The sequence below is a fragment of the Ornithorhynchus anatinus genome, chromosome 20 (assembly GCF_004115215.2).
Source record: "Ornithorhynchus anatinus isolate Pmale09 chromosome 20, mOrnAna1.pri.v4, whole genome shotgun sequence".
Lineage (NCBI taxonomy): Eukaryota > Metazoa > Chordata > Mammalia > Monotremata > Ornithorhynchidae > Ornithorhynchus > Ornithorhynchus anatinus.
Window position 1 is genome coordinate 29813807 of NC_041747.1, and position 66274 is coordinate 29880080.

Sequence of the window (66274 nt, forward strand, 5' to 3'; positions counted from 1 at the left end):
CGAGGGGCTGCCAATCTGATGAGGAGACAGGTATCATTCATTCATTCATGCAATCGTATTTATTGAGCGCTTACTGTGTGCAGAGCACTGTACTGAGCGCTTGGCAAGTACAATTCGGCAACACCCGCTCGTGGCCGTGTGCACGCTGGGTTAGGCGCGGGGCCGTGGGAGGGAGTTGGGAGAAGGGGAGGGGGCCGGTAGAGGCGAGAGTTAGGGAGAGGGGTCCCCCCGGGGAGAAGCCGACCGGGCGGAACGTGGGACACAAGGGAAACGGGAACGTCTCTGTGGGCGGCCGGACGCGCTTTCCCGGGAAGCCTCTGGATTCTTGCGGCTTCGGGAAGGTTGGGATCCGACAGTGTGCTTTTGTGGGAAAGAGGACGGGGGAGAATGTTTCCCTAGCTCTGGAGCCTATTTTGGTTTTGTTAGAAAACCTCCCTCGTCGTTGGGATGACTCCCGGGTGGTGTTCTGGCCACCGCTCCGCCTCCCTCTTCCCTCCCCCGCCTTCCCATCCCACGGCTACAGGGAATCCCAGGAGAGCTCACGGATGGGGGGGCGGGAGGGGGGATGGAGAAAGGAGGTGGAGTCTCCATTACCCAGGCTCTCTCGAGCGAGGACGGAGACACGGATAATCCCAGACCGCACGTTAGCCATCGCTCCCCCATCCTCCCCCTCGCTCACCTCCAGCCCTGATTTGGATGACCGTCGTGACCCTGTGAACACCCCCACCTTTCCCACCAATCCCCCGCCCGGCACACCACGCTATAGTGTCCACCCTTCTCTAGGCTTCTGCCGTTACAGGCCCAACACCCGCTCCCTTCCGCCTCGGCCCCGCCCTCTGCTAAGGCGGCCTGGCAGAGGGATCGACGGTTGGGCCTGGCACAGCAGAACCCTACCGAGGCCCCTCTTTCAAGACTCAATTTAAAACCTTCCCCAGGGAGACTAAGAAAAGCATCTCCTGACCGGCTGGGGTCTCCACCGGTGACCTGCCCGGTCAGGCTGGGGTTGGAACCGGTGGCGTGGTGGTGGCGGGGCCTTCTTCCTCCCTGCTCCTCCTCCCTCCCCTGCGTCACCGCCAGGCTCTGCTCCCCACAGTTTATTTTTGCTCTAAAGTCCCTAAAGTGCTCTGAGAGCCTTGCACCACCGTAAACTTGGCAAGCATCAATTGCTCCCGCTGCCTATTCCCATTCCTCGAAAACCAGCCTCAGCCCGTCCGCCCCAAACCGTAGCCCCCGCCGGCTCTCGTCCTGTGTGTGTACGGGGGCGTGTGCGCGTTAGGGGGTACGCTGCCCACCGGGCCCAAGGCAGACAGCGCAGCACTGCCAGCCAGGGGCCTCGGGAGTGCCCGCAGACTAACAGCCCTGCTCAATTGGGCGGAGGAGACCAAGAACTGGGCAGAAAGCTTGAGAAATCCTATTTTGCCCTGCAGAGTATGGGCCTGGGAGTCGAAAGGACCTGGGTTCTAATCCTCTTGTCTCCTGCGTGACCTTAGGCACGCCGTTTCACTTCTCCTTGCCTCACCTCCTCTGTAAAATGGGGATTAAGAGCGTGAACCCCATGTGGGACAGAGATCGTGTCCGATCCCATTTGCTTGTATCCACCCCAGCACCTAGGGCGGTGCCGGGCACATAGCAAGCGCTTAAATACCTCAATTATTATTATAGACCCAGGGCCCCAACTGAACCAGGACATAAGGAATCTGGCCCCCGGAGCTGCGAGGGATCATCCGGTCCAGTCCCCTGTCTACAGGGACAAGGGTGGCTTAATGCAGCCAGGGCCCATACTGCCTGCTCTTTCCTTAAAGATCATGGGGGAGACCTTGCCCTTTCTCGGGAGCAGTTTCCAGCCCCATGTTCTTTTGTCTTCCGCTAAGCCCTTCCTTGGGTCCAACCCCCCTCAAGCTCCTGCCATTTCAACACGATTCCCCATTCATCCCACCGCAATCTCTCCTCGGTGATTTTTTACCCGATTCACCCGTATTCTCAGCAGGGACAAGGGAGGACAGATGGTCAGTGACCTCCCCGTAAACCCACTCCCAGCCTAACAGGCAACTCTCTCCTCCGCCTCCTCTTCTCCAAACACTCCAACTCCTAGAGCCGGGCTTCTTTGGAATGATCGCCCCATCCTTTCGGGATCCTTCTTGCTCTTCTCTGGCCCGTCTCCAGCTTCTCCACATCCATTTCAAAGTGCAGGACTCAAGCTCGGAACAGGGCCGGGTTCAGCCACATGCAAGTATAAACAATTGGAAAAGGAGCAGAAAAGTCATAGCTAAGCTTCCCCAGAAAAGTGTGCTGGATTGTGAGGTGAGTTCTATTCTAGGAAATGAAATGTTTTAGCCTGGAAAAAAATGTTAAGAATCTAGAAAAGCAGATGGGGCCACACTGTACATCCAACCCCCTTACCTGACATGAGACAATGAATAATCATCATGGTACTTAAGCGCTTACACTGTACCAGGCACTGTTCTAAGCGCTGGGGTCGAGACAAGCAATGGGGTTGGACATAGTCTCTGTCCTGCATGAGGCTCAGTCTTAATCCCCATTTTACTGAAGAGGTGACCGAGACCCAGAGAAGTGAGATCACTTGCCCAAGGTCCCAAAGCAGACAAGGTGGCAGAGAGCCTGGATTAGAACCCATGACCTTCTGATTCCCAGGCGTCTGCTCTATCCACTACACAGGGCTGCACTGAATCAAATCCACTTCCCTCCAGAGTCTGAAAGTGGGCTCCAGCTGGGGTCTCTCCACTAGGAACGGGTGGGGAGAAGCTGTCCGACAAGAAATGCCAACACCGCCGGGGCTAGAGACCCTACCCTGTGCTCCTCTTCTCTGAAAAAGAACCTCGGGGCGCGCTGCAAGGCCCAGGTCTTGCTGCCTGGGCTAAACTGAGCCCTGTTGATCCAGTAAAATGTGTTAAACTTCAAAAACAAAAGACCATCAGCTCCCCACTGAGCGAGGAGCTCCTCACAGGTCAAGTCCACGGCCAAGTTCAACCTTCTCTGCTGCAGGTTGAGCCCAAGGTAACCAGAGAACTCTGACCACTCCCTCCCCGTAGCTGAGGAGGGAACTGGCCTCGGCTCTTAGGGCTGAAAGGAAGAAACCAGAATGGATTCCCGGGGCAGACCGGCCCCGCCACAAGCTCCCAACCACCCAGATTCCTGGCTCTAGTGGGGCAGGAACAGGGGTAACATTAGAAAAAAACTGTCTAAATCATTTTGGTCTGCCTTCCCGTGTAGTGTGAACTCGAGGGCAGAGAATGCGACCTATTTCTGCCCAACTCCCCCAGGCGTGCCCGGTACTCAGGTGGTGCTCGGTACATAGGCCTGATGAAAGGTCCCGTAGTCCTCGGGTACCAACTGCCGCTCCCTCAGCCGGTCTGCTCCCAGTTCCACGAGCCGACGTGGAAGACGGTTGCCAACTGCAGCCTTACCCACTCTCCCGGGAGTGGCACGTTCAGGGAGGCTCCCACTGGCCCACGGCTGTCGGCGTGCACAACTCAGACCGGGGGTTGTAGGCAGGTTGGCATGGGCCAGGTGGCGCAGTCGGGAGCCCGGGCAGGCCGTCTAACCTCCTGGAACTTAACGGGGGGACCACAAGGCCCGCTGGCAGATGCCGGTGGGGAAAACGTTCACCCGACACCTCCCCGGCCCAGGGCCCGCCAAAAAACGCCACCTCGGGTACGCCGCGTTCAGCGGTCTGGGCTGGAGAGAAGCGGCATCTCGGAAGGGGGAAAAGAAAACGCAACACCAGTGCATCCTCACAACTGTTGTGGCCATCTGGTCGGAGTTCCTCTAGGTGGTATTTATTCCTACGATACCAACAGTAAAATCACAGTTTAAAAAAAGGCAGCACAAAAATGAGGGGCCAGCGGATGGAGTCGGCACCGTAACGGCAGGCGGGCCTTGCCGATCGCGTGGGTACGGTGCGACAGACCGGCCGGCCGAAAACGCTTGCTTACAGTGAAATCTATACAAAACCGTTAAAAACTCGTTTTTTATATACATATTGTTTTAAAAAATGAAGAGTACAGTCTTCCTTTCGTCAACCTGGTAAAACCGTCTCTGTCCCCGGGCCCCCGCCCCGGGAGAATCGCCATCGCAGGAACCCAAACACACTACTCAAACTGACTGGGTCCCGACGAGGGGTTTCGGTCCGTCCCGGCCGGTAGGAAGGGGAAGAGGGCCGTTCCCGGGCCTGGGCCGAAGGCGACGTGCAACACCCAAAGGGAAAGGCGCGGCGCTCCCTTGGTCTAGCTTGAGCTTCGGCTTCCTTCGGGCCCAGCCCCCACCACGCCCTGGGCGGGCTTCCCCAGGGGCTGGCCCGGGGCCCAGGCGTGTGCCCAAAGCTGCCCTCCGCTCAACGGAACCACAGATACCGCCCTGAGGCTTGCGGCACCGGGAACGCTTCCGAGATGAGGTTAGCGCACGCACGGGGCGGGATGCCGGAAGGCGCAACCCCAAGCCCCTCGGTGAGCGCCTGTCCCGAGCTGCTGGCCGAGCGATCTGCTCCCGGCCTCCTCGCCTCCCACCTCCCCCCGGGGCACTTATAACACCACTGTCTTCTGGGCCTTGGCAGGGCCCCGCAAGTCCCCGAGTCCCATTCTTCCCGGTGCTCCGCTCCAAGCCGAGAGCCGTCCTCCGCCCCGCCGCTCGGAGCCACAGACTTCCATTCTCGGTCTTCCTTTCCGAGGGGTTTTGGTTCCGGAGGCTCCGGCGGAGAGAGGTGGGCCGCTGGATCCGGCCCCGAGGCAGCCGCCGACAGAGGACGCTGGGTCTCGGGCCGTTGGGAGATTGGAACTTTGCCCCACTTTTCCTTTTTTTTTTTATTAAAAAAAAGTACATTCCACTTCATGAGTCTAAAAAATGCTGCTGCTGCTGCTGCTGCAGCTGCATCCCATTGAAGTACCCTGCTGTGTCAGGGCCCGCGGGGGTCTAAGCGTGCAAAGTGCTCAATACGCAGGACCCCTCGGGGGCTGCCCCGGGCGGACCCCGGCCCCGGCCGACGGCCGGTCTGAAAGTGCACTCCAGCGCCCAGCGCCTGGCGCCCGGCCCGCTAGGGCCTCTCGGCCGAGCTCTGCAAGGGGCTGGCCTCCATTCCCTCCTCCGCGCTGCTGTCCACGTCTTGCTCCAGCACTGCTTCGTCCTCGTCCAGCTGCTGGCTGGTGAAGTTGTTGAGCTCCAGAAAACCGCTGGGCTCCACTAGCACGTTGGAGCTGGAGTGGCAAGGGATGGCGTACTGGGGGATGGTCTGAAAGAGGGCACGAGATGCGTCTCAGTGGGCACGGTGCCTGGGGAGCCCCCGGGCCACCCCCCGCTGGCCTAGACCGGATGAAGTCTGCTCTCCCATTTCAGAAACCCAGCTAAGGAAAGTCCCAGGCGGGGGAGGGGAAGGGAGGTCAATCTTGGAGATGCGGTTGGTAAGCCTTCCCAGACTGAGCCCCCCCCTTTTTCCTCTGCTCCTCCTCCCCATCACCCCTCTCCCCGCCCCACAGCACCTGTGCGTAAATGTACACATTTATTATTTTACTCTATTTTATTAATGATGTGTATATAGCTACAATCCTCTTTATTTATACTGACGCTATTGATGCCTGTCTACTTGTTTTGTCGTCTGTCTCCCCACCTCTAGACTGTGAGCCCGTCGGTGGGTAGGGATTGTCTCTCTCTGGTGCCCAATTGTACTTTCCAAGCGCTTAGTACAGCGCTCTGCACACAGTAAGCGCTCAATAAATACGACTGAATGAATGAACGGACCCACAGCAGCCAAGGTCTGAAAAGCAGAGCCCGTCGGGGCTGCTGCTCCAGAAGGAGGACACCCCGGGAGGGGATCACCCCAGGACGGGTTGGGGCTGACCAGTCAGTGGGGGAGGGACAAAATAGCAGCAGTGAGAGAACACAAGAAAGTGGCGCCCTGCTACCCAAAGGAAAATGCTGAGGATTTCTTGATCAGGAGAACACCGCCATCGAGAAACTCCTCACCACAAGACCCCATCTCTGCCAAAATGGCACCGACTCACAACCCTGCCTTGGCCCAGGTCTGCTCAGACCTCGGAAGCACTTCATCCCTAACGCGCACACATACACAAACACCCCCCCCCCCCCCCCCCCCCGGCACCTCCACACTCAGGTACACACAATCCTAGGTCGTTACAGAGCAATCTCCCACCAGAGGAATGGTGCAAACATTTCCTAGTCACCATTTTATCTGGAGGCACCCCAAGAGGCTCAGAAGCAGTGTGGGTATGGGGGCGGGGGGTTGCTCTTGGGGAGAGAAGAGAGGCTGGAACACGTAGGAATGGTGCACTGGGAGCTCAGAGGGAGCCTCCCATCTCCAAAGGAAAACGTCCACAGCGAGCCAGGGTCAGTCCCTCCCTCCGGTGTGTGTCGTCTGCCTGGGCCTGACCATCCTTCTCGGCGATGCCGGTCCCTTTGTCCAACTCCCTGTCCTGCTGCCGCCCCGGCCTCAGAACCAAGGCCTAGCGGATCTATTTAGCAAAGAAGATCCAGGGAAAACGTGGGCCAGACCCCGGGGGGGCCAGAGCCCAGTTGTCTCTTCCTGGCTCTGACCCGCCCTTGCCAGAAAGACTCGGGCCATGGCAGGGCCCAGAGGAACAGAGACCCGGTCCACAGCTGCCTAAGGGGAAGTTGGCTCACCACTGTAAAGTGCTCTGACCTCCTGGAAATTTAAGCCACCCACTTCAGGACCGACCTCTTCTCCCCCTCCCGCCACACCCTCACCCCTACGCACACCTCACGAGCATTAAAACTAGTGGCTTAGAATACCCATTAAGCCCTTACTATGTGCCAAGCACCGTACTGAGTGCTGGGACAGACACAAGCCAAATTATATATTATAAATTATTCCTTTATGTCTGTTGCCCCCTCTAAAGAGTAAACTTGTTGCGAGCACGGAACGCATCTACCAACTCTGCTGAACTGTACTCTCCCAAGTGTTTAGTACAGTGCTCTGCCCGCAGTAAGTGCTCAATAAATCCCACTGATGATGATGAAGGGAAGTCAACTAATGCAACGCACCCGCTCAGAAACCAGAACCGTCTCCCTCCGGCAGCCAGGGCCGACGCAGGCCGGGCCTCCCCGGCCCCGGCCCTCGTCGCCCGCCTACCTGGATGATGATCTCGGCGGGGCTCTCCTCGGCTGCGTTCTGGCCGAGGCTCTGAATGCGGATGAACTGGCTGGCGGCTGCCGCTCCCTGGGGGTCCGCTTTCCGCGGCTGGTGGGGGGGCCCCAGTGCCGGCGGGCTGGGACAGGTCTCGCTACATTGCCGCTGTTGGGGAGCGGGAGGAGCCGCCCCTCCTCCTCCCCCTCCCCCCGCCGTCGCCGCCGTCCGGCTGGAGGACGAGGACTGCGCGTCGACCGCGGGCGGGCCCGGCGCTCCGGCCTTGGGCGGGGCCTCCGCCACCGGGGACTCTACGTTTGGGTCGATCTGGGCCTCCAGCATGGACATTTTCAAAATGTCCGACACCGCGGTCTTCTCGGACGCCTGCACGAGAAACATGCCGGGGCCCGGAGGGGGCGGCTTGGGCCCGCAACCGCCGCCCGCGACTTTTGTGACGGTGGGCGGCTGCGGCCCCTCGAACGTGATCTTTGTAACAGAGGATCCTTGGGCTCTAACTGGCGGCTCCACCTGAAAATCAAATTTGGGTTGCGTGGGTTAACGGCCGGCCGGCCAGCGAAGCCCTCCTCGGCGCCGCCGCCCAGGAGGAGGCGGTTGGGGGCTACCCTGGCCCGGCCCGGGGGTGGGCAGTTGGCCGGGGTACTCGGGGTGGGGGGCGTCTGCTACAGAGTCTCATTTTCCTTTGGAGTTTACACCTCCTTGGGGTGTTGGCGCCCCCTTCTGTGACTGGCCGGGAGCCGCCGCCGTGGCTTTCAGAGGGCCGACGGCAAATCTCTCCCCCTCATTTGTCAAACCCTCATCTCCAAAGCCCGTGGCTTGTCTTTTTAGGGTTCGGTTTTGGTCTCCCAAGCACAAGCCCGCTCTTCTGCTTTGGCACACCGGAGGCAGAGTGAACGAGGCGGTGATGTAAACTACAAAGGAAGGTGCCCGGTGGCGCTCCCGAGGAGACTGCGGGGTACTTGGCTTTTACGGCCACAGAGGATAAAGGTAATGGGCCTGGAAATCAATAACGTTTTATACCTAAAAAACAAAAAAAAAAATAAAAAAATGAAAATCATTAGGGCCCCAGACTCCATAGCCTACCACTTGGTGCTAAAGGCGGTTCAATGGGCTCGGAGAGCTGCCCTAGGCTCCATCCTTTCTCAGGGTGTACACGGGGTGGACCGAGGTCCTTTCCCTGTTGTTGGGGGGAGATTTCCTCAACTAGAGCAGGTTGGCCGCTCCGCTGCCTTTTCATTCACTTGGCTCACAAGCTGGCCCCCAGTACTCTCGCTCTCGGTTCCCCGGGTGGCCGGTCGCCCCCGGCCACCCTTCGCCCCCGTCCGGGGCGGACCGGCCGTGACGGCCGACCCCTCCCCTCGTCCCGGCCGTGCCCGGCGCCGGCTTCCCTCCCCCGGGGGGTCCGGCCGTCCCCAGAGACAACCGCCCATTCCCGGCGCCGACCTCCCACCTCCGGCTCATTCGGGGGGAAGCGGTGTCGACGTTTCGACGGGCCCCTCGATCCCCGCCGGCGCCGCCGAGTCCGGCTGCCCCCACCCCCGCGGAAGGACCTCGGGGAATCCCCCAGCCCAGGGCGAGGGGCAGCCAGCGCGTTACCTGGCTGGCCGGCTGTTTCTCCGCAGAGGCGGAGAGCTGGGGGAGGCTCGGCGGGGGCTGGGGCTGCACGTAGACTTTCTGCTGGGTTGGGGCCTGCTGCAGCTTGGGGAGCTGCTGCGTGGTTTTCACAGCCAGCACCTGCACGACAGTCTGCTGGGGCTGGGACAGCAGGGGCGGGAGCGGCCGCTCCTTGGCCAACACGTGGGGCGGCGGGGGCGGGGGCGGCGGCCCGTCCGGCTTGGGGAGACCCGGCTCCGGAGGGAGAGGGCTGAGTTTCTGGTGGCGGATCGACAGCTGGGGCATCTGCGGGAGTTTGTGCGGGAGGGCCTGGGCCTGCAGGTGGAGTGTCTGCTTCTGTTTCGCCTGGAAGCACTGCAGTGTCTTCACCTGCAGCTGAGGCTGCTCCAGCTTGGGCTGGTCGGGGGCCGGGGTCAGAGCCGACTTGTAGAACAGGCCGGTCTGGGGGTCCAGCGCGTCCATCTCTTCCACCTCGCCCTCCTCGGTGCCCAGCTCCTCGCCGTGCTTGGAGAATGCCGTGTGGCTGCTCAACGCCTACGGGATGGAGAGGGACAAGGGAAGGAGGGACGATGATGCCGCTGAACGGCCTCCGGGCCTGGGCCGCGGGCGCCGACCGGCGCTCCTGGAACCGGGGGAGGAAGGCGGCCCCCGGACGAGCTCCGAGTCGCCCCCTCCTCCCATCCCCACTCCCCCCGCCAGAGCCCGTCACTCTGACAAGCCCTGCAGTCGATGACTGAGTGCCCTGGCAAAGGCGGCCCAGGATGAAGTGTGGCAGTGGCCAGGCGAGTCCCTGACCCCCGGCCTGCTCTCGCCCTGACAGGGGGCCGTCCCACGGGCATGCTGTCGGGATGGTCCATTTACCGGTACACAGCCGCGATGAGAATTAGCTACAGATTCCACAGCAGAGGGTCAGACACGTCCAGCTCCGAGACCCTAAGGGGCGCTTACTATCGAGTGTTGATTCTGAAGCCCCGGGGAGCCTGCGAAATGCTGCCTTCACGGGTCAGTGAGGATTAGCTACCGAACTCCCGGGCGGTGGCGGAAATATTGGATGTTCTTTTGTGGGAGATCTGGCTTCCACTCGTCCACCCCATTCACCAGGCACCTGTAGAGTCCCCGCCCTCCTGCTGGACACTAGATACCATACTGACCAGGTCCCCTGACTCCTGTCAGGCAAACCTGCCCATCAACCAACCTCCCTTCACAGGCTCTCCCCTCTCCCCCAGCTGGAATGTTGACCCATTCTCCTTTCCTAAAACATGCCCCTCTCCTCCCCGAAAGCTCCAGTAAAAGTTCCTCCTTCTTCTGGGGAGCCTTTCCCGATTAGCTCCCTCACCTCCAGCCCCTTGCTCACACTAGTTACCGGCTACCTGGGTGGGAGAGCTGTCCAGGAGCAGCTGACTGGGACGACATCCCGGGGGCACGGACAGAAATGGCTCTCCCTCCACAAGCTGAGCCAGGAGGAAAAGATGCCCTTCCTCCCCTCCCCCCCCCAAGAGTCCTTCCTTCCCCACTCTGGCCCTGGGGGAAGCTCTCTCTGGGGCCAGGCTGCAGAGCTACAAGTGGTTTGGTGTTCTACGAGGCGATGCTTAGATAGGATCTGTGCCTCTAAGTTTTATGCTCCCAGGATACACACTTTTGGCCCGACTGGGTACCTATTAATGTTCATCTACTACTAATTATGATATTGGTAAACATTATGTGCTCAGCATTGTACTAAGCGCTGGTGTACATTCAAAAAAATCTAAGCTATTAGCTCCTCGTGGGCAGGGAACCAGTTGGTACCAGAGTGTACCATCCCAGGTGCTTAGTACAGTGCTCCGCACACAGTAAACACTCGATAAATGCCACGCATTGATAATCAGATCAGACACCTGGGGTTCTCCATCAGGTCAAAAGAGTAGGGACCACAGTTGTCTCTTCCTCCTCCTCCTCTTCCAGTTCTCCCGTAACCCGGCGTTCTGTACTCGGTGAGGGGGAAGTCTCCCGAGAAGCTGGTGGGGCTCATCCCGGGTGGCCAGGCTCTCCCAGAGGGCTCAGAGCGGCAGCGACGGATCCTTCCTCTCGCTTCCAACATTTCCCATTTCAACTGCTCCGAGGTCTCTCTCACTCCAACTGTTCTGGTCCCCCCACTCACCCTGAAGGTACACACCCACCCCTGCATTGCAGGCGGGCGGGCCCCGGGTCACGGGACAGGAGGGGCGGAGGAGGGCGGGTACAACCTGCTGCATGATGTGGGTGATGGCACCGGAAGACGCCGGGATGGACTTCACCACCACCGAGGTCTGCGTGGCCGTCTGTGACTGAGCCACGTGCTGGAGCAGGGTCCGCTGGGGCTGGGATGACTGCTGGTGGGGCTGGGACCGATGGCTGACTGAAAGGAAGACAGGGCAACACGAGGTCAACCCGAGGTCACGGGCATTTCTCCAGAATTCACCTTGACAGCTGAGGCCGCCAACGGCTTCGAAAACACGTATCGGGGATCTCCTCAGAGCAGCAAGCCCCTCGGGGTTACCCTGGAGAGACAGAGAGAGTCTGTTCCCCTCCCCTCTATTCTCCTCCTCTCCAACCCAGCCACGGTACGACGGACCTCGTTAACTGGGCAGTTTCTCCAACCGCCCACGGGACCACATTTATCGATGACTCCATTCAGTCTTTAGCCTCGGGGCCTGTAAGTCGACCCCCGCAGAGGCTGATCGGTTCCTGATGGCGGGAAGGGACCTCAAACCCCAATCTCCTCTTTCTCCTCACTGAGATCAAGGCAGAGTGGAGGTTCCCGGGAATCCCGGCACTGGGAACAATGCCTGGGGGTCTCTGGAGACGCCTGGAGGCCCAGGAGGCCAGGACCCCGCTGCTCTTCCATCTCCTTCCAGAGGGCACATCTGGCTAAAACTCACCGCCCCACCCTCAAGCTCCTTGGCTGCACACATCTGGGCCCCAGTGGTTTTCCCAACAGCACCATCCCTCAGCTCCGGTCCTCAAGTTCCCCACTTTACGTTCTCTGGGGGAGGGCAATGCTCCAGAAGCACAAAAAAAGCACAAGCGTTCAGGACGCGGGTCCTTCTCAATCCACCTGTCTCTGCCCCCCGGCCTGCCAGCCCCAGGTACCGGGGTTATGCCGAAGCGGAGGGCCGGCAGGGGAGGTGGGAGAGAGCAGTCTCTCCCTCACGGTCTGGGTCCACCGTCCCGAGACCGGTTTCTAAGTACGCTGGGTCCCGCTGGGCAAGACTGGCCGGCCGGCCGATAAACATCCCCGCACAGGGGGCACCCTGATCTCTTCCCTGAGCTGGGCCCCTCCCAGCGGGCTGGCGGCCAAGTCTGGCTGCGGGTCGCTGCCGCCCACCGGTCCTAATCGTACATGTCTTGGGCCTGGGCCAGAGAATTCCTCTCTCCGGGAATCTGCATCCTTCACATTCCTGAAGGCTTAGGTCTGCTCACTTAATCCTCACGGAAGAAAACGATCCCGCTTAGCTCTTTAAATCTTCCCTCATCCGTCATCCGCCTCGTCCCTCAATTATCCGCGGGACTCTCCTCTGATCTCTGGCCAGTTTGGATCCATCTCTTGGCTAATGAAGTGTCCAGAACAGAAAGCAGGATTCCAGGTGGCTCTCGCGAGCGCGGGAGAGTAAGCCTCCTTCCCCTTCCGGTTCTGGGCCCCGCACGCTCCGACCAAACCCCCACGGACCCTCGGGCTGCCCGGGGCCCTTGGACAAACCGCTGACTCGCTCTCCCTTCTCGTCCTCTGCCACTTAGGGCTGCCCGTGTCTTTCCAGACCGCTTCCTACTGGAGGGCTGGGCCACTGTGAGCGGAGAGGGCCCGACCTCATGTCCGTGGATCGCAGGCCACCTTGATCTCGCCGCTAGCCCCCAGGTGTGACCCCGCCCTGACCACCCTCCTTCTGCCCCACTTGTTTCCCCGTGCCAAATCGCGGGTGGCTGGCCACCCCGAGGGGGACCGGAGCGGTCAGGGAAAACCTCCCGGGGAGGGGAAGGTGGTCTCCTCTGCCTTGCCCTTGGGCAAACGGGGCCCAGGTAGCCTCCGTGAACCCCACTCATCCCCCCACGCTCCACCCCAGGACACTTACCGGTGGTGATGTACTCAGCCACCAGCTCTGACTCCACCACGGCAATCGAAGGGTTCTCGGGAGAACGCCGCTTGTCTTGGGCCATCTGAATGGGAACGGCCATTTGGCTTAAGTCAATGGTGGGCTGCCTTGGCTTCGATTCCAACTTTTCTTTTACTGTCGAAAACATTGGAGGGGGAGGGAAATTCACCTTTGCTGCACGGGCTGGAGAGACGGGACCCAGGCACCAGGCCGCCAGGGCTTTGGTTTGGCTTCCCAGCCCCTGGGGCCCATGGTGGGCGTTGGCCCTTGACCAGCGAGAGGAGTCTGAGCACGTGCCCTCCCAAGGAGCAGCCCGGCTGGGGAGGTGGGGGAGGGTGGGAGGGGAGAAAAGTGAGGAGAGACAGTGAGGGATGAGGGAAGATGGATGCGCTTCAGGGCGTGACGGAGAACAACAGGGTAGGGAAAGTCAGAGAGGAGCCCGAGGCAGAGGAGGGAGGGGCCGAGACCAGGGAGCTGCTCACTATGTGCACCAGGAGGAAACGACAGGGACGAGAGAGCAGAAGGATGTCGGGGAGAAGAAGAAAACCCGGAAGGAAAGGGGGGCCGGTGGGGAGAGGAAGAGGAAATTCCCCCTTTAACACATCACATAGTACCGAATGTTAGTCCGGCAGTTTGAGCTCCTGCCTCGGAACAAAAATGCCCACGGAACTCCCGCATCCCGGCCCCTGAAAACGATGGCTAGGGCCAGGAGGGAACAAGGGGCAGGGGAACAAGCGGGCAGAAGGTTCCAGTTGACGGAGAGTGTCCTCTCCTCCTCCACAGCTCTTCACCTCCTCTCCCTCAAACCACCTTCCTCCCTTCCAGCCCCACGGAGTCGATCCATCTGACCCCTCCCCGACCTCATCGATACATTTTGTGGCAGTCCACCCCTGCACTGTTCTGTTTTTTCTTGCTTTGCTCCTGCCAGGTGATTAGGGGGGGACAACGGGGACAATGGGTTGGCCCCGCACTCCTCACTGGACTATGAGCCCCAAGAGGGCAGCCTCCTCTGTAACTTCCTACAGCCACCCAATTCAGTGCCTTAGCCCTCCCCTTCCCCCGTCTCTTCCTCCTCTCTGTCTCGGATCCGTATAGATCAGCTCCGTGGTTGGAGGCAGGGGTGGGACTGAGCGGCCGCCCAGGGCTGGAGCCGAGAACGAGCCGGGGCCGGGGCCGCTGGGAAAGGAGCCAGACCTAAGCCAGGCAAGGTGCCCAGAACTCACTGGGCCAGCAGAAGGGCCGGAGCCAGAACCGGGGCCGGCAGTGGGGCTTTGCTGGCGTCCTGGCCGTGGGACCCACACTGCGGAGGGGACCGGTACCGAAAAGGGGCACATGGCCCTCGACCGCCACCCAGGGGTTGCCACGTGGCTGTGCGCGGGCGGAGGATGACTCTGGGGCCGAGGGAGGACCTGAAGGTGGGGAAGAAGGGAAGACGGCGGGAGGAAGAGGAGAGGAGGACCTGCCTGACTGTCCTGACCGCAGCGGGGACAGGAGCCCGGACCGGGGAAGCTAAGGGACCCCGGGAGCAGCCAGGAGGAAAACACGGTGGCCGCTCTGAGTGATCCGCCACCGCCGCCCGGGGTTCGTGATCGCACGGTCTCTCACCTGTCGTCTGCTGGAGCTCCAGCAGAGCTTTGATGGTCGAAGTGGCCGACTGGGGCTCGCTGGACACGTCCTGATAAATGATTGTCGGGCTCGCCTCCATGGCGATCTCATGCTCGGCCCAGTCCTGGCGCCGGGAAGCGATGACGTGAACCACCGGCTGGGAGTCTGCGGCACCAATGGCGAAAAGTACAAAGGAAAGAAAAAGTAAGTTTCTCCAAAAAGAAAACTAGGACGACCCTTCAGATTTTCTCCTCCAATTGTATCCGAGTTTGGTGTCTTCCCCGCCCCAACGCCCTTTTGGGAGCCCGCTGAACACCGTGGCTCGAATCGTTGATCCGGAGACGTCACCTGGCGCACAGAAGAGCTAATGCGCACGCACACAGGCACCGGCTGAAGAGACCAGAAAGTCTGCCCGAAAACACGGCAGGATTTAGTCCCACCTGGCAGCTCATATTTCTGAAACCCGCAGAGTTGCTGGCAGGAGAAAGGACTTCCACAACTACAATTATTACGCACAACGGAGCCTGCAAAATGTAACTGGAGGTCTCTTGTTCAACTCTCGCTCTCTCTCTCCTCTCTGAGCCCGAGATGCCATTTATTCTCCCCCGGCTCCTCCTGGATCTCACCATGCTCTGATGCCGATTCCGGTTCAACGGCCCCCGACCTATCACTATCCCTTTGCACCAGATCCTGTTTCTGAAGGGCTGCTTAGCCGGCTCCATCCGTCTCCCGGCTGCTCGGCGCGCCTCAGGGGTGTGGGGTAGGCGACGGAGAGCCAAACCCGGAGGGCTCCCAGGCGCCGGTGACCCAGACAGGCGGCTCAGAACCCCTGCTGAGACCCCGAGTGATGACTCTCCAGGCAGCTGAGCTGGCTGGGCGGCGGAGAGGAGGGGAGGCCCTCAACCACCCTAAGAGCCACCACGCGGGCCTCGCCCCTGGCTACTTGTTGGGTTGACGAGAGTGCCGAGAGGCATGACGTGCCGGGCGCAGAAGAAGCGGCCGGTACCTTGGGAGCTCTGGGAGGACTCGGTGGAGGAGGAGCTGCTCTCCGTGTAGCTCTGAGGCTCTTCCTTCAGCTCCTGGATGGACGAGCTCCCGGCTTCGACTGCCCGGGACGCCTGCTGCAGTGTTTCCGTCACCAGCTGTCGCGTCTGCTCGCTGACCACCGTGGCCTGGAACGTCACCGGCTTGGGCTTGATCAGGACCTGGGGGAGAGGTGAGACCTGCTGCAGCTCTCACCGAAGTGCCGGCTTCAGCAGCGCACCAGAGCCAGGGGAGGCCCCCCAGGGTCTCCTTTATTCCAGGGACACCTGCCTTGGAAGGAAGCCCATTCCCTGGCCTGTGCTTCCTTTTCACCTCACTTCTCAGCAGAGGCTCCAGCCCCCACTAAGAAGGGGCACCTAGGTCGGGGTCAGCTGTTCTGGCCACCCCCAAAGGAAGAAGAAGAAGAAGAAGACATCTCATCTTCTATTTCCACCCTAACTGCACTGACCTTTCCTCTCCTCAACTCCTCCAGTCTTCAGCCCCTCCTGCCATCGCCAGTTTCCACCCTCCCACTCGGTATGCCACGGTTACTTCCATTTGACTCCCCAAACTATAGATCACATTTGCTGCCCTACATGGCAGGCCCTCTCTCTCCCGAACAGAACATTCATCAGTCCTCAGGAGCTCCAGGATGAGCCCATCAGGGAGTGGCCGAGGCGAATCCTCGACAAGAGCGATGTTACTGTTTCAAAGCCAGACCCCAATGCCCCAAGAGAGTGAGAGTGGGTGCCCTGGGACCCTCGTGGCCGGAAAGCCTTCCTGGCTCCTTTCGAATTGTAGGCTTTGGAACGAACGATCCAAGCCTTTTGGATTCCACGGGTGGGAGCCGGCCCAGGGAAAAGAGAGGAAAGAAGCAGTGTGGCCAAGTGGAAAGAGCATGGGGCTGGGAGTCAAAGGACCTGAGTTCTAATCCCGGCTCCACCTCAGCAGTGTGATCTTGGGCAAGGCACTTCACTTCTCTGTACCTCAGTTCCCTCATCTGTAAAACGGGGATTAGGACTGTGAGCCCCATGTTGGACATAGTCAAGTTGGACCATGTCCAACTAGATCAGTTCGCATCAACCCCGGTATTTAGTACAGAGACTGGCATATGATAAGTGCTTAAGGACCATTTTAAAAAAAAAAAGGAAAGAGAAAAAGGTGGACGGGTGACGGACACAGCCTCAGGGCCCATCTCTCCGGGAGCCAGTCCCGCACGGGAGTGTACCTGGGTCTTTCCCTGCTGGCCATAGACGATCTTGGTGGGGATGATTTTGGTGGCCGGCTGGACGGCGGACCCGATGCCTTTCGGCTGGGTGACGATCATCTTGGTGATCGGCCTGGTGGCGGTGATGATGGCTGGTTTGGCCCCGGCCGGCACTGCCTGGATGGTCTTCTCCCCCTGCAGGGATGAGGGAGGCAGCGTCGGTGCTCAGAACGGCCCTGGCCTCAGCCCGGAGGCCCCACTGACCCCAGCGCAGCACGTCGGCGCCCCACGCGACCGGGTGGGGGGTCCTCCTGGCGCCGCGCCACCCTCCGGCGCCGGGCCCTTCGCCGAACTCCCACTTACCCCCGCGTTTAAGAGCGTCGTGACCACATTTTTGCCCGGCAGACCTTGAATGGTGGCTCCTTTCCCCGTCGTCTTCTGCACAACGATCACGTTGGGCTTGGACGTCATTGGGATTGTGGTGATTTTGGTCGTGGTCCCTTGGGAGAGGAGGAAGAGGAGGCAGGCCGGTTAAACCAAGTGTGGACGTGGAAGGGTTAGAGGGAAGGGAGGAGGAAGAGTGCCCCGAAGCCGGGCTGTGGATTCTGGCTGTGAGGATGGACCGGCCCTGCCTGTAGGGTGTGAGATGCCTGGGACCGACGACCCCAGGTCAGGGCACGACGGAGCTGGGAGCCTGCCCCCAGAAGGCCGGCCAATGATCACTCTTTGTTCTAATCATTCTCCCCCATCCGATTTCCCCTCATTCCCCTCCCTTGCCCTGAAAAGAGCCCCCATGAGCAACTTCAGGGAAGGAAGCTTCTGCCGAGCGCAGCCCTTCTTTCCTCCAACACCCAGAGTCATCGCCCAGGAGAGGCGTCCCTGGTTCTCAAAACTAGGCATCTTCCCAGGTTATAGGCCTAACCCCGCTGGGCCAGCCAACCACCAACGTCCTCGAGGTCCTCACACCCAGAGGCCTTCCCCCACGGGGCCACTGCCGGCATCCCTCTAGTTGAAAGATAAAGAGAATGACAGGCTTGGGGCAGACCCCTGGCATCACAGGACTTCTGAGCAGCTGAACTGACTTCCTAACAAACGTGGATCTTCAATGTGACCCAGTGGAGAGAGCCTGAGCCTGGCAGTCAGAGGACCCGAATTGTAATCCCGGCTCTGACACTCGCTTTGGTCAAGCCCCTTAACTTCTCTGTGTCTCGGTTTCCTCATCTGTAAAAGGGAAATTCAGTATCTGCTCCCCCTCCTACTTAGACCAAGAGCTCCATTTGGGGCAGGGACGGTGTCCAACCTGATTAACTACTAACCTACTCCAGCGCTTAATACAGTGCTCGACACGGAGCAAACACCTAACGAAGACCAGTTATCATCACCTATAGACGAACCTTCCTTTCAGGCTGAAGCGCTCGTTGTGGGCAGGGAATATGTTTAATGTTACAGAGTACTCCCCCAAACACTTAGTGCAGTGCTTTGCACAGAGTAGGTGCTCAATAAATGATTATTAGTAATGATGGTAATAATAATAATAAAGAATCAGAGAGGCCAGGCACTTCTGCTTCAGAATAGGCAGACTCGTCATCCGACCCAACCCCCGGCCACGGGGACAGGCTCCCTCGCCCCAGCCGCTCGGGCGCAGAGGACGGCGAGACCCCGGACCACCCCCCGTGGTCACCGCGGCCGGCCCACGCACCAGAAACAATATTGCTGCTGATGATCTTGCCTCCCAGGGTGGCGAGGGACTTGGGCACCACGGTGATGATGCTCCCGCTGGTGGTCTTCACGTAGGTGGCGGCTCCGGGGGTGGCCGTCATCCGCGCGCCCAGCGCGGGGCTGACTGAGGGCCGCGTGTAGGTCGCCTGGGTACCTGCGGCAGAGGTGAGGATGGGTCGACGGGGCCCCATTTCTGGGGATTCCGCGCTCGACTTCCCCGGCTGTCCAACCACCCACTGGCTGTCCAAGCTCCCAGCCGTCGGGCCGGAGTGGCAGCCAACTCTGCTCCGCGAGGATGCTTGAAGCCGTCCCCTCCCGCTGACCCTCAATCACACTCCAACCCAAGGGCCCCCCGAGGGGTCTGCTGATGGCTACTCCCCGCCGTAGGGTAGCAAGGCTGACTCCTACCCGGAGAGCCCAGCAAGCCCAGGCGCGCTGGTCCGGAAACAACTGTGCCCCGGGTTCCATGTCCAACAGGAAGCATCGGAAAGGTCGGGCCCATCCTAACCTGCGGTGAGGACTTCCTCCTCGCTGACCCTGTTCTGTTACTCAGTCTCATGTGGTCACTTCGGGGATCCTGCTCCGTGCTCTTCTGCTCCTAGAAACCGGGATGGCTCCCCCAAATAACTCACCAGTGGGGGTGGTCACCAGCTTGGTGGTCATGATGGCGCCGTTGCTGCTCACCACCATGATGGGGGAATTGCTGCTGCTGGGCAACGTGGCGGTGACTGGTTTGGGCAGGATTTTACTGGGCTGGACCTGCTGGGTGATGATCTTAACCCCTGGGAAAGAAGGAAGAGGAGCAAGGGGCCGGGTGGGGGGTAGAAGCAGCCGTTCTCTACGATCCCTGGTACCCGGTCGCCCCTGGAATCGCTCCGCCTGTTTCTTTCGATTAGACGCTCCATCCCGCCGTACTGACCCCACGTTACACTGGAGAGTTCGCCAGGGCTGGACTGCTCGGCGACAGGCCGGGGGAGAGGGAGAGCCCTGGTTCGGTTCCCTCGCCCGGGAAATGCCAAGAGCGAGAGGGATCCCGGCCGTCCCCGCTACCTGACTCCTGCTTGATCTGGATGGTGGGCTTGGTGGCCGGAGGTAACTGAGACTGCGGTGGCTGCGGCTGCTGCTGAGACAATGGAGAAGGCTGGCCCAGCTGCTGCTGCTGCTGGGGCTGCACCTGCTGCAGCTGCTGCTTGGGGGATGACTGCTGCTGCTGCTGCTGCTGCTGCTGCTGCGGCGGCTGCTGCTGCTGCTTGGGGAATTGCGCTAGGATCTGGGTCGGGGGTCCCACCAAGCTCTTGGGAGAAGGAAGCCTGGTCGATGCCACTTTAATTGCCGAGGTGGAAACCCCTGCAAAAGAGCAAGAAGAGAAGCGACTGAACCAAAGGGGGACCCACTCCGGCACCGAACTAGGATGGTGGGGTGAGCGGGTGAGGGAGGCCAGGCTGCCCGGGAACCCTGGTGCCCAGGTGAAAGGGGAGAAAAAGACGGTTCGCCGGGTCAGAGCGGAGCCCGTTGGGGAGACTGCCGTCTGGGTGTTGTAGACTACTCATCTGGCCAAGTCACAGGAACAGGGTCGGAAACCTGGCAAGCCAAGAGGGCAACCTGAATCATCCGGCGACCGGGGAGGCAGAGGGCTAACGGGTTGGGCTTCGGCGGAGGGCAGAGTGCCGACCTGGGCCGGGGGGATGGGGAATTCAGGGAGACTGTCAAACAGGAAGGTGCAAAGTTGAGGGAGCTCTAGAGGAGCAGAAAGGATGCAGGAGTCTGCGAGGAGCGGGCTCCCAGCACAATTCCAGTTCGGTCTCCCCCCACTCTCACCGAGAAGCCCCTCGGGAAGCGAGGACTACTGTGCCCTCTCCGCATCGCAAACTTCCTCAGCCCTGGGCTCGGAACCTGATTGAAACCACAGTGTCTGGGCTCTGGGGGTGCCTGGAATGGAAAATGAACCTCCTCCCTCAGGAGACCCAAAGTCCCCCCGTCACGTTCTGCTACCCTCTGGGACACAAGGAGTGGCCAGAGATGCCTTGTCCACTTAGTCTCAGTCGAGGGAAAGGAGCGTGAGAATCCAGGGCCCTCAGTCAACTGCTGGGAGGGCAATTCCGGAAGAAGAGGAGGAGGGAATTCTTGCAGTCCCCATGGAGGTGTGGCGAACACACCGAGGAAAATAAGAATGTGAAATATTAGCCTGAGATACGCATTTCTCTACTCTGAGGGTCCGAGAGCCCCTGTCCAGAATACTGCATTTTACCACAGACAGGACAAGGATCCTCGGATGAAATGTTGGAAGGACCAGCTGGGGCTGCAGCTCTTCCTCCCAATTTTCTGACCATTTGGGCAAATTCTGGTTCTCTGGAGGAGGAGGAGGACGAGGAGAAAGAGGAGGAGGAGAAAAAGGGGAAAAAGGAGGCGGTGGCATGCCCACAGCACTGACGGTTTCTGCCCACTCTGATATTGGATCTGCCTGGCTCTGGCAGGGAGAGCACACTTTCTGTTTTTTAAAGTCACAGCAAAAGCTAGCCTTAACCATCTTCCTCCAGTTTTTAAATGTTGAACTGGACACCAACCTGGGAGCAGAAAACAAGGAAGGCATTAGAGGTTGAAAACGCTCAACCTGGTGGACTCACTTTCAAATCAGACAGTTTACTACTGAAGGGCAAGTTAAGGTGGGCTTTTGCTCCAGGCAGAAGAAAAAAACGGCTGAAAAGGAAGATTAAGGCCTACAGCTTCCTAGTTTGGCCTGAGGTGGCTGGTTGGCGGGGATCAGGCCGGCAGAAGGCAGCGGCTGTTTCGCCCCTCTGAGACGGGTGCTTTCGAACGAGGGGTGCGTGACTGCAGGGTCTCGGTTCCTCTGGCCTGCGCTGCTAAAGCCCTGCCGGGGAATTCTCAAGTGTTTACCTGCCCGGCCATTCCCGTGCCTGGCCACCCTCGGCACGGAGATGCCTCAAGGCTTGTTTGGTCATCTTCTTCTTCACTGCTGTTCTATCTTCTTTCTCTCTTGCTCCTACTGTACGGACACCTTGTGTGCAGAGCTCACGGGCGGACCATGAGCTCCCTGAGGCCAAGGACCGCCACGCTTTCTACTTTCATTGTGTGCCTTCAAGCGCACAGGACTGCGCTCAGCAGGCAGGGGGTGCCCAGTAAATACGTTCCAGTGGGGAAGGTGAGGTTAACGATGGGGGATGGCTCACTCCAGGGCAGTGCTGCTCCTGACCCACTGTGAATTAGCAGGTAAAGCTTAGAGAATTCGGTGGTATTCCACGGAGACAAACCCTGGCTCTCCCCAAGCCTGGTACAGTTGGGGAGGACAGGGTCTCCTCCCAACGGCCACTAGCAACTGCCTAAAATTGGAGCTGACCCACGGGTGGACCCTGCTCCTTCCACCCGGTGGGAGAAAGACCCTTTCACAGAGACCCAAGCAACGGCTCCCGCCCAAACCCTCCCGGCCCCGAGAAACAGCGCCGGCCGAGCCTTCGCTCACCTTGTGCTACCGTTGACATGACGACCGACGGGGTGGACGACACCACGGCCGTGACGGCGATGGTGTTGGGGACGGGGGACGGGGTCGAGCCGCTGCCACCACTGACCAAGCTGGACTGGGAGGCGGTTATCACCACCGGTTGCTTCTGGGTGGTGGAGGCGATGACGGACGTGGGGACGAGTTTGGTGACGGCTGCGTAGTTGTGGGACTTGGAGAGGATGTTGGGGACGAAGGTTGAGCTCGGAGACGTGGTCACTATGATCACCTGGAAACAGAAAGGGTCCGTCCTTATGCTTCGCCCGACACCCGTCAGGCGGCCCGGACCGGCTGGGGAGGGGGGCCGCATCCCACGAGGCCACAGGAAAGCTAGAGTTGGCTTCCCTGGCTACCTCTTGGCCATCTCGGGCCTGACCGGAAAAATCTGTGGATCAACTCTGGGAGGCCAATCCCTCTGATTTGTTCGGAGACCTGAGAGGCGGCCTACTGGCTCCCAACTCCCAGCTTCTCATTTTCATCCCCGAGACGGTATCTGTATCCCTCTTTCCAAACGACCCCAGAGACGAACAAGCGCGCGTACACTCCCCTCCCCTCCGGCTGCCCATCAGCAGAGTCATCTTCAAACTCCAAAGACGGTGCTTAGCGTGACATGAAGTGCCGGGAACGGGACCCCTAAATGAAGAACCCTGATGAAAAGCAGTATGGCCTGGTGGATAGAGCTTGGGCCTCGGAGTCGGAAGGAGCTGGGTTCTAATCCCGGCTCTGACATTTGTCCGCTGGGTAACCTTAGGCAAGTCACTTCTCTGTGCCTCAGTTAATTCACAGGTAAGACGGGGATTAATACTGCGAGGCTCAAGTGGGATAAGGACTGCGTCCAACCTGATTAATCTGTGTCTACCTCCAGCATTCAGTATAGTGCCTGGCATATAGTAAGTGATTAATACTAACAAATATTAAAAAGCAGGGGGGTGCACCCAGAGGGACGGGGGCTGGGTGGCCCTCTCGTACCTTCTGGGTGGTGGTGTTGGTGGTCTGGGTGGAGGGCTTGGTGAAGGTGATCTTCACGGGAGACATGTGCGGCGGCAGGGAGTTGGCGATGCTCTGCATGATGTTGCTCATCTTGGGGCTGCCGCTCACGGGCACCGCGATGGTCTTGGAGACGGGGACGACGGCCTTGGGGACTTCCTTGAGCACCACGGGAGAGGAGCTGGAGGAGTTGGTCCGCCTGCGCTTCCTGGGCTTCTCGTCTTCGTCCGAACAGCTCACGCCTGGAAGCAGATGACGCTCGTCCCGGCCGGGGCCCCGGCCTGCGAAGGGAGGCCTACCGTGCGGCGCCTCACGGCCATCGGCTCCCACGGCGACCCACGGCTCGAAGGTCACTGAGGGAGCTCAGGGGCTTCGGTCTGCTCGTGCTAGTGACCACGCGTATTCCCGACGGCACCCGAACCTCTTCTCCTTCCCCGGGATCTCCCAACCGAAAGCGCACGGGCCAAGCGCCTGGCTTTCCCCCGCACCTACTCTCTCCACACCGCGCTGGGAGGAGAGGGGCCCCGATCTCAAGGGCACCCGCCCGGGCGTCTTCCCGCCCGCCACCGGGAACACTCACTTTTGACGTAGACGGTGCTGCCGCTGGGCAGGACCACGACGTTGGAGGCGGGGCTGGCAGGTCGCGGCGACTTCACCGTGGCGACGCTGCCGCTGGGAACGGGGGTGGAGGTCGGGGTGGACGTGGTGCTGGTGTAGGAGTAGCAAACCACTACTGGAGAGGGGAGACAAGAGCCCACCCCTCGGGTCACCGCTCCAGGTTGCTCTTTCTTCAGACTCCGGCTCAACCTCTGGGTCCCTCTACGACTCTTCTCTCCCCCAAGGACGTCCTCCGCCATCGGGAAGGGACAGACCGGCGGAGTCTCGGCCGCACTCCCCCTCTCCCAGTTGGGACCCAGGAGTCCTGCTCAGCAGAGTTCGCTCCTTCTCCAGGACGGAGTTAGGAGCGTCCAGTGCCGTCTGGCCCTTTGATCCGGCCCCAGCCAGCCAATCCCATCTCTGCCCATGAACTCCCGGTCTGTCCCGAGGCCTGGTTGTCTCTCAGCACCCTTTCCCCTCCCCCAGTAAGTGGGCCCAGGGTAAGGATCACGTGTCTTCTAGCCGTTCCCCGGGGACAAATTCAAAGCCTGCCTGGTGCCAGAATAAATCCCGGCACAACTGACTGGAAGCCCCCGTGCTCCACGGCCACAGACCGGGGGTCCACTGGCCCGTCCCCTTCTCTCGCCTCCAGCGGCAGATGGGGACGACGACAGCCCTCTTTGCCCACCTGCTCCACCAGGTGTTGGGGGGTGCCCCGGCTCACCATCTTTGTTTCCGGTTTCGGCGGGCACGGGGAGAGCCGCGTTGTGCTGGATGGCCGCGTTGGCCACGGCATTCGCCGTCACGGTGAAGGCGGTCTGGGGGACAAGGCGGGGCATCAGGGGCACCAGGCGGCGGCCTTCTACAGACCACTCGGAAGAGCTGTCGGGCCCCGACATGCTGCACACAAGAGAACGCTGGGTCACTTTTTAAAAAAATTTTTATTTCTTTTAATGGTATTTAAGTGCTTACTATGTGCCAGACACTGAACTACACACTCTGGGGTAGAGTATGTCACTCCATTGAAGAATGAACCCGGTTCACCTCCGTATCCCAGGGGCTCTGGAGTTCCCAGCTGTTCCCAGATCTCTATCCTCCATGCCACTACTTCACCCCGATGCCCGGCCGCACCCCCGCAAGGAGACCAGGCGGATTCTATCCGCTCGGGACCCCAGAGGACTGGCAGCCCAGCAGAGAGGGCACTTTGGAAGTCACCCGGGGCAGGACTAATAGCTTACTTATGTGCAATTGTAGTTAACCGTTCATCGTTGACTGCCCGCCGCACCTCAGCCCGGTGGCGCTCCGTGGAGATGCTGTCAGGAAAAGAAACCAATAAACAAAGAACTAAATAAATCATCATCACTCTCACAGATCCCATACAAGCCTACCCAATCACCTAGACTTTACATGGCGGGCGTCTGCAGAGGATAATGAGTCGGGGGCCACTTGGGAACCCTGGAAGCGGACGGCGACAGGGCAGCGGCCCTGTCTGACTCAATCTGCGAGCCGGATGTCGCCCGAGTCCCAACGGGTCACCGACAGCGGCCCCGTGGGCTTTCCCGGCGCTGACACAACCAACGTGAGGGCAGCACGGACGTTCGGCCCCCCCATACACCGGCGTCCCGCCAGCGGTTCCGGGAGGGAAAAACACCTTGAAGCTCAAAAGCGGGATCTCCGAGGGAAGAGCAAAGGCCCTGGATTGCTCGGGGTGGACTCGGGTCTACGTCTGGAGTTTGACTTCAAACCCGGCACCGTTGTCCCTGAGGCTACGATCGAAGGAGGGGGGAAAGAGTTTAAACTGACAGAGGCAGTTGGATTGAGGAGCCAAAAGACAAACTTTTGAGAGACGGGTCGCCGGCCCGCGGGATGGTGAGGGGGGACTGAGCTGCATGCCACCCAGTAGTCTGAGAAGCCCCAGAGCAGCCCGTTCCTGGGTCGGTGGGGGGTGGCCCAGAGCCCTCATCCGTCCTACGATTATGACGGCTCAGTTCCCGGCTGCACGGCGACCCAGAGCAAGTGTGCTGTTCCCGAGCACGCTTTCCCTCGCTCACAGTTTACCACGCCCTTTCCCTCCACAGGTGCCCGCCCCACTCCCAGGGAGAACAACATAAACCCTGCCAGTGAAAGGAGAGCTCCATGAGAGTGAACAATCCCCGAGAGTTTCAAGTCTGCCCACCCGACCCCCTCGTGAGGCGGAAGAGCGGTACCCGCGGCACGCAGAGAGGGACAGGAGGCATGCCGTCACAGCGCCCGCGACGCAGGCCCGGGAGGGGTCTTACGGCGCTCACCTCAGCACCTTCGACAGCTCACCCAGCAGGTCCTTCTTCTCCTTGGTGAGGTCGCCCTGGGCCCGCAGGGCACTGATAACACCAGCGTAGGCCTCCAGTTCTAGAAGGAAGGAGGGAAGCCGGTCAGCCGACTTGGGCGTCCCCAGGTGCAGTCCGGGGCGTGAGACCAGCTGAAGTGGCAGAGACAGGATTTTTCCAACCGGAGGCCGAAGGGACCTTCGCCTCAGAGACGCGGTAGGCTTCTTTCCGGCTCCCGAGTCCCCTCGTGGAGAGGCCGGCCTGACTGTCTTGGTGGCCACAGATTACCCCACTGAAGTCACAGTCTACCCACCCACGAACACTAGCGGGAACGGGTCTGGGCAGGGGCCGTGTTAAATATCAAAAGTTCCCCGATTCTTGATCGTTCCACAGATCGGCCCTCCGACATCGCCGGCGTCGGGATCGGCGGAGGGTCGGCTGCGAGGGGAGCCCGGGACCCGGTGCCTTCCTCCCACGGCGAGACACGCAGGGCCGGACCGAGTTCCGGGGGCAGTGGGAGTAACGCCATCTGGTATGTGCTTCCTGGGCGAAGCACTGGGTTCCCCCCTCTGAGAACGCTGGGGCTTTAGGAGAGAATCAGCTCCTTGAGGACAGCGACTCTGTCTCCGAGGTCTACCGTGCTCTCCCAGTCGCTTAGTACAGGGCCCCGCACACGACCGGTGCTCCGGCAATACTAGTGATCAAGAGAACGAATGGGACCATGGGAGCCTAAGTCAGTCGAAAGTTTTATTGACAGTTCTGAGAGAGCCTAAAGTTGAAGAATCCCCAGGTCGGTGCACCAGGAAGAAACGCTTCGGGTTTCATTTTTTGGCTTCTCCACTCCCTCCCGTCTGAGTCAAGAGCGCTCTTCTGCGTCCCCTAGGGATGGCCGAACCGAGCCACGTGGAAAACCGGAGGGAAGCGGAGCTGCCCGTTCTGCCCCGGTGCCCTCCCCGAGGCCCTGGACGATTCAGTGCCTTTACCAATAACGCGGCCAGGGTGGCGTCCAGCCCTGCCAGCTCTCCGCCCTCACCCCCGGGGCTGGGGATCACCACGGTGATGACGCACCCCGGAGGATCACCGCTTCCTTTGTCAGTCGGATGCCACGGCGGCTTTGCTGACACGTGCTCGTGCTAGAATTAGGAACGTACTGACGGCTTAAGGCTTCGCTTTTACATTCCGTTAGGGCGCCCTGAGGCAGGGCCCCATCGACCCAGAAACCCCCATTTGCCATCCTCCGACGGAAGGAAATTCTACAACTATTGTTACCGTCGCGATGGCACCGCTGGCGGCTGTGGGCAGAACCCGACTGCGGTGACCCAACCACGAGAAACGGGGCTTGGGAAGGGAAAACCGGCAGCCAGAGGGCCGGAGCTCCTTCACCACCAATCAGTCGACCAGCTCAAACAAGAGTATTTATTGAGCGCTTCCTCTGTGCGGAACCTGGGAGAGCACAATCGAGTTAGGAGGGTCCAGCCCGGCCTCAGGGTGCTTACAATCTAGCGGATCTAGTGGGACGGTGTGGGGGGGGATACAGGGTGAGGGTCGGGAGGGCACGGGGGGAGGGGAGGAGGTAGATAACCCCCCTCCCCCAACTCCAGCTTGACCCAAGGGAGTCAAAGCCCAACCCCTGCCAGCTCAGAGTCCCTTCACGGCATCGAGAAGGCGGGGAAGGTGGTGGGATCTGACGCAGCTGGGCCGGGCAGAGCGCCACAGCTGGACTTGTCTGCTTCTCCTGGGTTCAGGATTTGTTTAGCCTGTTTCTGTGTCTGCCTCGCTCTCTCTTTCCTCCTCGAGCTCCTCTAACACTGAGAGCCCCTCATGAGCCAAGGCGGGAGACCAGGTCTGAATTCGCCATTTGCAACAGCGCTTGTCGAGCACCAACTGTGTGCACTGTATTGTGCCCGGCGCTTGGCCATAGACAATTAAAGCGAAAAGACAAAGATCTGGCCAACCTCGGGATTCAAGCCCACGGGCTCCTTCCGGACGCCGCGAATACGCTGCCCTGAACACTGTAAGCGCTCCGTGCGAATTACTGCTGATACAGAAGGACTAAAGGCTCCTGGTGACCACGCGTAAAGCCCTCTCCGTCCCGGAGTTGGCCAAGGAAAGGGGCCCCGGTGGCCAAACTGCACGTCTTAATGCCCATTTTAACTGCTGACAACCACAACTGACTGAAGGCGAGGCCCCGCGCCTGGGCTGCGGCGCAGGGATGGGAGGGGCAAGCCGGGGCCCGGAAACGGGCAGGTCACCGTACCCAGTTTGCGAAGGATCCGCTTGCACTCATCCCTGCTGAAGTCCAGGAGAGTGGGCCACACAACGGGCATCCTTCGTCCTGGCGCGCGGCCCCACGGAGCTCGTCCTCTCTGCGAACGAAGAAACACGGGGGGGGGGGGGTCACCAACGGCCCCCGTGGCCGCCCCCGGGGGGACTCCCTCGGGTAACGATGCTAACGATGGTATCTGTTAAGCGCTTACTAGGTGCCAAGCACCGTTCAAAGTCCTGGGGGAGATATGAGGTGGTCGGGGTGTTCTACGTGGGGCTCGCGGTCTTCATCCCCATTGTACAGATGAGGGAACTGAGGCTCTGAGAAGTTGAGTGGCTCGCCCGAGGTCCCAGAGCAGACAAGTGGCAGAGCCGGGATTTGAATCCGTGACCTCTGACTCCCAAGCCCCTGTCCTCGGACCGCCGGGGTGTTTGGCGGGGAGGATGCCGCTCGTTCCTTCACCCCGGGGAGGGTCACACAACTGGTCATTCGGGGTCCGTTCTGGTGTGGCTTCCCCTGTCGGGGGCGATGCCCGGGGGGCGGGTTCCGGGGGGTCCCGCGGGGGCCGGGGAGAGTCGGGGTCTCTGACTCATGAGAGAGAAGCAGTATGGCCTAGTGGCTAGAGAAGCAACATGGCTCAGTGGCAAGAGCCCGGGCTTAGGAGTCAGAGGTCACGGGTTCTAATCCCGGCCCCGCCACCCGTCAGCTCGGTGACTGTGGGCAAGTCACTTCACTTCTCTGTGCCTCAGTTCCCCCACCTGTCAAATGGGGATGAAGACTGGGAGCCTCACGTGGGACCACCTGATGACCCTGGATCTACCCCAGCGCTTAGAACAGTGCTCTGCACATAGCAAGCGCTTAGCAAATACCAACATTATTATAATTATTACCCCAGCGCTGAGAACAGTGCTTGGCCCATAGTAAGCGCTTAATACCAACATCATTATTACTGTAATTATTACAATACAGAGAACAGTGCTGGGCACATAGTAAGCGCCCAACAGATACCACCATTACTGTTCTCGGAGTCAGGAGGTCACGGGTTCTAATCCCCCCCTCCGCCCCTTGTGAAGGGAGGCCTTGGGCATGCCAATTCACCCCTTCGTGACCTCGTCTGTAAAATGGGGGTGGGTCCAACCCCAAATGCCGGGATCCTCCCTGGGGGGCGCTGAGGACAGTGCCCGGGAAGGTAGTAGGCGCTTGGGAAATAGGGAGATCAGGCCAACAGGCCAAGGGGGCATCGAGGGCTCGGCTCCCAGACGCCCCCGGGGCGGCAGGCCAAGGGGGCATCGAGGGCTCCGCTCCCAGACGCCCCCGGGGCGGCAGGCCAAGGGGGCATCGAGGGCTCCGCTCCCAGACGCCCCCGGGGCAATAGGCCAAGGGGGCATCGAAGGCTCCGCTCCCAGACGCCCCCGGGGCAGCAGGCCAAGGGGGCATCGAAGGCTCCGCTCCCAGACGCCCCTGGGGCGGCAGGCCAAGGGGGCATCGAGGGCTCCGCTCCCAGACGCCCCGGGGGCAACAGGAAAGGGGGCATCGAGGGCTTCGCTCCCAGACGCCCCCGGGGCAACAGGCCAAGGGGGCATCGAGGGCTCCGCTCCCAGAAGCCCCCGGGGCAGCAGGCCAAGAGGGCTCCCAGACGCCCCCGGGGCAGCAGGCCAAGGGGGCATCGAAGGCTCCGCTCCCAGACGCCCCCGGGGCAGCAGCCCGGTCCTGGGGGGAGGGGGGCGGGATGGAGGCGGGAGGGGCCACCGCTCTCTCCCCGTCCTCCCGGCCCGGGCCCCACGACGACCCACCTGTCCGCCTGCTCGGGGCACATCGAAAGGCTCCCCCGCCGGTCCCGGCGCACCCCCGCTTCGGTTTGTTTGCGGTTCCCTCCCGGGGCCAAGATGGCGGCGGGCCCCAGGGCGCAGGCGCCAGCGCGCGCGGGAGGCTGGGGGTTGTAGTTCTCCCGCCCGCCCGCGGGGCGGCCCCGCCCCCTTCCCCTGGCGCTCCGCGGGGCTCCGCGCGGGGCCTGCTGGGATTTGTAGTCGGAAGCTCCGCGTCCGGGCCGGGCCGGCGAAGGGGACGCTGGGCATTGTAGTTCCTGGCGCTCCCGTCTCCTCGGCCGGCGGCCCGCGGAAGGGGCAAGATGGCCCCAGTCCGTCTTCCTCCCCTCCCTGGCTGGCCGAGGTCGGCGTCCGGCTGAGGAGGGAAGGCGGGGAGGGTGTGTGGGGGGAGCGGGGTCCGTCTGCCCCCCGCGGCCAAGGCGGCCAGGAGCCCCCTCCCCCCCCCAGCGCTGGAGAGGCGGGAAGGGGATGACGTCACTACGGGTCCCCAAGAGGGACCCGTTTCCCTCCTTTCCGCAACGGACCGGCTGGAAACCGCCCCCCCCCCCCCCCCCATTTAATCATGTTGGGATGTGTTAAGCGCTTACTATGTGCAGAGCACTGTTCTGAGCGCTGGTGGAGATCCAGGGTCATCAGGTGAGGCTCGCAGTTAATCCCCATTTTAATAATAACGTTGGTATTTAGTAAACGCTTACTATGTGCCGAGCACTGTTCTAAGCGCTGGTGGAGATCCAGGGTCATCAGGTTGTCCCACGTGAGGCTCACAGTTAATCCCCATTTTAATGATAACGTTGGTATTTGGTAAGCGCTTACTATGTGCCGAGCACTGTTCTAAGCGCTGGTGGAGATCCAGGGTCATCAGGTTGTCCCACGTGAGGCTCACAGTTAACCCCCATTTTAATGATAATGTTGGTATGTGTTAAGCGCTTACTATGTGCCGAGCACTGTTGTAAGCGCTGGTGGAGATAATAATAATAATGTTGTTTTTTGTTAAGCGCTTACTACCTGCCGAGTACTGTTCTAAGCGCTGGGGTAGACATAGGGGAATCAGGTTGTCCCACGTGGGGCTCCCAGTCTTCATCCCCATTTGACAGATGAGGGAACTGAGGCCCAGAGAAGTGAAGTGACTCGCCCACGGTCACCCAGCCGACAAGTGGCAGAGGTGGGATTCGAACTCATGAGCCCTGACTCCAAAGCCCGTGCTCTTTCCACTGAGCCAGGCTGCCTCTCGGCGTGATCATCAGATACAGGGTCATCAGGTTGTCCCTCGTGAGGCTCACGGTCTTAATCCCCATTTTAGAAGAGGAGTGTCCCCCTCCCGCCTCCGCCCCCCATTCCCCATCCCATCCTTGCGTATGGAGTTTGTCAGCAGGGCTCCCCCCCGACCCAGGGGGTAGGAAACCCGGGGTGGTGGGAGGTGGGGTGGGGGAAACGGTGGACGGGACATCTGGAAGATCTTAGGGCCCCGGCCATTCTGTTTATTTGCCTGCGAGCGGGGAGGGGGGGGAGATAGAGGGGCAGCTGTCCAATTCAAACATGCAGTTGATCTGGGAGTTCCTCCCCGATGTGGAACTGCCCCCTCCCACCCTGCCCCTCCCCTGAAATGGGAAAGAGGCCTCCCTGCTTTCCTCTACAGCGTGGCTCAGTGGAAAGAGCACGGGCTTTGGAGTCAGAGGTCATGAGTTCGAATCCCGGCTCGGCCACTTGTCAGCTGTGTGACGTGGGGCAAGTCACTTCGCTTCTCTGGGCCTCAGTTCCCTCCTCTGTAAAATGAGGATTAAGACTGTGAGCCCCACGTGGGACCACCCGATTCCCCTGTGTCTCCCCCAGCGCTCAGAACAGTGCTCGGCACCTAGTAAGCGCTTAACAAATACCCACATTATTATTATTATTATTACATCTATTTGGCCGGTTCAGAGTTCTGGCTGAGGGAGGAGATGCCTCGGTCCCCCGGAGTCCATTTTTCCGAGCCTGCGGCCGACTGTTCGGGGGCTCTCGGAGGGCTCAGCTCGTCCCCAGGAGAAGCTGCTTTCCCCAACGCAGAAAGGGGTGCCCCTTTTTCGCTCCTCACCCCAAGCTCTGCTGGGCAGAGGTGGGGTACGCGGCCCCAACCCAGAGGGTCCTGCCCGCCCTGCTGAGAAGCAGCGTGGCTCCGTGGAAAGAGCCTGGGCTTCGGAGTCAGAGGTCATGGGTTCGACTCCCAGCTCTGCGACTGTGGGCGAGTCGCTTCACTTCTCTCTGACCTCCCTTCCTCCTCTCTCGCCCCGCTCCGGTCTATTCTTCACTCCGCCGCCCGGCTCATCTTCCCGCAGAAACGATCTGGGCCTGTCACTCCCCTTCTTAAACAACTCCAGTGGTTGCCTATCGACCTCCGCCCCAAACAAAAACTCCTCACTCTAGGCTTCGAGGCTCTCCGTCACCTTGCCCCTTCCTACCTCTCCTCCCTTCTCTCTTTCTACCGCCCACCCCGCACGCTCCGCTCCTCCGCCGCCCACCTCCTCGCCGTCCCTCGGTCTCGCCCGTCCCGCCGTCGACCCCCGGGTCGCGTCCTCCCGCGGTCCCGGAACGCCCTCCCTCCTCACCTCCGCCAAACCGATTCTCTTTCCCTCTTCAAAACCCTACTTAAAAATCACCTCCTCCAAGAGGCGTTCCCAGACTGAGCTCCTCTTCCCCCTCTACTCCCTCTGCCATCCCCCCTTTACCTCTCCGCAGCTAAAGCCTCATTTTCCCCTTTTCCCTCTGCTCCTCCACCTCTCCCTTCCCATCCCCACAGCACCGTACTCGTCCGCTCAACTGTATATATTTTCGTTACCCTATTTATTTTGTTAAATGAATTGTACATCGCCTCGATTCTATTCAGTTGCCATCGGTTTTTACGAGATGTTCTTCCCCTCGACTCTGTTTATTGCCATCGTTCTCGTCCGTCCGTCTCCCCCGATTAGACGGTAAGCCCGTCAAACGGCAGGGACCGTCTCTATCTGTTGCCGACTTGTTCATCCCAAGCGCTTAGTACAGTGCTCTGCACATAGTAAGCGCTCAATAAATACTATTGAATGAATTCTCTGTGCCTCAGTTACCTCATCTGTAAAATGGGGATGAACTGTGAGCCTCATGTGGGACAACTTGATTTGCCTGTATCTCCCCCAGCGCTTAGAACGGTGCTCTGCACATAGTAAGCGCTTAACAAATACCAACATTATTAAATCGTCGGAGAGCCACACTCAGCATCAAGCAGTAGGACCCGGCCCGGGTGGGCAGAATTAAACAGGGTCCAAAAAAAGCTCCATCTGGAGCAGATAATAATAATAATAATGTTGGCATTTATTAAGCGCTTACTATGTGCCGAGCACTGTTCTAAGCGCTGGGGTAGACACAGGGGAATCAGGTTGTCCCACGTGGGGCTCACGGTCTTAATCCCCATTTTACAGATGAGGGAACTGAGGCACCAAGAAGTGAAGTGACTTGCCCAAAGTCACCCAGCTGACAAGTGGCCGAGCGGGGATTTGAACCCATGACCTCTGACTCCAAAGCCCGTGCTCTTTCCACTGAGCCAAGCAGATGCCCCGGCAGAGCAGAGGCCGGCGTCCACATGCTGACCCAGGGAAGGCTGACGGCCCGGCAGGCCTGCCAGTTCCGCTCTGCTGCTGTCGGGGAGGGCAGTGTTTTTTGTTGGTTTGGTTTTTTTATAGCACTTGTTAATAATAATAATAATAATACTGTTGGTATTTGTTAAGCGCTTACTCTGTGCCGAGCACTGTTCTAAGCGCTGGGGTTGACACAGGGGAATCAAGTTGTCCCACGTGGGGCTCACAGTCTTAATCCCCATTTTACAGATGAGGTAACTGAGGCACCGAGAAGTGAAGTGACTTGCCCAAAGTCACACAGCTGACAAGTGGCCGAGCCGGGATTTGAACCCATGACCTCTGACTCCAAAGCCCGTGCTCTTTCCACTGAGCTACGCTGTTAGGCGCTCACCATGTGCCAGGCACTGTGCTAAGTGCTGGGGCAGATACGAATTACACCCATCCATGGCCCCCGTGGGACTCACAGTCCTGATCCCGATTTTACCGACAGGGTAACTGAGGCCCAGAGAAGTGAAGTGACTCGCCCAAGGTCACACAGCAGACAGGTGGCGGGGCCAGGATTTGAACCGAGGTCCTTCTGACTCCCAGGCCCGTGCTCGGATCCAGCAGGTCACGCTGCTTCTCTTTGTCCAGTTCCCACTGGGCGGATTCCCCGGCCACCGGGAGACAACTGGAAGCGTTCCGGGCTGCAGACGGCTCGGACCTGGAGTTTGTTCACCACAGCCCGACGGAACTCCTTCCCGCGTCGGCCGGTTTTAGGGGCTGCCTCAGACCCCAGCTCGGACCCCCCCCCGGCCCACACAGCTGAAACTCCTCCCCCCTCAGACCCCGGTTTGGGCTCCCCCTCCCCGGACCTAGCTTTGACCCCCCCCCCCCGGCTCAGATTCCAACTCAACTGATTATTGACTCTCGTCGGCTTCTCCCCTGAGGGTCCCCCGCGCTTTGGAGAATTTCGAAGATTGGCGAGGAAGCAGAAGAAAGTTAAAGGCATAATCGGTCATCTCCACCCTGATGACCCAGCCGTGATGATGACGGTGGCTTTTATTCAGCGCTTACTATGTGCTAAATGCTGGAACAGACACAGCACCCTTGAGATCGGACACTCCCAGTCCCACATGGGGCTCACTGTCTATTACCCCCATTTCTCAGAGGAGGAAACTGAGGCGCAAAGTGACAGAGCAGGCCGAGGGCGGGGCTGGGACCAGAACCTAGGTCTTCTACCTCCTCACCCCGTGCTCGTCCCACTGGGTGTTCTGCCTTCCCAAATGCAGCACGGCCCAGTGGCTAGAGGACGGGCCTGGGAGTCAGAAGGACCTGGACTCTGCCACTTATCTCCTCTGTGACCTCGGGAAAGTCACTTTACTTCTCTGTGCCTCGGTTGCCTCTTCTGTAAAATGGGGATTAAGACTGTGAGCCCCATGTGGGACAGGGTCCTTGTCCAACCTGATCCCAGGGCTTGACACACAGTAGGTGCTTAACAAATACCATCTTTATTATTATTGTTGTTATTAAATGCGACCCACGGATCGGCGTCAGGTTATTACATGTCCCTCGCTGCCCCGTCCACCCCATCCCAGCTGCCTCTGGTGGTGCGGGAGTACGAGATCCCCCTGCTGCCCCTCCACCCTCCGGGCGGTGACCTCAGGATTGGCTCCCCGACCCCCCCGGGCCCAGGGCACGTGGAGCGGGACGTGCAGGGCCGGGGAGCCGGCGAGGACAGGGCCCCCGGGATTGCTGAGAGCTTGGGTTTTACTGCTGTCGGACGGACGCCTCTCCTCCGGATTCCCGGGCGTGGAACCAAGGCAGAGTCCGGGGAGGCTTCGTCCAACGCAAAATATTTGGTTCAATTCGAAAACTCCTTGGCCTTTGGCTTCCAGGCAGCACCAGCTGTTCCCCCCAAAAAGTATCTGTCCTTCGATCAAACGTATTTGTCCCAAACTCCCGCTCCTTTACGGCCCCTCTGGAGTCTCCCACCTTCACGCCTATTGCTCACCTCGTTCCCCGCAGCCTCACAACCTCAAAAATCTACTCCTTCCCCTCCTTTAAAGCAGTCTCCTCCTCCTCCAGAAGGCCTTCCCTGATAGACTTTCACCTTCCTGGTTCTGTCATCCTGTCAGCTATGTTAGCACTCATTTGTTTATCTGCCTGGTAATGATTTAATTCATTTGCTTTCATCACTTATCTACTCCTTGCCTCTACCGGCGATTTTACGCATGGTGGATTATTTCCACTCGTCTTAGACTGTACGCTCCTTGAAAGCAGAAACGAGGACTTTTTTCCTTTATTGTTATTTCTCAGCCACACAGCAGGTGCCCAGCTCTGCACCCCGTGGGCCCCCATCATAGCCCACAGCCCAAAGCAGGTGTCTAATACAAGTTCTGCCTGCAGTGGATGCTCAGGACAGTCCCCGGCATGCGGGGGACACTCAGTCAAGTTCTCTGCTCCCAGTGGGAGCTCAGTAGCTACCGTCGATGATGATGGGGCGGGTATCCAGTCAGGCTGCTTCTGGGTCTGCCGGGTCCAGAGGACTACCCCCTCTCTGGGCCTGTGCAATCGAAGTATTTAATAAGCGCTTCCTGCGGGCAGGTCGATCAATAGTATTTATTGAGCACGGACTTCGTGCGGAGCACTGTATTAAGTGGATGGGAGAGTGCAATACAACAGATTTGATACATTCCCTGCACACAGTGAGCTTACAGTCTAGAGGGGGAGACAGACATTAATATTAAACAAATAAATGACAGCTCTGTACTTAAGAGCCGTGGGGCCAAAGGAGGGGTGAAAATCCAAGTGCAAGGGTGACGGAGAAGGGAGTGGGAGAAGAGGAAATGAGGGCTTAGGCCGGGAAGGCCTCTTGGAGGGGATGGGCCTTCCGTAGCCTTCGAAGGTGGGGAGAGTGATCGTCTGTCAGATACGAAGAGGGAGGGCGTTCCGGGCCGGAGGTAGGACGCGAGCCAGATGTCGGCGGCGAGATAGACGAGATCAGCGCGGAGCTCCGAGCTAAGGAGCGGAGCGCTCTGCTAAAAGCGGGACTCGGTGCTTGAGCGGCAAATGGTACCCTCTCTTTCCTTTCCTCTCCCCAGCCCACAGACCCTTGCCGGGAGTCGGGGGGCCTCCCGGGGCTTTCCCAGAAGGGGCATCCCGTGCCCCTCGGGAGGCAGCCTCGGGCCGGGGGGGCGGAGGGGCCGTCGCAGCTGCCGGATCCCTCCCCCCGTCGGGAATCTCCCACATCCCGACGGACTGGGCCGGTTCTACGCTGGCAGGCCCGACGGAAACTCAGCCCAGATGAATCTCCCCGGGCAACGCTCCAGGATCGGCGGATTCCGGCCGGGGCTGCTGGGGCCGCAGGTGTCTGCCTGCTCAGGCGTCTGCTGGGAGGACAACTCGTCCTCCCCAACTCTCCCCGCCGGCCGCATCTCAACGGAGAAATGAAAAATGAACTTCCCTCGGTCGGGGCCAGACCCACACCGACGCACGGGGACGGGACGGGCAAACCGCTAATGCCAGTCACCTAGTCACACTGGTATATTTCTTTGTATTAACGTCTCTCCCCCTCTAGACCCTAAGCTCGTTGTGGGCAGGGACTGGGCCTGTTATGTTGTTTTCTTGTAGGGCTCAGTGCGGTGTTCTGTATACCATCAATACAACCGTCACGATCGATACGATCAATAGAATTGACCGAGGTTGACTGACCGGCATTATTGAGCAGCCGCTTGGCGCGGTACACTGAAATAGGTGCTTGGGAAGTACTTAATAATCAAGTCACACGCTCCCTTGCCCGCGGTAGCTTACACACTCTAACGGGGAGGATAAGAGCACAGAAAGGGATTTGGGAGGCTACGGTTTCTGCTCCGTGACCTCGGGTAGACCACCGAAAGGCTCCGGGCCTCGGTATCCTCCTCTGCGAAATGGGCAGAAGATAACAGGTCTCCCTGGGCTCGCCGCAGCAGTTGGCACCGAGTGAGCCCCCTTGGAAATCCCGAAATGACGACGACGACGACGGAGCCGGGGTCCCGAGATCCCGCTGTCGGAAAGAGGGGCACGTTCAGTCCCCTCCGCCCCGCGGCCACAGCCTGACGGGCCATTCGGGGGGCAAACTCAAAAAGAGAAAAACAGACCGGGGAGGGACCCAGGCAGGGGGATGGGGGGGGGGGGGCGGTTGTAGCCTTCAGACAAGGCCAAGAATGTTTCATTTTTCCTAATTGCACGCCAGATGTTACCCACGTCCCCGACATCAGCCGTCAGCCGCGGAGGAGCTGAAATTGCACCGCGCTTCCTGGCCTCTCTCTTCTCTCCCTGCTTCGGTCTCACTTGTTGACAGCCCTCCCGGCCTGGGTTCGGCGTTTCGGGAGGAAAAGGCCGGTCGGGGGGGGGGGGGGGCGTCTGTCACCGCGTCTGTCACAACCGCACGGTGTCCCCGAGGGGAAGAGTGACGAAAGTGGGGGGGCGTCTCTGCTGGGAGTCATCAGCTACACCCGCCCTCCTCTTCGGCGCAAACTTGGTCTCTGACTCTACGATGACACCTCGTGTGCTATCTTTAATAATAATAATATTGGTATTTGTTAAGCGCTTACTATGTGCAGAGCACCGTTCTAAGCGCTGGGGGAGATACAGGGTCATCAGGTCGTCCCACGTGAGGCTCACAGTCTTCATCCCCATTTTACAGATGAGGTCACTGAGGCCCAGAGAAGTGAAGTGACTCGCCCACAGTCACACAGCTGACAAGTGGCAGAGCTGGGAGTCGAACCCATGACCTCTGACTCCGAAGCCCAGGCTCTTTCCACGGAGCCACGCTGCTTCTCAACTGCTGCTATGCTCTGGGCTCCCCGGAAATTACTGTCCCCTCGGCTCGGCCCCGTGGAAAGAGCACGGACCTGGGGGCCCAGAGGACCTGGGTTCGAATCCCAGCTCCACCACTGACCTACGGTGTGATCTTGGACCAGTTACTTAGTTTCTCTGTGCCTCAGTTCCCTCATCTGCAAAATGGGGATTCAACACCCGTTCCTCCTCCTACTTAGACTGTGAGCTCCATGTGGGACCCCATTTTTATTCTGTGGTATTTGTTAAGCGCTTTCTGGGTGCCAGCACTGTACTAAGCTAATCAGTCCGTGTCCTACATGGGGCTCGCGGTCTCAATCCCCACTCACCACATGAGGTAATGGAGGCACCGAGAAGTGACTTGCCCAAGGTCACGCAGGAGATAAGTGGCGACGTCTAGCCTGGGCGAGAGCCCGGGATTGGGACTGGGTTCCAATCCTGCCTCCGCCACATATCTGCTGCGTGACTTTGGGCAAGTCACTTCACTGGGCCTCAGTTCCCTCATCCGTAAAATGGGGATGAAGACTGTGAGCCCCACGGGGGACAACCTGATTACCCTGGATCTACTCCAGCATTTAAAACAGCGCACACAGCAAGGGGCTTAACAAAGACCATCATTATTATTCTATTATATTCTCTGTGCCTCAGTTCCCTCACCGATAAAATGGGGATTGAGATCGGGAGCCCCACGTAGGGCAGGGACTGTGGCCAACCCGATTTGCCGGGATCCACCCCGGCGTTTAATACAGTGCTCGGTTGTGAGTCCGAGGTCATGGGTTCCATTCCCGGCTCTGCCACTTGTCTGCTCTGTGCCTTTGGGCAAGTCACTTGATTTCTCTGTGTCTCAGTTCCCTCATCTGTAAAATGGGGATCAAGACTGAGCCCCACGTGGACAACCTGATCACCTCGTCTCTCCCTCAGCCCTTAGAACAGTGCTTGGCACGTGGTAAGCGCTTAACAAATACCATCATTATTATTATTGAGCGCTTAACAAATACCATCATTATTATTATTGAGCGCTTAACAAATACCAAAACTGTGAGCCTGTGAGGCCGTTATTGAGCAGGGATTGTCTCTATCTGTTGCCCAGTTGTCCGTTCCAAGTGCTCAGTCCAGTGCTCTGCACCTAGTCAGCACTCAATAAATCCAATTGAATGAATGAATGATGATGCACCTAGTCGGCACTCAATAAGCGCGATTGAATGAATGAATGAATGATGATGCACCTAGCCAGCGCTCAATAAACACGACTGAATGAGTGAATGATGCACCTAGCCAGCGCTCAATAAAGGCGATTGAATGATGCACCTAGTCAGCGCTCAATAAATCCGATTGAATGAATGAATGACGATGCACCTAGCCAGCGCTCAATAAACACGATTGAGTGAATGAATGATGCACCAAGTCAGCCCTCAATAAAGGCGACTGAATGAATGAATGAATGATGCATCTAGCCAGTGCTCAATAAAGGCAATTGAATGAATTGAATGAATGAATGACAATGCACCCAGCCAGCGCTCAATAAAGGCGATTGAATCAATGAATGAATGCGATGCACCTAGCCAGCGCTCAATAAGGGCGACTGAATGAATGAATGATGATGCACCTAGTCAGCGCTCAATAAATCTGATTGAATGAATGAATGACGATGCACCTAGCCAGTGCTCAATAAAGGCGACAGAATGAATGATGATGCACCTAGCCAGCGCTCAATAAAGGTGATTGAATTAATTGAATGAATAAATGAATGAATGACGATACACCTAGCCAGTGCTCAATAAACACGAATGAATGAATGATGCACCTAGTCAGTGCTCAATAAATCCGATTGAATGAATGAATGAATGACGATGCACCTAGTCAGTGCTCAATAAAGGCAACTGAATGAATGAATGAAGCACCTAGTCAGCGCTTAATAAAGGCGTTTGAATGAATGAATGACAATGCACCTAGCCAGTGCTCAATAAAGGCGATTGAATCAATGAATGAATGAATGATGATGCACCTAGTCAGTGCTTAATAAATCCGATTGAATGAATGAATGACGATGCACCTAGCCAGTGCTCAATAAAGGCGACAGAATGAATGACGATGCACCTAGTCGGCGCTCAATGAAGGCGATTGAAAACGCTCTGGGCCTGCCTCTCCCCTTCTTCAAAACCTCCAGTGGTTGCCCATCAACCTCTGCACAAAACAGAAACTTCTCACTCTAGGCTTCGAGGCTCTCCATCACCTCGCCCCTTCCTACCTCTCCTCCCTTCTTTCTCCTGCCCACCTCCTCACCGTTCTCGCCTATCCCGTCGACGACCCCCGGGCCACGTCCTCCCGCGGTCCCGGAACGTCCTCCCTCCTCACCTCCGCCAAACTCATTCTCTTCCCCTCTTCAAAACCCTACTTACAGCTCACCTCCTCCAGGAGGCCTTCCCAGACTGAGCTCCCCTTTGCCCTCTGCTCCCTCTACGCCCCCTTCACCTCTCCGCAGCTAAATCCTCTTCTCCCCCCTTTCCCTCTGCTCCTCCCCCTCTCCCCTCAGCACTGTACTCGTCCGCTCAACTGTATATATCTTCATCACCCTATTTATTTTGTTAATGAGATGTACATCCCCTTGATTCTATTTGCTATTGTTTTAATGAGACGTTCATCCCCTTGATTCTATTTAGTGCCATTGTTCTTGTCCGTCTCCCCCGATTAGACTGTAAGCCCGTCAAAGGGGAGGGATTGTCTCTACCTGTTGCCGATCTGTCCATTCCAAGCGCTGCTTTGGGAAGCAGCGTGGCTCAGTGGAAAGAGCCCGGCCTTTGGAGTCAGAGGTCATGGGTTCGAATCCCGGCTCTGCCACTTGTCATCTGTGTGACTGTGGGCAAGTCACTTCACTTCTCTGGGCCTCAGTTCCCTCATCTGTCAAATGGGGATGAACACTGTGAGCCCCACGTGGGACAACCTGATTCCCCTGTGTCTACCCCAGCGCTTAGAACAGTGCTCTGCACATAGTAAGCGCTGAACAAATACCAACATATATATATATATACATATTAGTCCAGTGCTCTGCACATAGTCAGCGCTCAATAAATACTATTGAATGAATGAATGAGGAGCGCGGGGGCATCTGGGAGACGGGCGAAAATACTATTGAATGAATGAATGAATGAGGAGCGCAGGGGCGTCTGGGAGACGGGCGAAAATACTATTGAATGGATGAATGAGGAGCGCGGGGGCGTCTGGGAGACGGGCGAAAATACTATTGAATGAATGAATGAGGAGCGCGGGGGCGTCTGGGAGACGGGCGAAAATACTATTGAATGAATGAATGAGGAGCGCGGGGGCGTCTGGGAGACGGGCGGCGGCGCGTGCGGGCCCCGCCCCCCCCCCCCCGCCCCCCAGGGCCGCCGTGCGCCTGCGCGGGTCGCGCGCCCCTGGGGCCGGGCGGGAGGGGGGGAGCGAGAGGAGCGGGAAGAGAGGGCGGCCGCGGGGCAGTGTGGGAAGGCGGCGGGCGCGTGGAGCGGCGGCGGCGGCGGCGCTAAATCCTCCCGGCCGCTCACAGCACTGTGGAGCCCCGGCCCTCCTCCCCGGCCGCGGAGGCCCGCCCGCCGCCCCCTCCCCCTCCGCGGCCGGGCTGGGGGCCCCGCGCCGCCGCCCCGCCTCCCCTCCCCGAGGCGGCGGCGGGGAGGGGGCGACGATGCCGAACTTCTGCGCCGCCCCCAACTGCACTCGCAAGAGCACGCAGTCCGACCTGGCCTTCTTCAGGTTCCCGCGGGACCCGGCCCGGTAAGCGGCGGCGGCGGCGGCGGCTGAGGAGGCCGCGCGCATGCGCGCGCGCGGCGGTTGGCCGCGGGGGATCATGGGGGGGCGGGGGGGAGGGGGAGCCGGGGGCCAGTGCGCATGCGCCGACCCGGCATCTCCTTCCCCCCCCCCAGGACGACCCGGCACCACGTGCTCCAGCCGCAGATCGGCCTCTCTGGCATTTATTTTATATATATATATTTTCCACAGAGAAATAAATCATCAATAGAGTGATCAGAAACACCGCTCTAACTGCGTCATAAATCACTGATCCTCTTGATGAGCTAGAATGGGGTTATCGATGTCACACTCTCCTTTCTCAAGGCTTCGTCCCACGGGGTCCAGCTGCAGATTGGCCTCTGTGACGTTTATTATATATGATATATATAATATATATAATATATATAAATAATATATTATATATTTTGTATATATTATATAATTATATTATAACTATATATTATATATTATATATTGTATATATTATATAATATATAATAATATATATTATTTATGATATATAAATACATCTGTATATATATGATAAATAAATGCATCTTCATTTAATAAGTTATTGTATTATATAGAATGGGGTTATTGATGCCACTCTCTTTTCTCAAGGGCTCATCCCACGGGGTCTAGCTGCAGATTGGCCTCTGTGACGTTTATTATATATGATATAATATATATAATATATAAATAATGTATATTATTATATATTATATAATAATATATTATTGTAGTTATATATATTATATAATATATAATAATGTATATTATTTATGATATATAAATACATCTGTATATATATGATAAATAAATGCATCTTCATTTAATAAGTTATTGTATTATATAGAATGGGGTTATTGATGCCACTCTCTTTTCTCAAGGGCTCATCCCACGGGGTCTAGCTGCAGATTGGCCTCTGTAGCGTTTATTATATATGATATATTAATAAATGTCAATATAATAAATACATCTTTATTTAATAAGTAAATTATTGTATCATATAGAATGGGGTTATTGAGGTCACTCTCTTTTCTCAAGGGTTCATCCCACGGGGTCTAGCTGCAGATTGGCCTCTGTATCGTTTATTGTTTATATTATATGTCATATATAAATAAATCATCAATATAGTGATGATAAGTACATCTTCATTTAATAAGTAAATTATTGTATTATATAGAATGTGGTTGTTAATGTCACTCTCCTTTCTCAATGGTTCATCCCACGGGGTCCAGCCGCAGATTGGCCTCTGTAGCGTTTATTATTTATATTCTATATTATGTATAAATAAATATCAATATAATGATAAATACATCTTCACTTAATGAGTAAGATATTGTATTATATAGAATATGGTTATTAATGTCACTCTCTTTTCTCAATGGTTCATCCCACGGGGACCAGCTGCAGATTGGCCTCTATCATTTATTATATATATTCTACATATCAATAAATCACCAATATAATGACAATAAATACATCTTTCACTATTTAATAAGTAAATTATGGTATTTACTATGTAGAATATGGTTATTAATGTCACTCTAGTTTCTCAATGATTCATCTCACGTGGTCCAGCTGCAGATTGGCCTCTATCATTTATTATATAGATATATTCTACATATAAACAAATCAATATAATGATAATAAATACATCTTTAACTATTTAATAAGTAAATTGTGGTATTTACTATATAGAATATGGTTATTAATGTCACTGTAGTTTCTCAGTGATTCATCTCACGTGGTCCAGCTGCAGATTGGCCTCTTTCATTCAATATATATATATATATATATACTACATATAAATAAATCACCAATATAATGATAATAAATACATCTTTAACTATTTAATAAGTAAATTATGGTATTTACTATATAGAATATGGTTATTAATGTCACTCTAGTTTCTCAGTGATTCATCCCACGGGGTCCAGCTGCAGATTGGCCTCTGTATCATTTATTTCATATATACATATATATTCTACATATAAATAAATATCAATATAATGATAATAAATACATCTTCACTTAATAAGCAAATTACTGTATTATATAGAATATGGTTATTAATGTCACTCTCTTTTCTCAATGATTCATCCCATGGGGTCCAGCTGCAGATTGGCCTCTATATCATTTATTATATATATCATATATAAATAAATCATTAACAGAATAATAGTAAATTTGCCTTAATTTATTAAATGGCCTGTAACCATCCAATAAATAAATTATTATATTACATATGACATTGTTATTAATATCACTCTATTTTCTCAATTATTCATTCCACGTGCTCCAACTGTAGTTTTGCCTACATCGCTTATGATATATTTTATATAAATAAATCATTCATAAAATGATAAAAATACATATTTAACAAGTGAATTATTATATTTACTAAATAATGTTATTAATATCACTCTATTTTCTTAATGATTCATTCCATGTGCCCCAGCTGCAGATTTGCCTATATATCATTTATTATATATTATATAAACAAATCATTAATAAAGATGCACGTCCTATTTAATAAAGAAATTATCATACTTGTTATATATAATATTGTTTATATCACTGTATTTTCTTAATGATTCATTCCACGTGCTCCAGCTGCAGATTTGCCTACATCACATATATTTTATATACATACATAATTACTAAAATAATAAAAATACATCTTCAACTAATAAATTATTGTATTTATTATATGTAATGTTGTTATTAATATCACTGTATTTTCTTCATGATTCATTCCATGTGCTCCAGCTGCAGATTTGCCTATATTATTTATTATACATTATATATAAATTGTTGATAAAACGATAATATAAATATTTATTTAATGAATAAATAAATTTTCATATTTGTTATACATTGTTAATATCACTCTATTTTCCTTAATGATTCATTCCACATGCTCCAGCTGCAGATTTGCGTATATTACTTATCACTCTTTTTCTTAATTTTTCATTCATTCACTAGGATTTACTGAGCGCTTTATTTATTGAGCACTTAGCCCCGAGCCCTATATTTCCCGAGCATTCAAGAGAAGCAGCGTGGCTCAGTGGAAAGAGCCCGGGCTTGGGAGTCAGAGGTCTTGGGGTCTAATCCCGGCTCCGCCACCTGTCAGCTGGGTGACTTTGGGCAAGTCATCTCACTTCTCTGGTCCTCAGTGACCTCATCTGTCAAATGGGGATGAAGACTGATCATCCCACGGGGGACAGCCTGATCACCTTGTATCTACCCCAGTGCTTAGAACAGGCTCTGCACATAGTAAGCACTTCAGATATACCAACATTAGTAGTAGTACAGTGCTCTGCACATAGTAAGCGCTCAATAAATACTATCGAATGAATGAATGAGCACTTACTATAAGCAGAGCACTGGACTAAGCGCTTGGAACGATGTGTACAGATCTGCGATTCTACTTATCTTGGTGGTATTGATGCCCGGCCACTTAATAATCACAATAATAATAATGGCATTTGTTAAGCGCTTCCTTAAGGGCGTAGCACTGTTCTAAGCGCGGGGGAGGATACAAGGTGATCAGGTTGTCCCCCGTGGGGCTCCCGGTCTTCATCCCCATTTGACAGATGAGGTCACTGAGGCCCAGTGAAGCGACTTGCCTAAAGTCACCCAGCTGACAAGCGGCAGAGCGGGGACCAGAACCCACGACCTCTGACTCCCAAGCCCGGGCTCTTTCCACTGAGCCGCGCTGCTTCTCAATATATTATTTATCACTATTTTATTAATGATAAAGGGGTGGACCGGGCCTTGGCGTCCCTGAGCCCCCCGTGTTCCTCGGGGTGAGGCCCCCAAGAATCCCGAGCCAGCCGGCAAGAAGCCGTAGCCTTTCGGGGCTGCCCTCTCCACGCCTTGCGGCTGGGGGACCCCATTTTTGAACTGTCAAGCCACTGCCGAACCTCCCCGTGTTCCCTCGTAACGACGTCTCCTCATAACGCCATGCCTCTCCCCGTACCCGTTTGAGCGGAGGCCTCAGGATGGCCGCCGTTCAGGTAGCTCACTGGGAAACCCGGTACGGCTTCTAGCCGGGCCCGGTCGAGCCTCCGCTCCGGATCCCGGACCCCGTCCCAAGCCGGAGTGCGAGGCCCAAGGATTTGTCTATGTTTTTTATGACCCTGTTTATTTTGTGAATGAAGTCTCCATTCCCTCGATTCTCTTTATCGTGATTATGTCGTCTTGCTTTCGTCCGTCTGTCTCCCCCCGATTAGACCGTGAGCCCGTCATCGGGCAGGGATTGTCTGTCTCCGTTGCCGAATTGGACATTCCAGGAGCTTAGTCCAGTGCTCTGCACAGAGTAAGCGCTCAATAAATGCTATTGAATGAATGAACCTGGGAAATTTGGCCTTGGTCTGCAGGTGCCAAAAGTGGGTGGAGAACTGTCGGCGGGCAGACTTGGAGGACAAGACCCCTGACCAGCTGAATAAGCACTACCGGCTCTGCGCCAAGCACTTTGAGGCCTCTATGATCTGCAGGAGTGTGAGTGGCCGGGGGCTTCTTCCCCTGCTCGGTTCGCGGGGGACCTCGGGGGGCTCGACTTCGGGGACCCGCTACCCTTCGGTCAGGAACCGTAGGTGCGAAATTCCCCGGAGACTCGCTTAGAGCCTACCGAGCTCAGCTGGCCCGGCCTCTTCTGATAAGCAGCGTGGCTCAGTGGAAAGAGCCCGGGTTTGGGGGTCGTGGGTTCAAATCCCGGCTCCGCCACTTACCAGCTGTGTGACTTTGGGCAAGCCTCTTAACTTCTCTGTGCCTCAGTTACCTCATCTGTAAAATGGGGATTAAAACAGCGAGCCCCACGTGGGACAACCTGATCACCTTGTATCCCCCCGGCGCTTAGAACAGTGCTTCGCACGTAGTAAGCGCTTAACAAAGATCACCATTTCTTATTTATTTCTGAGTGAATCTAGGAATCGGGGTGGGGCCGGCCCGTGGAACGGGGCATTAGTCTGGTTGGGTTTGGGTAGAGGGCAGTGACACCCAGTCCTGCCTAACCAGGATCCCCCAGAGTTATGGCTTCGGGGTCAAACTCGGCAGGGCTGGGGTGGCCCTCGTTCTCGGCCCCGGGAGTCCTCCAGATCTGGTAGAGAGCGAGCTTGGCTTCGGGGGGCGGTCAGAAGGCACCCACTGTTGAGTCCTGCCCCGGTCTGGGCCTGGTCCGGCCCAGGCACGGCAGGGACCGACCGGCCCGGCCCCCTTTCTGCCGCTAGTCACCAAAAGTGTCCGTCCACACTCCTCCCGGCTGCCTCCTGAGACTCGGACTGGCCCTCTAGAGATAGTCGAAGGGGGACCGAGCTCCGCAGCGGGTAGGGGTGCTCGGCCGAGGCTCCCGGAGCCCGTCCCCCGTGCAGTACAACAGAGTAGGTAGACACGCTCCCTGCCCGCAGCGAGCTTACAGTCTAAAGAGGGAGACGGACATTAATAGAAATTAAGTAAATTACGGAGAGGGACGTAGGTGCCGCGGGGCCGAGGGCGGGGTGAATAAAGGGTGCGGGTCTCTGGGGCTGCCGTGTCGCCGGGAGGCTGAACGGCCTTTTTTCCCCTTCAGAGCCCCTACAGGACGATTCTTCGAGATAACGCAGTTCCAACGATATTCGACCTCACCAGCCACCTGAACAACCCTCACAGCAGGCACAGGAAGCGAATAAAGGAACTGGTACGTTCCCATTTCCTCTTCTTCCCCCTCCCCTTCCCGAGCGCCGTGAGCGCTGGGCCGGGCGGGGCCGACCGACCCGATGCTAAGCCCTTTCTTTACCTCGGCTCCGACGGTGCGGACCCACCCGGACGGAGCCAGCTGTGGGAAGGCGGCTTCGGGAGACACTGTCTCCTAAGCCTGCCGGACCCTGCTCCCGCCTGTCCCATCCTGAGGGGACCCGGCCCCGTTCCCCTTCCCTGGGATGAGCAGGCAGAAAGGCTCAGATCGCTCTGCGGCCGAAACGGGTTTTCCCAGGAAATATCAAGGTGGACCCCGTAGGGCCGGCGGGTTTTGTTCCGCTAACTCTGGGGGGGGGATCTAGGGGCAGAGAAGCGGTTCTCTGTAGGGCAGCTCGGAGACAGGGCCTGCCCACCGCACGATCTTTCTGTTGGAAGCGTTTGACCTGGGGCCGGTGGCTCCTGTGTATGTGCAGGGGGTACGGGCACCCCCCGCGCGGTGGACCTTGGCCACTCTCGAGAGTTCAGCCGGTGGCCGGCCAAGGCTCCTCGGCCCTTGCCAGGCCGGCCAGGATCTCCCAGGGAGAGTGCTCTCCCGAGACCAGCTCGCCCGGGCCTCTCTGCCTGCGCTCTTCCCCTGCCGACCCCGAGATGTGAGCGGGGCTGGGACGTCGTGGATCTCTAAGCGTCAACGGTATTGGAGCATTTACTGGGTGCAGCGCACTGTCCCGAACGCTTGGGAGAGTACAGTACGAACGAGGCGTTGGACACGATTCCTGCCCTTAAGGAGCGTACCGTCCAGAGGGAGGAGCTTTCTGACTTTGGGCCCCAGCGCCTGGTGCGCCTGTGAATTTAGCGGGGGGAGGAGAGGGGGTCCTCACCCGAGCCCCGCCGGGCCGGAGGGGATGAGGCGGGAAGCCGTGGGGGGCCCCGGCCACTGTGGTTGGTGGCGGGGACCGGGCGGGTCCAGGGGAGCGAGAGGCAGGAGGACCGCGGGAGAGGCCGGTGAGGTGAGGTCGGGCCCTCCCCGCCCGGGGCCCGGAGTCCCCCCTCGCCGGGAGGGTGGGTTAGCCGGTGGGGAGGAGGGGCGGGCCCGCGCTCCCGGGGGTTAACCAGATCTCTCGGTTGCCTTCAGAGCGAAGATGAAATCCGATCCCTGAAGGAGAGGAAAAGTAAGTGGCCGCTCTTTTTGCCTAATTTTCCGCTGGCCGAGTGGCCTGTCGGGGGCCGCCCCGACGCCTGAGCCCTCCTTTCCTCTTGTCTCCCCCTCCCAGCGGACGAAGCCCACCCCGAGCAGGAGCCGGCCCACCCCGAAACGAACCACAGCGGCGCCTCGGCCGCCGGGCCGGAGGGCGGCGGGGCGGGGCGGCGGCCGCCGGCGGAGGAGCCCGCGCCCCTGACGCAGGAGGAGCAGGAGAACAAGGACTACCTGAAGTCCCTGTTCGAGATCCTCATCCTCATGGGGCGGCAGAACATCCCCCTGGACGGCCCCGAGGCGGACGAGGTCCCCGAGGGCCTCTTCGCCCCCGACAACTTCCAGGCCCTGCTGGAGTGCCGCATCAACGCCGGGGACGAGGTCCTGCGCCGGCGCTTCGAGGCCACGGCGGTGAACGCGCTCTTCTGCTCGCGGGCCCAGCAGCGACAGATGCTGGAGATCTGCGAGAGCTGCGTGCGCGAGGAGACCCTGCGGGAGGTCCGCGACGCCCACTTCTTCTCCCTGGTGACGGACGAGGCGGTGGAGGTGGCGGGCGAGGAGCAGCTGCCCGTGCTCGTGCGCTTCGTCGACGAGGCCCACAACCTGCGCGAGGAGTTCCTGGGCTTCCTGCCCTACGAGGCGGACGCCGAGCTGCTGGCCGTCCAGTTCCACGCCACGGTCACGGAGAAGTGGGGGTTGAACATGGAGTACTGCCGGGGCCAGGCCTACGCCGTGTCCGGCGGGCTCTCGGCCAAGATGAAGCTGGTGGCCACCCGGCTCCTGGAGAAGTACCCGCAGGCGGTGTGCACCCTCTGCTCCGCCTGGGCCCTGAACGTGTGGCTGGCCAAGTCGGTGCCCGTGGCGGGCGTGGCCGTGGCCCTGGGGACCATGGAAGAGGTGTGCGCCTTCTTCCGCCAGGCGCCCCCGCTGCTGCTGGAGCTGGACGGGGTCATCGCGGTGCTCTTCCAGAGCAGCGAGGAGAAGGGCCGCCAGCTGCGGGAGCTGTGCCGCTCGCGGTGGACCGGCCGGCACGACGCCTTCGAGGTGGCCGTGGACCTGCTGCAGGCCTACGTGCTCTGCCTGGACGGGATCGCCGGGGGAGGGGACGGGGGAGAGGGCGGCGAGGGCCCCGCCCGGCGGAGCGGCGCCGTGATCGGCCGGGCCGTCCTGCTGGCCGGCGCCCTGGCGGACTTCGACTTCATCGTCACCGTGGTGGTCCTGAAGAACGTCCTGTCCTTCACCCGGGCCTTCGGGAAGAACCTGCAGGGCCAGACGGCGGACGTCTTCTTCGCCGCCAGCAGCCTGACGGCGGTCCTGCACTCCCTGAACGAGGTCCTGGAGAACATCGAGGTGTACCACGAGTTCTGGTTCGAGGAGGCCACGGCCCTGGCGGCCAAGCTGGCCGTCCCCCTCGGGCTGCCCGGGCGCTGCGGCAGGGCCCGGCGGGGCCGCCCCGAGGCGGAGTTGACGCCCGAGAGCTTCTACAAGGAGGCCCTGAGCCTGCCCACCGTGGAGCACGTGGTGCAGGAGCTCAAGGACGTCTTCTCCGAGCGCCACCTGCGGGCCCTCAAGTGCCTGTCCCTGGTGCCCTCGGTCATGGGGCAGCTCAAGTTCAACACGGCGGAGGAGCAGCACGCGGACCTGTACCGCGGCGACCTGCCCAACCCCGACACGCTGGCGGCCGAGCTGCACTGCTGGAGGATCAAGTGGAAGCACCGCGGCAAGGACATCGAGCTCCCGGGCACCGTGCGCGACGCCCTCCACCTGCCCGACATCAAGTTCTTCCCCAACGTCTACGCGCTGCTCAAGGTCCTGTGCATCCTCCCGCTCATGAGGGTGGAGCCCGAGCGGGGCGCCGGCGGGCGGAGGCGGCTCCGGGCCTACCTCCGCCACACCCTGACGGCCCAGCGCTGCGGCAGCATGGCCCTGCTCAACATCAACCTGGACATTAAGCACGACCTGGACCTCATGGTGGACACCTACATCAAGCTCTACCCGGCCAAGGCCGAGGGCTCCGAGGGGCCCGAGGGCCTCCTGCCCCCCGCCGACCCCCAGCCTCCCGAGCGGGCGTGAGGGGGGCCGGGGGGCTCGCCTCTCTTCTCCCGGGGCCGGGCGGGGCGGGGCCCCTTAGTCCTCCGGGGCAAGGCGGCCTCCGCCCTCCGCCCGCCCCCCGAGGACTAGCACCCTTGGGTCCTCCCGGCCGTGAAGGCGGCTCTCCCGGGACTTCCGAGGACCTACGGAGGCCCGGGCCTCCGGGCCCCGACGGGGCGGGGCCGGGAGGGGCCCGCCCCCCGCGGGCTGCCCGTCGGGTCTGCGGCCGGAGGGTCGGGCGCTCACCCGGAGCCTCGCCGTCACGTTCCGCGTTGTCGGTTGTTGTGAAGAGGTGATGTGGGGGGGGAGGGCGGGGGGCGGGGGCTGTTTTTATGAGTTAAAATGACGTTCACTACTGACCAGTGACTGGCATGTTTGTTTTTTAAAGTCTGTTGCAAAAATCCGTAGGCCGGACTCGTGGGGAGGAGGGCGGGGTGGGAGGAGGGCGGGCGGGGGGTGGGCCGACGGGAGCGGGGCCGGGGGTGAGCCGGTCTCCCTCCACGTGAGCGCGAACCAACTGGGACGCCCGGCCCCGCTCTCGACCCCCTCCGCCCCCGCCCCGGAGCGTCTGCCCTGCACCCCCTTCAGGGCTCCACGCTCCTCGGTGGACGGCAGCGGGCTGGGCCTGGACCGTTCAAGGTTTCGAAGGACAGGACGGGAAGGGGACCGCGAGGCTGTTTCCGAGCCACTGAGAACTCAACCGTCTGTGTGCGTGGGTGTGTGCTTGCACGTGTGTGGGTGTGTATCTGCGCGTACGCGCACGCCGGTCGGAGTCCGCCGCCGCGCCCCAACTCGCACGGCGAATCGGGGGACCAGGCGGACCCGCCTTTCTGGGCTCATCTCCGGGGGAAGGGGAAATACTCTTTTATTTTGGGGGAGGAGAGCATTTTTGTACAGTTTATTTCCATCTGAAATAAAATGTGAATTTTCTTTAACGCGCGACTGCCTCCCGTTGTTCGAAGAGGGGAGGCTGCCGAGAGATTCCCTCCGACCAGCGAGCTCTGGCTTCCCCGTGCTTGGGCTCCCCCCCCCCCCAGGAAGGCAAAGGGTTCGGGTAGCCTAACTCTAGACCCACCGGGCCGCACGTCCCGCAGCGCGGGATGGAGTGGGCCGACCTTCACGGTGGAAGGATCTTGGAGCAATCCCACTGATCCTTCCTTTCCGTCGGTCGTGGTCACCCTTGCAGGACTTGTGCTCTCTGCCCTCGCCTCCGTACTAGGGAGAGCGGACCCCTGGGGCAGCCCCCGCCTGTGGGAGACGTGGGCACGCCACAGTGCTACGCTGGCTCTCGGCCGGCCTCCGTCCAGCCGGGAAACTCATCCCGTCCCGTTTCTGGGTGTTCCTTACCCTGAGCAGGCTGTGAGCAGCCAAGCGACACCTTTCGCTGAGCGATGACGTGGTGTGGAGCTCTGAATTGGGCCCCAGGGGCTGGAAAAGACAAGACACAGTTCCTGCCCTGGAGGGGCCCGCTCAACAGGCCCCGAGTCGGAGGTTACGCCGGCAGACGCTACATCGTGGATCTGTAATGATGGCATTTTTGAATTTCACACTGTATCCTGTAGAGGTGGGATGATCGGATCGGACTCGGTCCCTGCCCCAGACGGAGCTCGCTAAGAGGGAGGGAGAGCGGGAATCATCCCCACTGTTCCCTGACTGGCCCGTGGTCACGTGCCAGGCGAGAAACCAAGCTGGGCCCAGAACCCTGGTCTCCCGGCTCCCGGTCCGCTAGGAAACATCCACTCGTGGGTGCGAAGTCCGTACTAGGGAGGTTGGAGAGGGAAAGGTGAGAGAACTGGGCGGGAGGGAGACCAGCACGTGGCTCCTCCCACCGTCCCGCTGCCCCTGTCTGAGACAGTCCTGGGCCTGGCGGGCCTTGCGACTGAGCCAGGGGACATTGCTTGGGTTCCTGTGTTTCTGATGCCAAGGTTCTCTGAATTAAAATGATCTGCCCTTTCGCCGGGCGCCATGGTAACCGGGAGCGGACCATCAGAAACCAAGCGGCCTCCGGCTTCGGGGCTCAGACACCGGATAGTAAACAAGGAGCTGATGGCGGGTCTGAAGATGGTCTCGAAGACAGAAACGGTTGAATTGAGAACCTGGCGGAGTCCTTGGTTTTTACTCTGAGGCACTTAATACAGTGCATTGCGTTCGTTAAATCCCGTGGGTATTGCTGGCACTGCTGCTGCTAACGGGCCCATCCCTGGCCTCTGGCAGGATGAGGAGTTGGAGGTGCTGTATCCCTCCCGTCCTCTGGCAGGGAGCGATTTCAATCGTTGGCATCAGGCCCTCGGCTAATACGCTGCAGACCGGCCTAGTGTGTAGCAATCAAGGGGCGACTGCCCGAAAGCTAGGACTCACTTTCCCTTTCCCATCCCTGACCCGGGATGGAACATCCCACCTCCCTTATCTCTCCCCTCTCCCTCCCCGACTCTCCCCTTGAGGGCAGAGCTCGTATCTTCCAAACTCTTGCACTGTTCCAGTCCTTGGCACCTGATAGTTGCTCAATAAATGCTAGTGATGGATCGTCCCAGTAGGGACACTGGTCCGTGGGTTGGTCCGGTCCCCCCGGGAGCTGTTGGTGTTTCCGGCCGCCCAGCTCGGATAAACGGCGTCGGGGTTGGAGAGGAGGGTAAACGGAATGAGCTCGCTCCCTTAACCCGGGAGCCCTCCACCGAAGAGGTAGAGCCTTAGAGTTGGGCCCTGCCCCTAGTGAGTAGCCCACAGGGAGTCCACTCCCTCCACCAGTTGCTACCGTGGCAATCTGATCTTACTGTCTACCCCCCCTTCCCATCCAACGTACCTTTGGTTTCCAGCATGCTCTTCCAGTCTTCCCTCTGAGCATGCCTTGGACCTCCACCCCCCGATTTCTCCTTCCTCCCCGCCCGCCCGGCGCACACTCCAGATGGCAGCAGGCTGGTAGTCCGTGTCCCCGGGCGGGGCCCGAGTGACAGAACGTCCCAGGGGACCCACAGGTGCGGGGCTGTTAGGGGCGGGCCCCACCCGGGGGCCTAAAGTGTTAGGAAATTCTGGCCAGAGTCTTCCCTACTCCCGTCCCTTTGGCGGTAGGCCACGGCAGAGGCCCCACGCACGCGCAACCGGGTCACTTCTTGCCCTGCTGGTGGTGTCTCTGTCCCCATTCCTGAGGCATCCCCTGGGCCCTGAAACCAACCCCCAAGGTTCCACCCCATTCCCCCATCCCGTCCCCCCCCCCCAGCTCTGGCCCACATGCTGGGAGGTGAATTCATGCTCCTTCACGAGGACGGACCCCAACGGGGAGCGGGAAGGGGCGCGCCCGCCTCAGTGGGGCGCAGGTCGGCCAGGCCACCGCCGGCGGGCCCGGGACAGATGGCCTCGCTCAGCCCCGGCCCCGCCGACTGCTCCGGAAAGATTTAAGATGAGCCGGGCGGGGGGGGCGGGGGGGGGGCGGCTGCCCGGGGCCACGTTTGTCTTGGCTTCGCTCGCCGGTTTCTCCACCGGTTGGATGATTTGGGATTTGCCGTTCCCATCCTCCCTGGAAGCAGAAATGCCGGCACTCCGCAGAGAAAAAGTTCCCAGTTGGGGGGTGTGAGACAATGAGGGGTCGGGGAGGTGAGGGGTGGGAACGGGGTTTGGACTGGCAGAGCTAGCGGAGACGTGCTGAGATGTCACGGGATTCGTAAACCCTGACTCTCTCACTACCACCCCCCACCTCCACCTTCCTGGCTGCTCTCTCGTTCATCTTCATCATCAGTATTTATTCATCACTGTGGTATTCGTTAAGAGATTACCGTGTGCCAAGCACTATACTAAGCGCTGAGGTAGATACAAAATAAGTTGGACACAGTCCGTGGTCCCACACGGGCCTCACAGATTTAATCTCCATTTTACAGATAAGGTAACTGAGGCGTAGAGAAGTTCGGTCACCCTAACAAAATTACGCAACAGGCAAGCGGCAGAGCCGGGATCAGAAGATTAGAACCCAGGTCCTTCTGACTCCCAGACCTGTGCTCTTTCCAACAGGCAATGCTGCTTCTCAGGCACTTTATTCATTCAGCGCCTACTATGTGCAGAGGGCTGTACTAAGCACTGGGGAACCTCAGGAGAAGAAAAGGGAGTCCTTGTCTGAGTTTCTGGTCTGATGGAGGACACAAAGGATTTAGGAAGAAAATTGCCATCTATTCCAAAGATTGAAGAAAAAGCAAAATCAGAAGAGCTCATATCCTACTTTTTCAACCTCCCCTATCTGCAATTGATTCGAATGTCTTTGTCCTCTACTGGTTTGTAAGCTCACCTCCTCCAGGAGGCCTTCCCAGACTGAGCTCCCCCTTTCCCTCTGCTCCTCCTCCCCGTGCCCCCTTCTCCCGCCCTCTGCTCTTCCCCCTTTCCCTCAGCACTGTGCATATTTGCATATATTATCTATTACTCTATTTTGTTAATGATGTATATAGCTGTGATTCTATTTATCTTGACGATATTTACGCCAGGCTACTTGTTTTGTTCTGTTTTGCTGTCTGCCTCCCCCGTTTAGACTGTGAGCCCGATACTGGGCAGGGATTGTCTCTATCTGTTGCCCAATTGTCCATTCCAAGCGCTTAGTACAGTGCTCTGCACATAGTAAGCACTCAATAAATGATTGAATTAATGAAGCAGCGTGGCTCAGTGGAAAGAGCCCGGGCTTGGGAGTCAGAGGTCATGGGTCCGAATCCCGGCTCCGCCACTTGCCAGCTGTGTGACTTTGGGCAAGTCACTTAACTTCTCTGTGCCTCAGTTATCTCATCTGTAAAATGGGGCTTGATTGTGAGCCCCACGTGGGACAACCTGATCACCTTCTATCCCCCAGCACTTAGAACAGTGCTCTGCACATAGTAAGCGCTTAACAAATACCAAGATTATTATTATTAATGAAAGCCTGGGGAAAGGCTTGGGCAGAGTGAATAAAATTGGGAAGAAAATTGCCATCTATACCAAAGATTGAAGAAAAAGCAAAATCAGAAGAGCTCATATCCTACTTTTTCAACCTCCCCTATCTGCAATTGATTCGAATGTCTTTGTCCCCTACTGGTTTGTAAGCTCACCTCCTCCAGGAGGCCTTCCCAGACTCAGCTCCCCCGGGGTAAAATGTGAGTCCATCTTTAAGCCCTTGATATTCACCCCACCTTCAGCCCCATGGCACCTAAATTAACGTCTGCCTCCCTGTCTAGACTGCAAGCTCCCTGTGGGCAGGGAATGTGTGCATCAACTCTGCCACATTGTACCCTCCGAGGCTCTCAGTACAGTGTTCTGTACACAGTCAGTGCTCAAAAAATGTCACTGATCGATCTGGTATTGGCAACGGAGAAGTGACAGGGCCCACAGCCTGGGGCTCACGGAAGCTCAACATCCTGTGCACGCCTCTCCCGCAGAGAGGGGTATTGAGCCAGGTATAATAATAATAATAATAATGGTGGTATTTGTTAAGCGCTTACTATGTGCAGAGCACTGTTCTAAGCGCTGGGGGAGACCCAGGGGAATCGGGTTGTCCCACGTGGGGCTCACAGTCTTAATCCCCATTTTACAGATGAGGTAACTGAGGCTCAGAGAAGTGAAGTGACTTGCCCACGGTCACACAGCTGACAAGTGGCAGAGCCGGGATTCAAACCCATGACTTCTGACTCCGAAGGCCAAGCTCTTTCCACTGAGCCACGCTGCTCTATCCAGGCCATGCCCACCCCTCACCAGCTCGACTGCCCGCACGTCATCCTCCCGCAGGACGAGGGCAGTTGGGGGTCACTCTCCTCCCCACCGAGGCGGTGAGGAGCCCCGGCAGCCCCGGGGCTCGAGTGGCCAGCCCCCAGATCCTGCTCAGGGGCTCCCTTGGGCGGCCGACCTCCCTTACGCTTGCAAACCTCCCCACCCTCCTCCGCCGTCCCCGCTGTTTCTGTATTCCTCCCGACGACATCATCGCCCTGCGGCCTCAAGGCCAGGAGCCCTGTACCGGCCTAGTGGAGAGACCCCGGGCCTGGGAGTCGGAAGGACCTGGGTTCTAATCCCGGCTCCGCCACACGTCTGTCGTGTGACACTCGGCAAGACACTTAACTTCTCAATGCCTGAGTTACATCATCTGTAAAATGGGGATTGAGACCGCGAGGCCTGTGTGGGACGGGGACTGTGTCCGTCCTGATTATCTTGCGTCTACCCCAGCACTTAGTACGGTACATGGAAGGTAAGTGCTTAAAAAATATAATAAAAAACCTCAAACCTGGCCAGTCGGCCCCTGGGTTTTAGAGAATCCACCCTCCCCCGTCCTCTCTCACCAAGGGTCCCTAAGAGCTAACCGCGGGCGACACCCCGGGTGAATCCGTTCGGTGGGATTCGCCCCTCCGCGGCCCGATGCTATTTGCCGGGAAGAGAGAGGGCTCGATCGAGGTGAGCCCTCTTGACGTTTTGGGGTCGGCGGCCTGAGGGTAAGCTGCGCGAGCCTTCCGAGGGCCAGTTCCCCGGGTGACTCTCCCGAGGCCTCCCCGGGGCCTCGGTTTCCCCACCCGGAGCAGGGAGAATGAGGTCATCCGCGGTAGGAGCGAAGGTCAACGGGGTCATCCGCGGTAGGAGCGGAGGTCAACGAGGAGGGAAGGAGCGGAGCCTCGGCCCCGACCCTCCGGAGGGGACTGAACTCCCTCGGCGGGCGCTGCCACAGGAAGGCCCCGCCCGGTGGCCGGGCTGCTGTCCAGGGGCAAGGGAACAGCGGCGGGATTCTCTACCGACGCCAGGGAGGAGGCCGAGCGGCGGGGACACCTCGGGGCCGAGGGGAGAAGTAAACACGGACCCTGAAAAGGTCCAGTGTCTTGGCCCCGGGGACGGTGACCGCAGGCCCGTGGGCTGGCGGGCGGAGCCGACAGCGGGAGACCACCTGAACTGGATTTTCCTCCCTCCCCCTCGTGCCAGCGACCACCTGAACTGGACTCTCCTCCTCCTCCGGCCTGGTGCCGGGCGACCCCCCGAAGTTACATCTCCTCCCTCTCCTCGTGGCGGTCCCCGTCCGGACTTGAATCCCCACCTGAATTTCGACGTCCTCCCTCCTGGCGGTGCCCACCTGGTCCGGATGGCCCGGCCCGGGAGTCGGATGACCTTTGGTGCTTGGCCGGGGTCGAGGCCCAGCCGAGGCCTCGTGCGACCAACTCCCGCCTCCGCCACCAGGCGGCGACACGGAACTGGACAGGTGCAAAGCCTTGCTTGGGTGGGGGAGGTGAGGGGTGGGTGGGGGTCGGGCGACCCCCCCCCCACCCCCATGAAGAACCCCGCAATGACCTCCTTTGGTCGGAGTTTCCCTGTGCAGCTTCTAATCATGATTATTATTCCACTGGTCAGCTGTGGGACTGTGGGCAAGTCACTTCACTTCTCTGGGCCTCAGTTCCCTCATCGGTAAAATGGGGATTCACTGTGAGCCTCACGTGGGACAACCTGATGACCCTGTATCTACCGCAGCGCTTAGAACGGTGCTCTGCACATAGTAAGCGCTTAACAAATACCAACATTATTATTACGGCATTTGTTAAGTGCGTACTATGTGCCAGGCGCTGGGGTAGATCCAAGGTAGTCGGGTTGGACACGGTCCCTGTCCCACATGGGACAGCCTCAATCCCCATTTCACAGATGCTATCTTCCCCTCTTCAAAGCCCTGCTGAGAACTCACCTCCTCCAGGAGGCCTTCCCAGACTGAGCCCCCCTTTCCTTTTGCTCCCTCTCCCCCCCACCCTCTGCTCTTCCCCCTTCCCCTCCCCTCAGCACTGTGCTTATTTGTATATATTATTTGTTACCCTATTTATTTTGTTAATGAGGTATACATCGCCTTGATTCTATTTATCTTGATGATGTTCTGTTCTGTTCTGTTTGGCTTCGCTGTCTGTCTCCCCCATTTAGACTGTGAGCCCGTCACCGGCTAGGGATTGTCTCTCTCTGTTGCCCAATTGTACATTCCAAGCGTTTAGTACAGTGCTCTGCACTAGTAAGCGCTCAATAAATACTATTGAATGAATGAATAAATGAAGATGCGGAAACTGAGGCCCAGAGAAGAGTAGTGACTTACTCAAGGTCACACAGCAGACAAGTGGCGGAGTTGGGATTAGAACTCACCACCTCCTGACTCCCAGGCCCGTGCTCTTTCCACTACGGCGTGTTGCTTCTCATGGAAGGGTGTTGGGTGGGGGAGTGGACGAGGGGAGACAGGCCTCACCTACTTCTACTCCTGTCCCTTCCCCAGCCCCTCGTTCTGCCTGCGCAATGGATGCTCGGAAAATATTGGGGATTTGTTGATTGATGTGCTTTCCGTCCCCGAGCAGTTTGAACAACAAGAAGCTGCAGATAAAGGCCTGGGGCTCCCGCCCCCGGGCATCCCTGTCTCCATCGAGGGGGCAGGAGCTGGGAGCCCCGAAGCCCCCAGTCCAGCCGGCTCCCCTCCGGCATTTACACCTTCTGAAATATTTGTGGACCGTTACCTCCCTCCTCTGGCCTGCGCAGCCGACAAGCCCTACACCTCGCGCTCCTGTGATCAGCCTCGTCTCCTCCTCCCTCCAGGCGCCGCGTCCCAGAGAGCGCACACGGGGCTCCTGCCCTTCCCTGTCCAAATCCCCTTTGGCAGCCTCTCCCCCTCCCCGCCATTTCCCATCTGGGGACCTCGGAGGGGCACTGACTCCAAAGCGTCCTTCCGCCCACCCGGCACTTTGCTTGGGGGGAGAGTGACCCTGGCTGACCTCGCCGGGGTCGCCTGGGTCACCAGGTGGCTCATGCCCCCCGCCCCCTCGCCTTTGTTTATTCTTCCCCTGCCTGCTCACTCTCTTGCCCCCTGTGCTGGGTCTGGCGGGTTGTGCCTCGGTTCCTTGAAGCCAACAGCCCCAAACCCCCATGGGTGACTCCGCCCTCCACATTTTCTGGCAGCTCCCAGCCCTATCTGGGAAGCTCCATCCTATTCTTAAAAATCACAGGCTTCCAGATCTGGAAGGGACTCCAAGAGGCGATCTGATCCAGCCCCCTTCCTCCAGGACAGTGACCAGTACCCCAGGACTGGTCAAGAGCTTCTCTTTCGTCCAGGGCCTGAGATTCTTCCCCTCCCCGTGTTTCCAGCATTTAAGACCTCTGTCAGAAAGTTCTCATTTCCAACAATTTCTCCGGCTAAAATTTTTTTCATGGCATTAAAGTGCTTCCCACGTGCCAAGCACTGAACTGAACAATGGGATAGATACAAGATAAACAGGTTGAACACAGTCCGTGCCCCACGAGGGGCTCACGATCTTAATCCCCATTTTATAGATGAGGTAACTGAGGCACAGAGAAGTTAAGTGACTTGCCTAAGGTCACACGGCGGACAAACGGTGGAGCCGGTATTAGAGCCCGAGTCCTCTGACTCCCTGGGATTATTTCATTAGGCCAGCTGCTTCTCATGACTACGTAAGACTATTTCCTGTTATTTGGTCTTCAGGAGACACAGACCAGTTGATTAGCATCCTTTTCACAAAAACCTTTCAGAGACTTGAAGACAGAGACTCAGCCCCTCACCTTCTCTTTTCTCCATTCAGTGAAGCCCAATTCTTTAACCTTTTCCCACAGGCCTGATTTTCCTCCCCCTTCATCTCTCTGGTCCAGTCCCACCTTCTCTAAACTCTCTCCAGTATCTCCACAACCTTTAAATACACTCATTTAATCAATCAATCACAAGTATTTATTGTGCACTTACTGTGAAAAAGCACTGGACTAAGTTGGGAGAGTACAGTATAACAGAGTTGGTGGACACTATAAGCTTTCCTCCGCTTCCTCACAATGCGCTACCCTATACCCCACTCCATCAATCAGTCAATCAATCCAACATGTATTGTACGCTTTCTGTGTGCAGAGCACTGGTATGAAGCACATGGGGAAAAAAAACCACAATAGTTTGTAGATACAATCCCTACCTACCAGGAGTTTACAGTCTACAGGGCGAGCAGATAGTAGAACAAAGTACAGAAAAGGGAACTAGTAGAATATAAGGATATGTTTATCAGTGCGGTGGGGGGGCTACAAACGATGATCAAATAATCATCAGAAAGCTCTTCTTCGGCCCTAACCTGCCTTCCTCGGACTACAGTTCCTTGAATGGGTCAGGGCCAGAGCTCTCTGCCTTGGCTAGGGAGAGGCACCCAGTAAGGGTGGCTGTGCTGTACTCTCCCAAGTGCTTAGTACAGTGCTCTGCACTCAGTAAGCGCTCAATAAATTGAATTGATCGAATGAATGAATGAAGGCAAGGACGAACATCAGGAGCCCCCATTTCTCCAGCTGGCTGCTGTGTAACTCTAGGTAGATCACGTAACCTCTCTGGGCCCCGGTTTCCTCCCTCCTCATCTCCCAAGAAGTCTGAGCTCCCAGGTGTGGAGTGCTTTGGAAGTCGTTGCTATGACGATAGGAGAGCCGGGAGCAGGGCGGGGTGGCCTTGCGCAAATGATGCCACTTGTGAGGTCACCGGTCTGCCACCCAGGGAGATGCCCCCAGCAGGGGCTGGAATCCAGCCTGGGTTGAGTCAGCTCAGCGGGGCCCCTCCCCACGCACCCCCTTCGCCCCCGGCTTCCATCCCACAGACGGTATATTCCCCTGCTCTTCGGTGCCCTCTTCTCCAACCACTCCTGGGACTTCAATCTCTGCAGTCTCAGTACTTCCAGGGTCATGTCTCCTTTTCCCTCTTTCCCGGCCCCAACTCTCAGCACAGAATGTGTTTGGTGCGTGGGTGTGCGTCTCCCCAGCAGACTGACAGCCCCTTGAGGATAGAGGACTCACTGTGTTTCTCCCAATCTCTCGACAGGGCTTTCTTGCGGTCTACCCCGTGTCCTCTGACAGATTCTGAAAGCAGGTGGACGAGGGAAGACTTTAGCAGGAAATAGCACAGATGCATCAGGATGAAGTCTTTGAATAACTGAATATACAAAGAGACATAAAAAAAATAATAATAATATTAATAATGGTATTTGTTAAAAGCCCACTATCTGCCAAGCACTGTTCTAAGCGCTGGGGGAGAAACGAGGTTATCAGGTGGGGCTCACAGTCTTAATTCCCATTTTCCAGAGGAGGTAACGGAGGCTCAGAGAAGTCAGTGACTTGCCCGAAGTCACACAGCTGAAAAGTGGCGGAGTGGGGATTAGAACCCATGTGTGGTCTTTCCACTAAGCCAAGCTGCTTCTCTAAATAAAACTCTTCCCTTGCACAAGAGTAGTGAGGAGAGGAATAAAAGCACAAGTACCAAGAGGGAGTATTAATTAGGTTGGGGTGACTGATTAGGGTGCGGATTGATCAGGGAGGTTTTCTAAGGAGGGTGGAGCGATCGATTCGTGTCTGCTTGTCTTCCCTATTGGACTGAAAACGCCGCCCGAGAACAAGGATGGCATCTTAATAATAATAATACTGTTGGTATTTGTTAAGCGTTTACTATGTGCAGAACACTATTCTAAGCGCTAGGGTAGATACAGGGTCATCAGGTTGTCCCACGTGAGGCTCACCGTTAATCCCCGTTTTACAGATGAGATAACTGAGGCACAGAGAAGTTAAGTGACTTGCCCACAGTCACACAGCTGACAAGTGGAACGGATTCGAACCCATGACCTCTGACTCCCAAGCCCGGGCTCTTTCCACTGAGCCACGCTGCTTCTCACTGCTCCTTCTACGGCCGTCGAATAATTCTAGGTGCCCAGCACAGCACTCCTCACAGTGTAGGAGCCCGGCACAGTTCTCCACACGAAGTAAGGACGCAGTCCGGTGCTCGGCCCGCAGTAGGTGCTCGATCCAGTACCCCGGACACAGTAGACACCCGGTCCAGTGCTCTGCACACGGTAGATGTCCAGCCCAGACCTCTGCACACTGTAGGCCTTCTGCAATGGTTTTGATGACGGTGAGATAATGCGAATTTGCCCGCCCCTGCATTCCTGGGTGAAGCCCTGGGGGCTAAATGGTTGCCGCTGGTAGGAGACGCCTCACTGAGCGGGGGCAGAGGCGGCAACGGTTAGCCCCCCGAGGGCAGCCGTGAACCAGGAGGAGACTGAGGCCGTCCGGGGGTCAAGGGGAAGCCTGGAGAGGAGGGCAGAGGGGGGGAGGGATCGGGGACGAGGGGCCACCATCCAACCCCGGCCTGCCAACGACTCCGCTTCCTCTCCCCCCGACTCCCGGCCCAGCCAACCATTTTTCCCTCCTTCACACGACCGAAGCCTCCTCCTCCAGGGCGCCCTCCTGCAATCACTCCAGGGGCCCGTCTTCCGGCCTCTGCCTAGCTCCTCTTGGTCCCTGTTCTTCCCCGCTCTGCCGAGCCCTGCCTTGTCCTTGTATCCATGAGAAGCAGCCTGGCTCAGTTGGAAAAAGCGCGGGCTTGGGAGTCAGAGGTCACGGGTTCTAATCCCGGCTCTGCCGCTGGTCAGCTGTGTGACCTTGGGCAAGTCACTTAACTTCTCCGTGCCTCAGTGATCTCATCTGTCAAATGGGGATTAAAACTGTGAGCCCCACGTGGGACACAGCGCTTAGAACCGTGCTTTGCACATGGTAAGCGCTTAACAAATACTACAATTTATTTATTTATTTACCCTGCCCTTGTACCCTGCCCTGCACTCACCCAGCTCCTGCCCATCCCTCCCCTGTTCTACTGTGACCAGCCCAGCCTCTGCCCTGCACCCGCCCAGTCTCTGCCCAAGTCCCAGTGCATCCACACTGGTTAGCAGTGTGGCCACCTGTCTGCTCTGTGACCTTGGGCGAGTCACTTAGCTTCTCTGTGGGCCCCACGTGGCCGATTACCTTGTATCTACGCCAGGGCTTGGCACAGATTAAGCGCTTAACAAATATCATTATGATTATTAATATTAGAAGGCCTGCACATAGGAGGTGCGCGGGACTGGGCTCTGGGGAAGTGACAGAGGGAGAAGGAGACCCAGTTCTTGGCTTCCAGGGGCTGCTAGTCTAGTGGGGGACAGGACACGGACACACACAGACAGACACACAGACACGCACACACCTTCCGTTTCCTGCAAATCAGCCTACCGGAGAAAGGAGAGAGGCTGGGGTGACTCCTCCTCTCCGCACCCCTTCTCACCCAAGCGGACAGCAATGACCCGCGGCCCGGGGCGGCAGCCAAGGATTTTCAGGGCTGATTGCCTCACTCCAGGATGGATCCGGCCCAACAGATTAAAACCCCATCACTGCCCTCACCTTCCTTGAGCCCCCAACCCCCTCAGCCTCCCCCTTACCCACCCCATCCTGGTTCCGCCCAGTAGGCTCTGAGAGGAAGCCGGGCTTGGGACGCTCCGGCGGGTTGCGGGTGCGTGACAGACACCGGGTCCATTTCCCCTGTTCCTCAGGCCCCCACCCTGGCCCCATAGCCAACCCCTCGCTTCCCATTCACCCCACACCAGCCCCTTAACCCACCAGGGTCTCCACCTTCCCAGCTCCCCTTAGCCCCCTGGAACCCTCGCCACCTGAGGTTGGACGGAGACTCTGAAAATTGGGTGGATTTTTGCTGGCCTGGGATCAGGGTGCCCGAGGTTGACCCCGTCTCATCCCACAACCCTCTGGCAGGGGGAAATGGATCCTTGGCTAACAGGCCCCACCAAACCCATGCTCCCGGCTCAGCAGTGCTGGGGGCCCCTGAGGGACCTGGGGAGGTTACGCTCACCAGCCCGTGTCTCCCCGCTTTTAGTGACAGGCGGTGAGGCAGCATCCAACCGGCCCGGCCTTGCCGGTAGCGAGGGGGGCCGGGAGGGGGTGGGCCGCTTCCCCGCTGCCCCCCAGCTCCCGGCAAACCGCCGTGTTGGTGAGTAAAAGGTAAATGAGTCGGAAACTCAGGAATGAAAACGTCCCTTGACTTTTGCTGGGGGGTTGCGGGGGAGGGTCACAGCCAGTAGGGAGGGAGGAGGGGCGTAGCACGGGCGGGGAGGGGGCAATCAGCAAGGGGAAGCAAGCAGATCTTGGCAGAGTGGTTTGGGTTCTTTCTGCCCGAACTGACTACCTAGAGGACCAATTCAAATCCTCTAAATCTAGATCCCCACTTTGACATTCCTCCTTTCCTCCTTCCCCACCCCTTCCTTTTCTCCCCCAACTTCCACTTCCACACCCCTCCCTGCCACCCTCTCCTCTCTTCTCCCAAATCCCTCACCTTTCCCATACTCCCTGCTCCCCTCATTCATTCATTCAGTCATATTTAATGAGTGCTTACTGTGTGCAGAACACTGTACTAAGCACTTGGAAAGTCCCACCCCTCCATAAGTACCTCCATCGGCCCAAGTGGAACGGCTTCTGCGTGAGACCTGCCCCCTAGGACCCTCAGCGGGACACAGGGCCTCTCCCAGGGACCCCCCCACACACCACAGACCCACCCCCCGGCTCGATTGGTTTCCGTTAGGAGGCCCCCGGCAGCCCCACGACAGGCGGCCCTGCTTCCGCGCCGTGTAAACAACCGGACGGGAAATGTAAACAGCGACGGGTCTTGGTGGTAGTCGTGGTCTTGGTCATGGTGGTCGCGGTCAGGGCCCTTCCTTCCTCCCTGCTCACACCGCTCACCCACTCTGCACAGGGGAAGGGGGATCGGGAAGGGGTGGGACTTGGGGTTCCTGCCTAGTGGGAGCCCAGAAGAGGAGTGGAGAAGTGGGCTAGGGGTTCTGGATAACCGCGGTGCTTTGGTGGGGGGCAGCAGGGCACTTTTTACTGATCGTCCTCTGGTCTAGAGGGGTGCTCGCCTTAGACCTACCTAGGGGCTACCCTCTCCAGAGGGTTCCCTGGCCTACGAGGCACCTTTCCCACCAGACAATTCCCGGGTTCAGGGGCTGCCCTCTCCAGATGGTTCTCTGGCCTAGGAGTGCCCTCCACACAAGGCCCAGGAGGTGTCCACCCCACCAGATGGTTCCCTGGCCTAGGGGGAAGCCTTTTCACTGTGCCTCTTGACCTTTGCTGAGCACCGCCTGCGTGTCTGTCAGCCTCATTCCCATGGGAAGCAGAATCTCCTTCCTGGTTTTCCCTTGTGAACAGCACCCTCTCCTTGGTTCGTTCTCCCCCAGATCCTCTGAAATAGGAAAACTGTAGCCCCAGTCCGTGGCTCCAGGAAAGGGTGGGGCCCTGGCTGGCAGCGGGGCTGGAGTTCCGGAGTTCCAGGCGGTGAAGGAACCCACCCGGTCCATCAGTCGACCGACCGTATTTATTGAATACTTACGGTGTGCAGACCACTGTACTAATCACAATATAGTTGGCGAACACATTCCCTGCCCACAACGAACTCACCGT

The 66274-nt window shown here is 57.9% G+C and overlaps 2 protein-coding genes and 2 long non-coding RNA genes across 5 annotated transcripts; 2 read left to right on the forward strand and 2 right to left on the reverse strand.

Moving 5' to 3' along the window:
- Positions 1-3749: 3749 nt before the first annotated feature.
- Positions 3750-30317, reverse strand: EMSY (EMSY transcriptional repressor, BRCA2 interacting). Of its 2 annotated transcripts, none has more exons than XM_029048101.1 (20): positions 29867-30317; positions 28065-28173; positions 25790-25889; positions 24740-24814; positions 24226-24401; positions 23485-23634; positions 22887-23146; positions 21882-22146; positions 19454-19750; positions 19036-19185; positions 18384-18557; positions 17048-17184; positions 16706-16879; positions 15461-15659; positions 14455-14619; positions 12829-12984; positions 10966-11117; positions 8726-9277; positions 7118-7639; positions 3750-5242 (listed from the first exon to the last, which is right to left on the reverse strand). In XM_029048101.1, exons 1-20 carry the CDS (start codon positions 30146-30148, stop codon positions 5048-5050), a joined length of 4290 nt encoding a protein of 1429 aa, XP_028903934.1. In that variant the 5' UTR covers positions 30149-30317; the 3' UTR covers positions 3750-5047. The 2 variants fall into 2 exon arrangements, with proteins under 2 accessions (XP_028903934.1, XP_028903933.1); XM_029048100.2 differs by having other exon boundaries at positions 23485-23637; positions 29867-30316.
- Positions 30318-35735: 5418 nt separating this feature from the next.
- LOC114805852 lies at positions 35736-41069 on the reverse strand. Its single transcript, XR_003753905.1, has 2 exons — positions 41030-41069; positions 35736-36028 (listed from the first exon to the last, which is right to left on the reverse strand). It is a non-coding gene; the product is annotated as an uncharacterized LOC114805852 (long non-coding RNA).
- Positions 41070-41940: 871 nt separating this feature from the next.
- Positions 41941-51359, forward strand: THAP12 (THAP domain containing 12). The gene is made up of 5 exons (XM_029048496.1): positions 41941-42066; positions 46470-46590; positions 47657-47764; positions 48896-48932; positions 49035-51359. Exons 1-5 carry the CDS (start codon positions 41978-41980, stop codon positions 51026-51028), a joined length of 2349 nt encoding a protein of 782 aa, XP_028904329.1. The 5' UTR covers positions 41941-41977; the 3' UTR covers positions 51029-51359.
- A 10154-nt stretch (positions 51360-61513) lies between these two features.
- On the forward strand, positions 61514-61979 carry LOC120639057. The gene is made up of 2 exons (XR_005661230.1): positions 61514-61611; positions 61830-61979. It is a non-coding gene; the product is annotated as an uncharacterized LOC120639057 (long non-coding RNA).
- The last annotated feature ends 4295 nt before the right edge of the window (positions 61980-66274 follow it).

Bases quoted from the DNA above. Each gene is read 5' to 3' on its own strand.
- EMSY (XM_029048100.2), bottom strand. From the start codon at position 30,148: ATGCCCAGCGTCCCCTTCGCCGGCCCGGCCCGGACGCGGAGCTTCCGA. The intron at 25,890-28,064 runs GTACGGTGACCT...CCTTCCTTCTAG, and splicing joins GCGGATCCTTCGCAAACTGG to AACTGGAGGCCTACGCTGGT. The intron at 19,751-21,881 runs GTGAGCGAAGGC...GCTCTTTTGCAG, and splicing joins CATGTCAACGGTAGCACAAG to GGGTTTCCACCTCGGCAATT.
- THAP12 (XM_029048496.1), top strand. From the start codon at position 41,978: ATGCCGAACTTCTGCGCCGCCCCCAACTGCACTCGCAAGAGCACGCAG. The intron at 47,765-48,895 runs GTACGTTCCCAT...GGTTGCCTTCAG, and splicing joins GGAAGCGAATAAAGGAACTG to AGCGAAGATGAAATCCGATC. The intron at 48,933-49,034 runs GTAAGTGGCCGC...TCCCCCTCCCAG, and splicing joins ATCCCTGAAGGAGAGGAAAA to CGGACGAAGCCCACCCCGAG.